The sequence below is a fragment of the Salmo trutta genome, chromosome 4 (assembly GCF_901001165.1).
Source record: "Salmo trutta chromosome 4, fSalTru1.1, whole genome shotgun sequence".
NCBI lineage: Eukaryota > Metazoa > Chordata > Actinopteri > Salmoniformes > Salmonidae > Salmo > Salmo trutta.
In genome coordinates, this window is record NC_042960.1 from 3,195,647 (window position 1) to 3,266,287 (window position 70,641).

General features: G+C 43.1%; 5 protein-coding genes across 17 annotated transcripts in view; 4 read left to right on the top strand and 1 right to left on the bottom strand.

Moving 5' to 3' along the window:
- Positions 1–5,426: 5,426 nt before the first annotated feature.
- On the top strand, positions 5,427–11,702 carry LOC115191666 (B-cell CLL/lymphoma 6 member B protein). Of its 2 annotated transcripts, none has more exons than XM_029749490.1 (5): positions 5,427–5,648; positions 8,795–8,898; positions 9,001–9,061; positions 9,235–11,036; positions 11,340–11,702. In XM_029749490.1, coding segments are annotated over exons 1-4 (1,257 nt in total). In that variant the 5' UTR covers positions 5,427–5,647; the 3' UTR covers positions 10,326–11,036; positions 11,340–11,702. The 2 variants fall into 2 exon arrangements, with proteins under 2 accessions (XP_029605350.1, XP_029605349.1); XM_029749489.1 differs by lacking the exon at positions 5,427–5,648 and adding an exon at positions 6,821–8,705.
- A 3,539-nt stretch (positions 11,703–15,241) lies between these two features.
- On the top strand, positions 15,242–38,424 carry LOC115191664 (B-cell CLL/lymphoma 6 member B protein). 2 transcript variants are annotated; one of them, XM_029749485.1, is made up of 7 exons: positions 15,242–15,721; positions 15,812–15,915; positions 16,021–16,084; positions 16,271–18,273; positions 33,279–33,323; positions 35,951–36,094; positions 37,946–38,424. In XM_029749485.1, exons 1-4 carry the CDS (start codon positions 15,412–15,414, stop codon positions 17,359–17,361), a joined length of 1,569 nt encoding a protein of 522 aa, XP_029605345.1. In that variant the 5' UTR covers positions 15,242–15,411; the 3' UTR covers positions 17,362–18,273; positions 33,279–33,323; positions 35,951–36,094; positions 37,946–38,424. The 2 variants fall into 2 exon arrangements, with proteins under 2 accessions (XP_029605345.1, XP_029605346.1); XM_029749486.1 differs by lacking the exons at positions 33,279–33,323; positions 35,951–36,094; positions 37,946–38,424 and adding an exon at positions 21,551–21,692.
- Positions 23,259–32,398, top strand: LOC115191663 (zinc finger protein Xfin-like). 4 transcript variants are annotated; one of them, XM_029749481.1, is made up of 5 exons: positions 23,259–24,165; positions 24,252–24,355; positions 24,464–24,527; positions 24,696–25,812; positions 30,269–30,355. In XM_029749481.1, exons 1-4 carry the CDS (start codon positions 23,850–23,852, stop codon positions 25,784–25,786), a joined length of 1,575 nt encoding a protein of 524 aa, XP_029605341.1. In that variant the 5' UTR covers positions 23,259–23,849; the 3' UTR covers positions 25,787–25,812; positions 30,269–30,355. The 4 variants fall into 4 exon arrangements, with proteins under 4 accessions (XP_029605341.1, XP_029605343.1, XP_029605342.1 ...); XM_029749483.1 differs by lacking the exons at positions 23,259–24,165; positions 24,252–24,355; positions 24,464–24,527 and adding exons at positions 30,801–30,864; positions 31,017–32,398 and having other exon boundaries at positions 25,674–25,812; positions 30,269–30,369; XM_029749482.1 differs by lacking the exons at positions 23,259–24,165; positions 24,252–24,355; positions 24,464–24,527; positions 24,696–25,812 and adding exons at positions 29,301–30,175; positions 30,801–30,864; positions 31,017–32,398 and having other exon boundaries at positions 30,269–30,369.
- Positions 38,425–41,113: 2,689 nt separating the features above from the next.
- Positions 41,114–43,907, top strand: LOC115191668 (zinc finger protein 420-like). 3 transcript variants are annotated; one of them, XM_029749493.1, is made up of 3 exons: positions 41,114–42,015; positions 42,104–42,182; positions 42,361–43,907. In XM_029749493.1, exons 1-3 carry the CDS (start codon positions 42,010–42,012, stop codon positions 43,452–43,454), a joined length of 1,179 nt encoding a protein of 392 aa, XP_029605353.1. In that variant the 5' UTR covers positions 41,114–42,009; the 3' UTR covers positions 43,455–43,907. The 3 variants fall into 3 exon arrangements, with proteins under 3 accessions (XP_029605353.1, XP_029605354.1, XP_029605355.1); XM_029749494.1 differs by having other exon boundaries at positions 42,119–42,182; XM_029749495.1 differs by lacking the exon at positions 42,104–42,182.
- Positions 43,908–63,029: 19,122 nt separating this feature from the next.
- Positions 63,030–70,641, bottom strand: part of LOC115191660 (uncharacterized) — a 30,816-nt gene continuing 23,204 nt past the window's right edge. For 5 of the 6 annotated variants that reach the window (XM_029749466.1, XM_029749471.1, XM_029749470.1 and 2 more), the window contains 4 exons: positions 67,033–67,169; positions 66,400–66,615; positions 64,678–64,750; positions 63,030–64,576 (listed from right to left, as the gene is read on the bottom strand). In XM_029749466.1, the coding sequence (XP_029605326.1) occupies positions 63,393–64,576; positions 64,678–64,750; positions 66,400–66,615; positions 67,033–67,169 (1,610 nt within the window). In that variant the 3' untranslated portion in view covers positions 63,030–63,392. The remainder of the gene's footprint in view (positions 64,577–64,677; positions 64,751–66,399; positions 66,616–67,032; positions 67,170–70,641) is intronic. The other variant, XM_029749468.1, reaches the window with a different exon arrangement.

The window sequence follows — 70,641 nt, forward strand, 5'->3', positions numbered from 1 at the left end:
CAGACAAGTAGGACAATTGAAGGGAGGGAAGGGCAAGACCACCCTTATATTCAGGTTTCAATAGAGTGGAGAACTTGATCCTAGGTTTTTTATTGCCCCATATAAATTTGGTGATGCTTTGGTTGGTTGTTTTGAAAAAGGAAACTGGGAGATAGCATGGGAGCGTCTGAAATAAATAGTTCAGTCGAGGGAGGATGTTCATATGGATCACATTGATTCTGACGACTAAACTAGTCCAGGTTCGGAGATCATTCTTGATTTGATCCAGGGGTGGGAGATAGTTTTCTTTTGAAAAGGCAATTCAGATCTAGTGTAACAAAGATTAAGGTATTGAAACCCCTGTGTCTTCCATTGGAATGGGCAGAGTGACTTCATTATTCTTTTTGTTTGTTTGTATAGATTTCTTTTACCTTTATTTAACTAGGCAAGCCAGTTAAGAACAAATTCTTATTTACAATGACGGCCAAACCCGGACGACGCTGGGCCAATTGTGCGCTGCACTATGGGACTCCCAATCACGGCCGGATGTGATACAGCCTAGATTCAAACCAGGTACTATAGTGACTCCTCTTGCACTGAGATGCAGTGCCTTAGACCGCTGCGCCACTCAGGAATATTGAGAGGGAAAACAATGGATTTGTTCAAATGTATCTTATATCCTGAAAACTTGCCTTACTGAGCAATTGTGTCTAAAATGGGAGGGAGGGATTTCTCAGGGTTGGATATGTAGAGCAAAACATCATCCGAGTAGAGAGACATGTTGTGCTGAAGGCCGCCTGCAGAAACACCCATAATACGTGGATTACTCCTCATCAACTCCGTCCCCAACAAGTAGAGCAGAGGGGACAGCGAGCGTCCATGTCTGTACCACGTCCCAAAGAGAATCTGTCAGAGTTCAGACCATTAGTAGACATCATGGCATTTCGATGAGAATATAGGGACTTCATCCATTGATTAAAGTTTGAGGCCAGACTGAGACAGGGGTCTTCTGTGCATTTACTTGGTCTATAATATCAAAATAACGGCGAATGTTATCAGAACATTACCTGTCGCTAATAAATCCAGTTTGGTCTGCTTTTATTATTTTGGGAAGAAGAGTGTTTAGTCTTTTGGCAAGCAATTTGGTAATTATTTTGTAGTCGAAGTCCAACAGGATGTGCAGGAGAGACGGTCCTTGTCTTTTTTAAGCAACACTGTAATGTGGGCTGTGTACATAGTCTGGGAGAGCTCAATTTTTGCAAAAATCATCCAGCATTGGCATGAAAATATGGCTAAGCTGGGGCCAAAAAGCTTTGTAGAACCCTGGGAAATCCGTCTGGCCCTGGGAACTTGTTAGGTGGCGTGGAGATGATTGTCTCGCGGACCTCCTCGTGAGTGAGGGGGGAGTTGAGATCTTCTTGGTCGGTCTCTGATAGTTTGGTAGCGAGATTCTCTAGGAATGAATGGAGTTCTGCATCTGTATATTTTGCAGTACAAATCATGAAAAGTTACATCTTATTTGGATCATATGGGACCTCGTCATCTGCTGTTCGGATGGCCATGATTGTACACCTGCTGCTCTTTTTAATTGGTACGCAAACAATGTACTAGGCCTATTGCTATACTCATGGTATTTCTGTTTAGTAATCGTGAGTTTTGAAGTGTCGCAGGGCTCCTTGGTGACGAATCCTGAACTCGTTTGGGTATTTGCATCCCCTGAAGATGCCTCGGTTAGTTAAGGGTGAAGGGTTGTTCAACTCTAGGTGCTTTCGGCGTGTTCCAGTTCAAAGGTCCTGGAGCAAGGTGAGTTTGGCTTTTCCCCACTGTAATGGTGTGGATTTTCGACACCTGTAGCACTCGTTCCTTGTTGGTGAATCTCAGGAAGTGTATGGTGGTTGGGCGCGACGGCTGCTGGTGGAGACCTCCGTGCTCAGTGAGCTCTCCCCAGGTCTATGGGCCTGTCGGGGGATAGGTGGAGCCACTCGGGGAGTCTGTCTTGCAGGTAGCAGATCAGTGGCTGTTTCCCTTTTCTTTTTCGGCCAGGTTTAATAAAACACAGTTATTCCTGTTTAAATGCACTCCTCTGTTTTCTTTTCCAGATGCTACATTTTCTTTTTAGCAGAGGTTATTGTTTCCATAGCATCTGCCAATGAGTTTTCAATGGATAGGATTCTCCACTCAGCCCTCACTGTGGGGTGCCTGGATGAGGCAATCTTGTTTTTGATGGCAGGCAGGGCATTTTCCAGGGTTGTCACTTTGCCCCCTATCGCACTGAGCTGAGAGTTAATGCCATCTAGTTTGATGTTGAGTTCTGTACGTTGGGATCTCAGCTCAAAGAATTTCTTCAATAGAGATGAGGTTGGCAGTTGTTAGGCCTCGGGAAGGGCCTGTGGCTATTGCTCGAGCCCGGGTAAAAATGCCACATGTAATGTCGCCTTTTTGTAGCAGCCATGGTGTATTGACTAAAGCTAAATGGGGTTTAACTTGAAGTGGAGGTCAGATTAAGATTTGTCAATTACTCAAGCTCCATCTCGTTCAAGGTCTATGTGTTTTTAACAGTTTGGATGGTTTCCACATTGAACATTACCCTCTGTGTGTAGTGGTTGTGTATTTAGTTCAGCTGGCTTGATCCAGAGTCGATTGATTTAACCTTTATTTAACTAGGCAAGTCGGTTAAGAACAAATTATTTTTTACAATGATGGCCTACTCCGGCCAAACCCTAACCCGGACGAAGCTGGGCCAATTGTGCACCGCCCTATGGGACTCCCAATCACGGCTGGTTGTGATACAGCCTGGAATCGAACCAGGGTCTGTAATGATGCCTCTAGCACTGAGATGCAGTGCCTTAGACCGCTGCGCAACTCGGAGCCCTGAGTCATTGATAATGTATAAATTATTACAGGTGAAGATTTTAAGCATCCTCATGAATTTTTATTGGTGCAGTGGTGAACCAAAGAACAGCAATTAAGAATTCAGGAAGCTCTGGACAGGTGCCTGGGTGAGCAAAGCCTGTTGGTGGTTGAGAGCTCGTTGCTCGACTCATCTCTTACCTGGATGCAGGAAGAGGAGGAAGGCGCATAGAATAGCACAACGATGACCTCTTTCTGGACATAGACATGGCACAAGAGCAACAGGTTCCCGGATGCCAGCGCACTCCTGGCCCTGGGAAATGGACCTGATGACCCAGCAGGTACAAGGAGGGAGAGTGCTGACTGGAATGGTAGGTGGTTGGATTTAATATTGTTGATTTTATAGAGGGCATTATTGAACTATCTTGATACCCCTTTACCATTTCCATCAAATTCTGTCTAGAAAAACACTTGTCTATTCACATGCCAGTTGCAATGAGTTTCTGAGTGCCAAAATTAGAATTCATAGAACCCATTCAATCAGATTTCTCTATGGTTTATTCATTTCCATTGTGACTGTTTTGAGTAGGCTAGACGGGTTAAGATGTTCACCAGCATTGTAGAACCAAGCTACTCACTCACCCCACAATTACCATGGTCTGGGGAAACCTCATCTCCTGGAGGTGAGTACAGTACCTGTAGATTTATCTCACATAGAACATCGCCTTCCTGCTTTCCTAATATCAGATGTGAAACCGCTCACTTTGTTTTTGATTCTCCATACATGATGCTACTGAAAAGAATGCTTAGAATAACATTCATATAATAAATAGACTAATATAAATAAACTCAGCAAAAAAAGAAACATCCCTTTTTCAGGGCCCTGTCTTTCAAAGATAAGTTGTAAAAATCCAAATAATTAAACAGATCTTCATTGTAAAGGGTTTGAACACTGTTTCCCATGCTTGTTCAATGAACCATAAACAATGAATGAACATGCACCTGTGGAACGGTTGTTTAAACACTAACAGCTTACAGACGGTAGGCAATTAAGGTCACAGTTATGAAAACTTAGGACACTAAAGAGGCCTTTCTACTGACTCTGAAAAACACCAAAAGAAAGATGCCCAGGGTCTATGCTCATCTGCCTGAATGTGCCTGTGGCAAAGAAGGGGGTCGAGTGATAAATGGCAGATATGTGAGGGCAGAACTAATAAACGGGCTCTGCCCGATCACTAAAATGGCCACCCCGATCAGAACTACAGATCACAAAATGGCCGACTGCCAAAACTACAATTCCCAGAAGCAAGGGGAACCCTCAGAAGGTGGAGCCGACCCACAGATAAAAGGTCAAGAAAAACCAGGAAGAGAGAGAGAGAGCGGGAAGGATCTATGAACCATAGAGAGAGAGACATTCTACATTGGCTGGATTTACCGTGTACGAGCTGGACTGTTTTGGACTTACCTGTTGGCGTTTAGACCCGGACCTACTGAGAACCAGATTTGTGTACCGAACCCTGCTATCCTTGACCTTACCTGCGGCCTGGGTGGACCAGGACAGAGAAACAAACATACAGGTACTGTCATGTTCGAAAGAACTTTAATTCTGGGCTGACTTTGGTGACAGTTTCTCACTTAATTTGTGACAAACGCTCCTAGCTTTGAAGAGGTTTGCCACAGTGCCTTATGCATGCTGCAAGGAGGCATGAGGACTGCAGATGTGGCCAGGGCAATAAATTGCAATGTCCGTACTGTGAGACGCTTAAGACAGTGCTACAGGGAGACAGGACGTTCAGCTTATCGTCCTCGCATTGGCAGACCACGTGTAACACCTGCACAGGATCGGTACGTCCGAACACCACACCTGTGGGACAGGTACAGGATGGCAACAACTGCCCGAGTTACACCAGGAACACACAATCCCTCCATCGGTGCTCAGGCTGTCCGCAATAGGCTGAGAGAGGCTGGACTGAGGGCTTGTAGGCCTGTTGTAAGGCAGGTCCTCACCAGACATCACCGGCAACAACGTCGCCTATGGGCACAAGCCCACCGTCGCTGGACCAGACAGGACTGGCAAAAAGTGCTCTTCACTGATGAGTTGCGGTTTTGTCTCACCAAGGGTGATGGTCGGATTCGCGTTTATCGTTGAAGGAATGAGCGTTATACCAAGGCCTGTTCTCTGGAGCGGGATCGATTTGGAGGTGGAGGATCCGTCATGGTCTGGGAGCCCGGATCTCAATCCAATTGAGCACGTCTGGGACCTGTTGGATCGGAGGGTGAGGGCTAGGGCCATTCCCCCCAGAAATGTCTGGGAACTTGCAGGTGCCTTGGTGGAAGAGTGGGGTAACATCTCACAGCAAGAACTGGCAAATCTGGTGCAGTCCATGAGGAGGCAATGCACTGCAGTACTTAATGCAGCTGGTGGCCACACCAGATACTGACTGCTACTTTTGATTTTGATTCCCCTTTGTTCAGGGACACATTATTAAATTTCTGTTAGTCACATGTCTGTGGAACTTGTTCAGTTTATGTCTCAGTTGTTGAACCTTGTTATGTTCATACAAATATTTAAACATGTTAAGTTTGCTGAAAACGCAGTTGACAGTGAGAGGACGTTTCTTTTTTTGCTGAGTTTATACTCTACAATTTGTGAAATGTAGCTTTACTGTTCTTTTTTAAAATATTTAACACCACTGCTTAGGGAGTGGATCTTCCAGGATGTGCTGAATGTGGACACGAAGAGAGTCTCTCTGGTCTTTAGAACCTTCTACACTATCCTGCTGAGAAATGAAATCATCAGGAAGTACTCCATAGTGAAAGTTAGTATAAAATATTGTGGGACACAAGCAATTTTTTGGGAGTGTAACTCACCGATTCAATGTCATGCAGCGCTCTGAGGAGAATTTCATTATTTATACCATACCTTTCCCCCAAAATGTTTTTGGTCGCAAATCTCATTCAAAGATTGGTTGTTACATTGTTACAAACATTATTGTATGTCAACACTGCGCACAAACACCTCATAAGTGTCTGTGTCCCATAGGTTTTAAATTCTTTACTTGTGCATTCGTATTCCATTATTTCTATTCTGGCTTGTCTGACAATTTGTTCATTTTACAGAGATCTGATCCTGAGCTAGCCTGAGGACTCACACGAAATTCTTCAGCTGCTCTGTCGTTCACTACATACTTTATAGTCTGAGACTGCCATCATTGAAGTTGTTTGTGGTGATGAGGGGCACTAGGGGTGTTGTACAAAATATAGTCATCAGCGATTGGATCGTCTTTAACCAATCAGATTATTCAAGCTGATAAAATATGTTCTAACTGCAGTTTTAATCCAGTGTGTTCTGGCGCTGGCCCAACCCATCGGTTTCTGGACCAATCAGACGGACCCATGCGTTTCCATTCGGTGGTGAATGTTCGGAGAGGTTCCCAGAGCCAGACAAAAAAATACAAAAAAATGACATCCGTGGGCGTGGCGTAGGGTTTGGCAGCAGCAAGTAGTCTTGATATCCAGGAAAACCCTGAGCACCAGTAGTATCTGAAAGTAGATGAGCCAGTATTTTGTGGTTGCAGGTTACTGTAAATAACGATATAAATAAACCATTACATACTCGCTGCATGCTTGCTGCGCTGCATACAGCCCTATTACCAATGTGATTATGAAATGGTGCTTGTGATGCAAGAGACCCCACTTTAAATCTTTGTCATACTTCATATTATTATTTGGAAGGCTACTCCTCTTACACCTTTTTAAGCTAGAAACGTCATTCAAACTTTAAATGTGCAGAGGTCAGGACCAATGTGCTTGCAAGGAACTCTATATCTTTTTACATTTTTTATTTAACCTTTATTTAAATGTGCAAGTCCGTTAAGAACAAATTGTTATTTACAATGACGGCCTACACCGGCCAAACCCGGACGACGCTGGGACAATTGTGCGCCGCCCTACTGGACTCCCAATCATGGCCGGTTGTGATACAGCCTGAATTCCAACCAGGGTGTCTGTAGTGACGCCTCTTGCACCGAGCTGCAGTGCCTTAGTCCACTGCACCACTCGGGTGCCCCTTTTGTACTTTTTAAACTACTGAGCTTTTAGTCCTTTATTCACTTTCATAGTTTTTATTCAACATTCTAAAGGTCCTATTGTGACATCATCAACTCCCAGACTTCCAACATCCATTCACGGTGAACAATGAAACTTTTGACCCAAATCGGCAACTTTGACCACTTTTCCAGCACTTTAGATAAAAACCTAGAGGGTATGACATTGAGGTCTACTTCTCTGGTATTTAAATCTGGAATCAGAACATAATTATCTACTACCAATCAAAAGTTACAGCTGTTTGTCTCATCCTTCAGCAGCCCAAACGGAGTTGTTGCTGTGGATACCAATGCATTTCAATGGCAGAAAAAGGGGCCATAGACTAGAATGGTACAAAAATGTTTTTTTGTTGTTTAGACCTCCTCTTTCACCATTTTAAGCTATCAACTCCAAACCAACGTTGACAGGTTCGGTCTGACCATACTTAGATTGCTTGTCAATTTTTTTTTTTAATTCTTATATACTTTTTTTTTAAACCATAACCATTTGCAATTTGCATAAATTAACATCGGTTTGAATGAGAACCATAGGAATACAGAGGTAGCTATTCAAAACGGTCTTGCTCCATGGCCAATTAAACTACCAGACCAACATTAAAATGTTCAGGCTATGCTAACTTAAAATTATTTTAAACTCTTATTGACTATAACTATATACATTTGAAGAAATTAGCATAAAATAACTCACCTACAGTAAACTCTTGAACGTTCATGATAGACCAAACCAACTTTGACATGTTCAGGCCATTGTAGCTTGAAATGATTTAAAACATTTATCAACTATAACTATATAAATAGTTAACTTGTTATACTTCTTCCACTACCACAAAATACTTTTAGAGCTAAAGCAAGCTCCACAACTTTACTTAATGTAAAGTTACCTATGTTTTTTTTCCATTTACAATATTCTAATTTGTAAAAACAAAAAATGAAATGTTAGCTAGAAATCCCATTGGCTATTTATCCATTATATTTACAGATTATATTTTTTGTGCTTTCTCAGTGCGGTGTTTCAGTTCGTTTTGAGACTACTAACACTTAGCCTACTCGTTTATTTACTTATTTTTAACTGAAGAAATATATTTTTTCTCTTTAAATTCAGGTTGTTTGCGGATTCTGTATTTTTGTATTTGAATATAATAGTGAAATATTTTTTAGAGGACAAGGAAGGCGGATTTTCAAAACATTCGATTAATTTTAGTAGCACCTACAACATGATAGAGCAACGGGTGGCAACGTTGAAAGGTTGAACTAACAAGTCGTGTGTGTAACCAATTTTTATTTTAAAAACCAACCTTTATTTTGAAAAACAATTCAGGAAGTAGCCTTCGTTTTGTTTCCGGAATGAATTTCTGTGTGTGTAGTCTACCGTCTACATTGTGAACGTTGAATTCTCAAATCGTTGACTGAATACTGCAATTTACTATAACATAATTGTTTAACATTTACATAGTTCCAAGGACATGTGCGATAGCGTCGCATTTCATGCTCAGCTAGCTTCAATAATTGAGGTTTTGGCGAATGCAGCCGTTGCCGAAATATGTAAACTTGTAGATGACGGCCATGCTGCCTTACGTTTGGAAATTTCTCATAGCCAGAAAGAAATCGATAACCTGCGGAGGAAGCTGCTTTTGACAAAATACCAGAGTTCTCAACGGGGCGCAGAGAAATTCGGAGCCCTGCGACGCACAGTTCACAGGCGCGACACCGATCTTGTTGCCCGGGAAAGAGAGAGCTTAGTAGGAAAGTCATCAGGCAGACATGGATATTGTAGGTTTTTTACCTTATTTAAACGCGTTCAAAATCATTTGTAATGTAGAATGTATAACGTTTATGAGGGTGTATCTTTTCTGGTGCAGTGGAGAATCGTTTTTCCTACAGTGAAGGGGACAACTTTACAAAAGATGTCACGAACTGGAAAGACGCAAGACGCACAACGACAGACCAGGATGGGGGCATGCAGGTCAGTTGTCATTGACACGGTCAAATTGAGGATTTGTTTTCTCATTTCAAATGGTGGCAGAGATATTTTTCTAATCAAATGTTTCTGATGAATACAAAACAGATGGCAGATATGCAAGAGTCACCTCTTATCAAAATGGAGAACCTTGGCACCAGCAGAACAGGTCATTTTTATGCAACTAATCAAATCTATGCAATTTACACTTTGTTGAGTAAAGCCTTTATTGCAGTATTTGATTAACTTCTTAGTCATTATCCATAACTAATAAATAAGGCAAAAAAGAATCAGTCTCCACTACAGGAAGCTGATGCTGTGCTTTATGTTGACCCATTTCAGAGATTGTCCAACTGGTCAGTGAGAGCAGTGAGAAGATCATTGTAGCAGAACCAGGTTCTTCATCATCTACTGAAACCACAGACCTGGACCAGCAGGGCAACAGACACAGAGCTCCAGACACCTCACTCAATATAGAATCTGAAAACCAGACGTTCCAGCATCCAGCATCACAATACAGCAGAGCGAGACAGGACCATCAGGTTGCTGAGTGTGTGACCTGGGAAACTGACCATCAACCCATATCATACAGCCTGTCTCAATGGACAGAGAACCAAGAGACTGACAACCCAAATGTGAATGCTCCTCACAATGCCGGGCCAGACTCCAAGAGGCTGTCTGGACATCCAGAGAGGAGAGGGGTGTCTGGTAACTCTGGGGTCTACATGTCTGCTTTTGGCTCTCTGGACTGGGTGTCTGATGTGGTGCTGGTGGACTCAGTTCCCATTAAAGTGGAGGCAGATATGAGTTCAGAATGGAGCATAACTGGCCAAGAGGCGACATCTGGAGAGGTCTGTTCAGACAGCAGGCAGCTTGTGGACAACAGAGGAAGAGGGGGAATGGAGTCTGGACAGACAAAGTGTCCCACTGACACTGAAAACACAGAGCAAGGGACAACTGTAGGATCAATGTCCAAGATGCCAGATTTCAACAGACTGTCCTCCCTAAACAGCTTTTCGTCCCCAAGGGTTACCCTCCACCAGGTTCCCCAAAGAGGGACACCAGCCCCCTTACTGAATTTCAACAGAGGCTCCACTTCTTCATCAAAAGGCAAAGAAAAGCAGCCACAACAGCTAACATCTCACTCGCCCAAGAGGCAATTCCGGTGCAGCCTCTGTGGAAAGGCCTTCCCTCAGCCGGCGCAACTGCGGAGTCACATGCGGGTCCATACGGGGGAGAAACCGTACGGCTGCAGCCACTGCACCAAGCGCTTCTCCCACAGCCACCAGCTGAAGATGCACGAGAGGGTTCACACTGGAGAGAAACCGTTTAACTGTGTCTACTGCGGGAAGTGCTTCACCCAGTCCAGTCACATGAAGAGGCACCTCCTCGTCCACACTGGTGGCAGGCCACAGGACATGGTGCTGCCCTGAGTGTTCCAGGGTGAAGTTTCCCCTTGGTACAGATCTAGGATCAGCTTCCTCTTCTCCAATCCTAACCTTCACCATTAGTAGGAAAACATCTAAAACTGACCCAAGATCAGTGTGTAGGGGCAACTTCACACTACTCTGCCTGGTGTAATTATAGGCAAGGCCAGGAGGTTTTCCTCACCACGTGACCAGACCAAGGAAAGACTCCTGGCCCTAGTTGTAAGGGGAATGGCTCAACACTACTGTGGTTTTCATACTGGGTCCCTGTGTTTTTAACAGTTTGGATGGTTTCCACATTGAACACTACCCTCTGTGTGTAGTGGTAGTGTATTCAGTTCAGCTGGCTTGATGCTTGATCCAGAGTGGATTGATAATTTATAAGTTATTACAGGTGAAGATTTTAAACATCCTTATGAATTTGTATTAGTGCAGGGGTGAACCAAAGAACAGCAATTACGAATGCAGGAAGCTCTGGACAGGTGCCTGGGTGAGCTAGGCCTGTAGATGGTCGAGAGCGCGCTGCTCGGCTCGTCTCGTACCTGGACATAGGGAGGAGGAGGGTGCAGGGAAGAGCGTGACGATGACTGTTACTTTCTGGACATCGACATGGCATAAGAGAAAAGCCACAGGTTCCCTGGGTGCCACCACGCTCCTGGCCCTTGAAACAGATCTGGCGACCCAGCAGGTGCAACGCGAGAGTGCTGACCTGGAATGGTAGGCTGTCAGTGGTTGACTTTATAGAGGGTTTATTATGGTTAGATTTATCGACGGCTTTATAGAACTATCTTGATATCACTTTACACTTTCCATAATATTCAGCCTAGGAAAACCCTTGTCTATTCAAAGTGGCAATTGTTGAGTCCCAGAATTAGAATGAATAGAATTAGAATCCATTCAATTCGATCAGAATTCATATATATATCACTGCTTAGCGGCCAAACTGATTGTTCCGGACTAGCACCTGATCTATATACAGATACAATATGGAAACCATTGAATTAACTTTTGTCTTTGCAGCTTCCTCTGGAGTCGCTGGTGTGGATCTTCCGGGACGTGCTGCGTGTGGACGGGAAGAGAGGCTACTGGAACCTGTCTCTGGTCACAGCGGAACCTTCCGTACCATCCTGAGCAAGCTGTCATCAAGGCAAAGAGTGGCTACTTTAAAGAATATAAAATATATTTTCATTTGTTTAACACATTTTTTAGTTACTACATGATTCCATATGTTAATTCATAGTTTGTCTTCACTATTATTCTACAATGTAGAAAATAGTACAAATAAAGAAAAACCCTTGAAATGAGTAGGTGTGTCCAAACTTTTGACTAGTACTGTATATACTTTTTAAAACTATAACCAATAAAATGTTTCATAAATTAACATAGGTTTGGATGAGAACCATAGGAATACAGAGGTAGGTTTTCAAAATGGTCTGGCACCTCGGCCAATTAAGCTACAAGACCCAACTTTAAAACATTCAGGCTATCCTAACTTAAAATTCACCAAACCAATTTTCACATGTTCAGGCCATCCTAACTAAAAAATATTTAAAACATTGATACTCAATGATCGGCTATGAAAAGCCAACTGACATTTATTCCTGAGGTGCTGACCTGTTGCACCCTCGACAACTACTGTAATTATTATTATTTGACCATGCTGGTCATTTATGAACATTTGAACATCTTGGCCATGTTCTGTTATAATCTCCACCCGGCACAGCCAGAAGAGGACTGGCCACCCCTCATAGCCTGGTTACTCTAGGTTTCTTCCTAGGTTTTGGCCTTTCTAGGGAGTTTTTCTGAGCCACCGTGCTTCTACACCTGCATTGCTTGCTGTTCGGGGTTTTAGGCTGGGTTTCTGTACAGCACTTTGAGATATCAGCTGATGTAAGAAGGGCTATATAAATACATTTGATTTGATAAACTATAACTACAAATGTGCATACATTAGCATATCCATAAAAGGGTACAGCTGTTGTCGGAGTTTAGAGTAACGAAAAGTAGCTAGCTAACGTAAGCTAACAGCTGTCTTGTCATTGAGCAGCCCAAATGTAGCCGTTGCTATGGGTACTCACACGCAGAGGAGCGCATGGGGCAGTGCAGGAAGCAAGAGACAGACCGAGATTAGCTATTGATACTAATTGAGGAAGTTACTGTGTTTCTAATTTTGTGTTGAGAAATCGGGATCCGGTAGGGTAGGGCCTGAGCGTCACCAGCATGGGTAGGGCTCGGCCTAAAATATCATACCTCCGCTTTTCTTTTCATTCAAATAGTTAAACTACCACTAAAATACTTTTAAAGAGCTGTCATCACAGCTGTCATCACTAGATGTACCATCATATTTCCCTCCCCAAATAATAGCCTACATGTTTCTAATTCCTTATGAGTTCCTCTCTTCCACCACAACAGCAAGTCTTCATATTCAGAAAGCATTTTCCATCTCACTTTGAACAACAGACCTATGAATACTCTGTACAGTTTGATCATTACATCATCATTAAACTAAAATCAAACTTCATTGACATTTTTACAAAATGCATCTATCTGAAACCCCCAGCATGGATTGAGTTGCTTTGTTTTCCTATGAGTGTTGTCTACATGATCCTGCCTTTTATTACCATTGTCTGACAGATCTTTGTCCTATGTCTTTCTTCTTTCAGTTTTTACACTTAACTGTATTTAGACATTGTGATCTTACTGCCCCACAATCCAAAGCAATAAGGTTGATATAGTCGTCTGTCGAAGTAATCAGACCAATTGTTTTACTAAATATAACTTTGACTACAGTGCATTCAGAAAGTATTCAGGCCCCTTCCCTTTTTCAACATTTTGTTACGCTTCAGCCTTATTCTAAAATTGATTAAATTTTTTTTTTTTTCAATCTACACACTACACTATAATGACAAAGCGAAAACAGGATTTTAGAAATGTTTGCAAATGTATAAAAAAACAAAAAAAAACAGATACCTTATTTACATAAGTAATCAGACCCTTTGCTATGAGACTAGAAATTGAGCTCAGTTGCATCCTGTTTCCATTGATCCTCGAGATGTTTCTACAACTTGATTGTAAGTCCACCTGTGGTAAATTCAATTGATTGGACATGATTTGGAAAGGCACACACCTGTCTATATGAGATCCCACAGTTGACAGTGCATGTCAGAGCAAAAACCAAGCCATGAGGTTGAAGGAATTGTGTCGAGGCACAGATCTGGGGAAGGGTACCAAAAAATGTCTGCAGCACTGAAGGTCCCCAAGAACACAGTGGCCTCCATCATACTTAAATGGAAATAGTTTAGAACCACCAAGACTCTTCTTCTTGGTCGCCTGGCAAAACTGAGCAATCGGGGGAGAAGGGCCTTGGTCAGGGAGGTGACCAAGAGCCCGATGGTCACTCTAACAGAGCTCTAGAGTTCCTCTGTGGAGATGGGAGTACCTTCCAGAAGGAGAACCATCTCTGCAGCACTCCACCAGTCAGGCCTTTAGGGTACAGTGGACAGACATAAGCCACTTCTCAGTAAAAGGCACATAACAGCCCGCTTGGACTTTGCCAAAAGGCACCTAAAGGACTCTGACCATGAGAAACAAGATTATCTGGTCTGATGAAATCAAGATTGAACTCTTTGGCCTGAATGCCAAGAGTCACGTCTGGAGGAAACCTGACACCATCCCTACGGTGAAGCATGGTGGTGGCAGCATCATGCTGTGGGGAAGTCTTTCAGTGGCAGGGACTGGGAGACTAGTCAGGATCGAGGGAAAGCTGAATGGTGCAAAGTACAGAGAGGTCCTTGATGAAAACCGGCTCCAGAGCACTCAGGACCTATGACTGGGGCAAAGGTTCACCTTCCAACAAGACAATGACTCTAAGCACACAGCCAAGACAACGCAGGAGTGGCTATGGGACCAGTCTCTGAATGTCCTTGAGTGGCCAAGCCAGAGCCTGGACTTGAACCCGATCGATCTCTGAAGAGACTTGAAAATAGCTGTGCAGTGACGCTCCCCATCCAACCTGACAGAGCTTGAGAGGATCTGCAGAGAAGAATGGGAGAAACTCTACAAATACAGGTGTGCCAAGTTTGTAGCGTCATACCCAAGAAGACTCGAAGCTATAATCACTGCCATAGGTGCGTCAATAAAGTACTGAGTGATGGTCTGAATACTTATGTAAATGTCATATTTCAGTTTAATTCATAATTTTTTTTGCAACATTTTGCAACATTCTAAAAACTTGTTTTTTTTCTTTGTCATTATGGGGTATTGTGTGTCGATTGAGGGGGGAAACTATTTAATCCGATTTAGAATAAGGCTGTAACGTAACAAAATGTGATAAAAGTCAAGGGGTCTGAATATTTTCCAAATGCACTATTTAAAGTAAATGCTTTGCTTTAAATAGTAAAGTAAAACTGGTTCAACTTCTTCCACTTTAAGGAGCTAAATCAAGCCCCATAACTTTACTTCTGGTGAAATTACCATCTAGTTAGCAATTTTTTATACAGTTTTGTAATTTATAAAATATATATCTATATATATTCAGATTTTTTTATTTTTAATCTTTCTACTGTTACATTGTTCAGAGTTAGAGTGCATTCTCAGTGTGGTGCTTCAGTTAGTTTTGAGACTACTAACCCTTAGCCTTCTCTCTTGATTTACTTATTTTTAATTGAAGGAATAAATTTATTACTTTTAAATTCAGGTTGTATGCTGATTCTGTATTTTTGTACTTTAACTTATTAGTAAAATTGTTGAAAGACAACGTGTGCTTGTTATATTTGTATTCACTTAATTGAAAAGGCAAATTATATTTTTTAACAATTTGATTTATTTTAATAGCAGCAACAATATGATACAGCAGCAGGTGGCAATGTTGGAAGTTTGAACTATGGTAAATCGTGTGTGTAACCAACCTTTATTTTGAAAAGCAAACTTTTTTATTTTGAAGAAAGATCCAGGAAGTAGCGGAACAAAAACAACAACAAAAATTGTGTTCAATGCTCTATGGAGTGAACTGTATAGTCTGAAGACGTTGACTTTACACTGCAATGCAAATTACTATAACATAAGTGTTTAACATAAACATAGTGCTAAGGACATGTCCGATACCGTCGCATTTCATGCTCAGCTAGCCTCCATCGTCGAGGTGTTGGCGAATGCAGCCGTTGCCGAAATCTGCAAACTTGTAGATGACGGCCATGCTGCCTTACGTTTGGAAATTTCCCATAGCCAGAAAGAAATCGAGAACTTGCGGAGGAAGCTGCTTTTGACAAAATGTCAGACTTCTCGACGGGGCACAGAAAGATTCGGAGCCCTGCGACGCACAGTTCACAAGCACGTGGACACTAATCATGTTGCCCGGGGAAGAGGGAGCTTTGTAGGGAAATCGACAGGCAGACTTGGCTATTGTAGGTTTTTCACATTATATAAACACGTTCAAAAATGATTGCTAATGTAGAATCTATAACGTTTATGAGGGTTTCTCTTGTTTGGTGCAGTGAGGAATCGTTTTGACGACATTGAAGGGGGCAACTTTATGCAGGATGTCACTACCTGGAAAGACGCAGGACGCACAACGACAGACCATAATGGGGGCATGCAGGTCAGTTGTCATAGACACGGTCAAATGTATTATTGTTTAATCGTATTTCAAGTGCTGTTGTGGATATGTTATTAATAAAATGTTTCGGATGAATACAAAACACAGATGGCAGATATGCAAGAGGAAACTCATGTCAAAATGGAGAACCTTGACAACAGTACAACAGAAGGTAATTTTTGTTGTTGCAACTAATCCAATCTATGCAATTTACATGTTATGTTAAGTAAAGCTGTCCATGTTTATTGCAGTATTTGATAAACTTCTTAGTAATTACCCATAACTAATAAATAAGGCAAAGAAGAATCAGTCTCCACTACAGGAAGCTGATGCTGTGCTTTATGTTGACCCATTTCAGAGATTGTCCAAATGGTCAGTGAGAGCAGTGAGAAGATCATTATGGCAGAACCAGGTTCTTCATCATCTACTGAAACCACAGACCTTCTGGACCAGCAGGGCAACAGACACAGAGCTCCAGACACTTCACTCAATATAGAACCTGAAAACCAGACGTTTCAGCATCCAGAATCACAATACAGCAGAGCAAGACAGACCCATCAGGTTGCAGAGTGTGTGACCTGGGAAACTGACCATCAACCCATAGCATACAGCCTGTCCCAATGGACAGAGAACCAGGAGACTGACAACCAAACGGTGAATGCTCCTCACAATGCAGGGCCAGACTCCAAGAGGCTGTCTGAACATCCAGAGAAGAGAGGGGTGTCTGGTAACTCTGGGGTCTGCATGTCTGCATCGGGCTCTCTGGACTGGCTGCCTGATGTGGTGCTGGTGGACTCAGTTCCCATTAAAGTGGAGGCAGATATGAGTTCAGAATGGAGCATAACTGACCAAGAGGCGACATCTGGAGAGGTCTGTTCAGACAGCAGGCAGCTTGTGGACAACAGAGGAAGAGGGAGAATGGAGTCTGGACAGACAAAGTGTCCCTCTGACACTCAACATGCAGAGCAAGGGAGAACTGTAGGACCAAGGTCCAAGTTTCCAGATTTCAATGGACTGTCCACCCGAAACAGCTTTTCATCCCCAAGGGTTACCCTCCACCAGGTTCCCCAAAGAGGGAAGCAAGCCCCCTTCCCGAATTTCAACAGAGGCTCCACTTCTTCATCAAAAGGCATAGAAAAGCAGCCGCAACAGTTAACATCTCACTCCAGCAAGAGATATCTCCGGTGCAGCCTCTGCGGAAAGCCCTTCCCCCAGGCGTACCTAAGCAGGCACATGCGGGTCCATACGGGGGAGAAACCTTATGGCTGCAGCCACTGCACCAAGCGCTTCTCCCACAGCCATCAGCTGAAGAGGCATGAGAGGGTGCACACCGGAGAGAAACCGTTTCAATGTGTCTACTGCGGGAAGTGCTTCACCCAGTCCTGCCACATGAAGAAGCACCTCCTCGTCCACACTGGCGGCAGGCCACAGGACGTTGTACTGCCCTGAGTGTTCCAGGCTAAAGCTCAGACTAGATACAGATCTAGGATCAGCTTCCTCTCCCCCAATTCTAACTTTGACCATTTAGTGAATTTTTTTTCTTCTTTAAACTGACTCAGCATCTAAGGGCAACTTCACACTACTCCTCCCAGTGTAATGATAGGCAGGGCCAGGAGTTTTTCCTCACCACGTGACCAGGCCAGGGAAAATCTCCTGGCCCTAGTTGTAAATGGAATGTCTCAACACTACTGTGGTTTATGTATGAATACTGGGTCCATGTGTTTTTTCACTTTGAATGGTTTCCTCATTGAACGCTTCCCTCTGTGTGTAGTGGTCGTGTTTTCAGTTCAACTGGCTTGATGATTGGTCCAGCGTGGATTGATAATCTATAAGTTATTACAGGTGAAGATTTTAAACGTATTTTAGTCAGTTAGCAGACGCTTTTATCCATAGCGACTTACAAGAGCAATTAGGGTTAAGTGCTGTGCTCAAGGGCACGTCGACAGATTTTTCAGCTTGTCGGCTAGGTGATTCCAACCTGCGACCTTTAAGTTATTGGCTCAACACTCTTAACCGCTAGACTACATCCTTATGAATTTGTATTTGTGCAGTGGGGAACCAAAGTACAATAATTAAGACTAAATTTCCATTGACCTGTCAATAAGACGGATACCCTATGAGACTGATACTATGTAGATAAATTTCATATCAATGTGAACAGAATTCCGGAAGCACTGGACAGGTGCCTGGGCGAGCAAGGCCTGTTGGTGGTTGAGAGTTTGTTGCTCGTCTCTGTTCGTACTTGGACGCAGGGATGAGGAGGAGGAAGGCGCAGGGTTCCCAGACGCCAGCTCACTCCATGCCCTGGAAACGGACCTGGCGACCCAGCAGTTGCAAAGAGAGAGAGTGCTGACTGGAATGGTAAGCTGTCAATGTTTGTCTTTTTATACAGGTTTCAATATGGTTGGATTTGTAGAGTTCGATAAAGCCATCTTGATACCCCTCTACCCTTCCCATCATATTCTGCCTAGGAAAACACTTTTCTATTAACAGTTGCTATGAGATTTTGAGTCCCATAATTAGAATCCATAGAATGGTCCTTTGGAGGAAGGATTTTATGGATATATTTGACATTTATATCCTAAAGCGTAATTAATTGAAGTTTGAATATTTGTGATATTTTGGCCTTACCCAGAACTCCTTTTTAAGACTCCATGTTTCAGTTGTAGGTGCTACAAAGCAACATTTAGTGTCATATACAACTTTACCACTTGCTCTGTATTTTGATTAGTATTTTGATTGCAATAACACATTTCTTGCATTAATTTATGAATATTTACAAATATGATTATTGAAATTATAACTTTTTTAAAATTAGGCTTTAAATTTTTTTTTAAAAACATAATATACTTTTCAGGCAATTCAAAGTTCTGCTAGCTTTAAAGTTATGGCTTCTTTTAGAGATACTTTGGCATAGTAAACAATGTAACCAATCACAGCCCTCCTTTTAAGTGTCATTGCACATCCTGCAAATCAACAGCAGAGGTGAATATTTTGAATCCATTTTCACATTCACTCTGTTGGTTATGCTTAAAAATGTGTTTATTACTCTAAAGGTAGCAGAGATTCCACTCTGTATCTTTGATATGCCCATAGTGTATTATGTTCAACAATATATTGACAAATTTGCCAAATCAAAAGTGGGATATTTTCACTTCATGTTGATGTTTTTCTATATTCAGAAATGTATGTAAGAAATGTCATTGAAATCAAAATACATATGACAAGCAAGCAGTTTAGCTTCAAATGACACCATATATTGGCATGTAGCACATACAGATAAAACAATATGGAGTCTTACAGGCGTCCTGGGTAATGTCAAATTCGAACTATAGTTAGTTATTTCTCAATTATGCTTTAAGACACTGTTAAATATATATATATATATATATATATATATATATATATATATTAACACACACACACACTCACTCAGCAAAAAAAAGAAACGTCCTCTCACTGTCAACTGCATTTTCAGCAATCTTAACATGTGTAAATATTTGTATGAACATAACAACATTCAACAACTGAGACATAAACTGAACAAGTTCCACAGACATGTGACTAACAGAAATTGAATAATGTGTCCCTGAACAAAGGGGGGTCAAAATCAAAAGTAGCCGTCAGTATCTGGTGTGGCCACCAGCTGCATTAAGCACTGCAGTACATCTCCTCATGGACTGCACCAGATTTGCTAGTTCTTGCTGTGAGATGTTACCCCGCTCTTCCACCAAGGCACCTGCAAGTTCCTGGACATTTCTGGGGGGAATGGCCCTAGCCATCACCCTCTGATCCAACAGGTCCCAGACGTGCTCAATAGGATTGAGATCCGGGCTCTTCGCTGGCCATGGCAGAACACTGACATTCCTGTCTTGCAGGAAATCACGCACAGAACGGGCAGTATGGCTGGTGGCATTGTCATGCTGGAGGGTCATGTCAGGATGAGCCTGCAGTAAGGGTACCACATGAGGGAAGAGGATGTCTTCCCTGTAATGCACAGCGTTGAGATTGCCTGCAATGACAACAAGCTCAGTCCGATGATGCTGTGACACACCGCCCCAGACCATGACGGACCCTCCAAATCGACCTCCAAATCGAACCTCCAAATTGATCCTGCTCCAGAGTACAGGCCTCGATGTAACGCTCATTCCTTCGACGATAAACGCGAAACCGACCATCACCCCTGGTCAGACAAAACCGCGACTCGTTAGTGAAGAGCACTTTTTGCCAGTCCTGTCTGGTCCAGCGACGATGGGTTTGTACCCATAGGCAACGTTGTTGCCGGTGATGTCTGGTGAGGACCTGCCTTACAACAGGCCTACAAGCCCTCAGTCCAGCCTATTGCGGACAGTCTGACCACTGATGGAGGGATTGTGCATTCCTGGTGTAACTCGGGCAGTTGTTGTTGCCATCCTGTACCTGTTCCGCAGGTGTGATGTTCGGATGTACCGATCCTGTGCAGGTGTTACACGTGGTCTGCCAATGCGTGGACGATCAGCTGTCCATCCTCTCCCTGTAGAGCTGTCTTAGGCATCTCACAGTACGGACATTGCAATTTATTGCCTTGGCCAAATCTGCAGTCCTCATGCCTCCTTGCAGCATGCCTAAGGTACGTTCACGCAGTTGAGCAGGGACCCTGGATATCTTTCTTTTGGTGTTTTTCAGAGTCAGTAGAAAGGCCTTTTTAGTGTCCTAAGTTTTCATAACTGTGACCTTAATTGCCTACCGTCTGTAAGCTGGTTGTGTCTTAACGACCGTTCCACAGGTGCATGTTCATTAATTGTTTATGGTTCATTGAACAAGCATGGGAAACAGTGTTAAACACTTTACAATGAAGGTCTGTGAAGTTATTTGGATTTTTATGAATTATCTTTGAAAGACAGGGTCCTGAAAAAGGGACGTTTCATTTTTTGCTGAGTTTATTTATATATATATATATATAATCTCAATCAACAATCCTTCCTATAATGGACCCTTCTATGGATTAAATTGAGTGAAAATAAAACTTTTTCAAGTTTCATGAGGAATCACCCATAAATGTCTTCTATAGTTTGACTTAGTAGTATAGTTTGACCTACTTAGTGCCTTTCCTGTCTTCTGTTCAACGACAAACACGTAATCGATATAGGCAACTAAAACACTAAAAGCACAGTTGCTTGCAGCTTCCTCTCGAGTCATTGGTATGGATCTTCTGGGATATGTTGTGTGTAGAGGGGAATTTAGGCAACTGGAACCTGTCTCTGGTCTGCAAAACCTTCAATACAATGCTGAGAAATTACATTTTCAGGAAGTACTCCACAGGCAAGGTTAGTATCGATAATTCCTTAAATCTGAAAAAGCCTATGGGATACAGGCACATTTTTAAAAATTCATTCATTCAATATCATGGAGTGCTCTGAGGACAGTTTCATGAACCATGTTTCCCCCAAAAATCATTCCAGATAAAGGAACGTCTTGAATCTCATTCTGTGATTGGTTGTTACGGTCTTACAAACATCATTATATGTCAACACTGTGTGCAAACACCTCAAAGTGTCTGTGTCCCATAGACTTAAGATTCTTTACTTGTTAATTCGTATTCCATGTATTCCGTTCTGGTTTGTCTGACAATCTGTTCTGTTCTGTGTTTCGTTTCCAGAGATCTGATCCTGAACCCCAGTAGTTACTGAAAGGAGAAGCCAGTACATTTTGGTTACAGGTTACTGTGAAGGACAATATAAACCATTATATGCTTGCTGCGCTTCTTACACCTCTATTACTAATAAAACGTTTATTTATAATGTTCTCGTTTATTGTAAAAACAAAAAGCTACATGTTATTTAGGTGTTTACCTATTACTCAAGACTATCAAAAATCCCTTTGGCTATTTATATACAGTACCAGTCAAAAGTTTGGACACACCTACTCATTCCCGAGTGGGCTCCAGAGTGACGCAGCGGTCTTAGGCACTGTGTCTCAGTGCTTGAGGTGTCACTACAGACTGGTTCGATTCCAGGCTGTCTCACAACCGGCCGTGATTGGGAGTCCCATAGGGCGGCTCACAATTGGCCCAGCGTAGTCTGGGTAAGGGTTTGGCCAGGGTAGGCTGTCATTGTAAATAAGAATTTGTTTTTAACTGACTTGCCTAGTTAAATAAAGGTTAAAAAAAATACTTCGAAAGTTTCTTCAAGTGCAGTCGCAAAAACCATCCATCAAGCGCTATGATGAAACTGGCTCTCATGACGACCACCACAGGAATGGAAGACTCAGAGTTACCTCTGCTACAGAGGATAAGTTCATTAGAGTTAACTGAACCTCAGATTGCAGCCCAAATAAATGCTGCACAGAGTAAAAAAAGGAACAAGACCCATCTCAACATCAACTGTTCAGAGGAGACTGAATCAGGCCTTCATGGTCGAATTGCTGCAAAGAAACCACTACTAAAAGACACCAATGAGAAGAAGAGACTTGCTTGGGCCAAGAAACACGAGCATTGGACATTAGACTGGGGGGAAGTCTGTGCTTTGCTCTGATGAGTCCAAATGTGAGATTTTTTGTGAGACGCAAAGTAGGTGAACGGATGATCGCCGCATGTGGTTCCCACTGTGAAGCATGGAGAAGGAAGTGTGATGGTGTGGGGGTGCTTTGCTGGTGACACTGTCAGTGATTTATTTAGAATTCAAGGCACACTTAACCAGCATGGCTACCACAGCATTCTGCAGCGATACGCCATCCCATCTGGTTTGCGCTTAGTGGGACTATCATTTGTTTTTCAACAGGACAATGACCCAACACACCTCCAGGCTATGTAAGGGCTATTTGACGATAGCGATGGAGTGCTGCATCAGATGACCTGGCCTCCACAACCCAATTTGAGATGGTTTGGGATGAGTTGGACCTCAGAGTGAAGGAAAAGCAGCCAACAAGTGCTCCGCATATGTGGGAACTCCTTCAGGACGGTTGGAAAAGCATTCCTCAAGAAGCTGGTTAAGAGAATGCTGAAGAGTGCAAAGCTGTCAAGGCAAAGGGTGGCTACTTTAAAGAATGTAAAATTCAAAAGGCACTCGCACATCTGAGCAAACTTTTTGCAGGTGCATGGTAACAGTTGAACAAGATGAATGAAAAAGGAAACCGCACACTGCTCTTGATAGTATCACTGATCTTTAATAAGCTTACGTGTCAGCCTCACGGCCTTCCTCAGAGCTTTTGTGAATTTTTTAAAAATAGCACCCTTATGTAGACCTACTTTTAAGAATGTAAAATCTAAAATATATTTTTATTTGTTAAATACTTTTTTTTGGTTACTACATGATTCCATATGTGTTATTTCATAGTTTTGATGTCTTCACTATTATTCTACAATTTAGAAAATCGTAAAAATAAAGAAAAACCCTGGAATGAGTAGATGGGTCCAAACTATTGACTGGTACTGTATTGTATATTACATTTAAAAAATATATTTTGCTACTGTTACATTGTTTAGAATTGGAGTGCATTCTCATTGCGTGCTTCAATTAACCCGTAGCCTACTCTTTGATTTACTACGTTTTAACTTGTGGAACTTATTCGTTTTAGGTTGTATGCCTATTCTGTTTTTGTGTACTTGAACTAAATAGTAAAGTAATCATTTTTGGAGGACAAAGTGTGTGTTTGATTTAATTCACTACTTCAATGAAAGTCAAAGAAGGCTGATTTAAAAATGTTTTAATATTCCTTTCAGTAGCAGCTACAATATGATACAGCAACAGGTAGAAATGTTGGAACTGACGTAAGTCGTGTGTAACCAACCTTTATTTTGAAAAACGATCCAGGAAGTAGGTGACATCTTGTTTCCGGAACAAGAAGAGTTGTGTGAAGAAGAGTACGGTTTATGTTGGAAACCGTGAAGTCTAAAGACGTTGACTGAACAATGCAATGCAAATTACTATAACATAAGCGTTTAACATAGAACCAAGGATATGTCCGATACTGTAGCCTTTCATGCTCAGCTAGCCTCCATCATTGAGGTTTTGGCGAATGCAGCCGTTGCCGAAATCTGCAAACTTGTAGATGACGGCCATGCTGCCTTACGTTTGGAAATTTCACATAGTCAGAAAGAAATCGATAACCTGCGGAGGAAGCTGCTTTTGACAAAATTCCAGAATTCTCGACGGAGCGCAGAGAAATTGGGAGTCCTGCGACGCACAGTTCACCGACGCGTGGACACCGATAATTTCACCCGGGCAAGGGCAAGAGAGAGCTTCGTAAAAAAGCCAACAGACAGACTTGAATATTGTAGGTTTTAACTTTATTTCAAAACGTTACATTTAATGGGTCGTGTGAAATATATAACGTTTGAGCGTTGTTCTTTTCTGGTGCAGTGCAGAATTGTTTTGCCGACAGTGAAGGGAGCAACTTTACGCAGAATGTAGCCAACTGGAGAGACTCAGGACGCACAGCAACAGACCAGGATTGGGGCATGCAGGTCAGTTGTCATAGACATGGTAAAATGTATTTTATTTATTTTCTCATTTTTCAAATGGTGTTGGGAATATTTTTCTAATAAAATGTTCCTGATGAATACAAAACACAGATTGCAGATATGCAAGAGGCACCTCTTATCAAAATGGAGAACCATGGCACCAGCAGAACAGAAGGTATTTTTGTTAAAATTATAGAATCTATGCAATTTACACTTTGTTGCTTGACTAATCCTTCAATGTTTATTGCAGTATTTTATTAACTTCTTAGTCATAACCCATAACTAATAAGGAAAAGAAGAATCAGTCTCCACTAAAGGTCGCTGATGTTGTTCCCCATTTCAGAGATTGTCCAAATGGTCAGTGAGAGCAGTGAGAAGATCATTGTGGCAGAACCAGGTTCTTCGTCATCTACTGAAACCACAGACCTGGACCAGCAGGGCAGCCGAGACAGAGCTCCAGACACCTCAATCGATATAGAACCTGAAAACCAGAAGTTCCAGCGTCCAGCGTCACAATACAACAGAGCAAGACAGGACCATCAGGTTGCTGAGTGTGTGACCTGGGAAACTGACCATCAACCCATAGAATACAGCCTGTCCCAATGGACAGAGAACCAAGAGACTGACAACCGAACTGTGAATGCTCCTCACAATGCCGGGCCAGACTCCAAGAGGCTTTCAGGACATCCAGAGAGGAGAGGGGTGCCTGGTAACTCTGGGGTCTGCATGTCTGCTTTGGGCTCTCTGGACTGGCTGCCTGATGTGGTGATGGTGGACACGGTTCCTATTAAAGTGGAGGCAGATATGAGTTCAGAATGGAGCATAACTGGTCAAGAGGCAACATCTGGAGAGGTCTGTTCAGACAGCAGGCAGCTTGTGGACAACAGAGGAAGAGGGGGAATGGAGTCTGGACAGACAAAGTGTCCCACTGACACTCAACATGCAGAACAAGGGAGAACTGTAGGATCAAGGTCCAAGTTGCCAGATTTCAACAGACTGTCCACCCAAAACAGATTTTCATCCCCAAGGGTTACCCTCCACCAGGTTCCCCAAAGAGGGAAGCCAGCCCACTTCCCGAATTTCAACAGAGGCTCCACTTCTTCACCGAAAGGCATAGAAAAGCAGCCGCAACAGCTAACGCCTTGCACGCCCAAGAGTCAGCTCCGGTGCGGCCTCTGCGGAAAGCCCTTCCACCAGCCGGCGCACCTGCGGAGTCACATGCGGGTCCATACAGGGGAGAAACCGTACGGCTGCAGCCACTGCACCAAGCGCTTCTCCCACAGCCACCAGCTGAAGATGCATGAGAGGGTGCACACCGGAGAGAAACCGTTTCAATGTGTCTACTGCGGGAAGTCCTTCACCCAGTCCGGCAACATGAAGAAGCACCTCCTCGTCCACACTGGCGGCAGGCCACATGACATTGTGCTGCCCTGAGTGTTCCAGGGTGAAGTTTCCCCTAGGTACAGATCTAGAATCAGCTTCCTCTCCCACAATCTTAACCTTTACCATTAGTATTAAGAAATGCAAAACTGACCCAACATCAGTGTCTAGGGGCAATTTAACACTACTGTACCCAGCGTAATGAAATGCAGGGCCAGTAGTTTTTCCGCAGAACGTGACCAGACCGGGGGAAAACTCGTGGTCCTAGTTGTAAGGGGAATGGCTCCACACTCGTGGGTTTTCATATGAAAACTGAGTCAATGCGTTTTTAACAGTTTGATTGGTTTCCACATTGAATGGTTCCGGTGTGTAGTGGTTGTGTTTTCAGTTTACTGGCATGATGCTTGGTCCAGAGTGGATAGATAATGTATAAGTTATGAAGAAGACTCGATCCTGAGCTAGCCTGACGACTCACACTAAATGATTCAGCTGCTCTGTCGTTCACTACATACTTTATAGTCTGAGACTGCCATCATTGAAGTCATTTGTGGTGATGAGGGGCACTATGGGTGTTGTACAAAATAAAGTAATCCGTGATTGGATCGTCTCTAACCAATTAAGAGTGTCCATGCCAATGACGAATTTTCAAACCATAGCTTTAATCATGCGTTTTCTGACTCTGGCCCAACCCAATCGGTTTCTGGACCAATCAGAAGGCCCTGAATGTGTTCCGTTCAATGAAGGGTCGGTGAGGTACTCCGATCTGGACTCATTGCGCTCAAGAAACTGACGTCCGAGGGAGTGGCGTAGGGTTTGGCCAGAGCAAAGAGTCTTGGTAGCTAGGAAAATCCTGAGCCCCAGTAGTATCTGAAAGTAGAATCCAGTACATTGTGGTTACTGTGAATGACGACATAAACCATTGTATTCTTGCTGTATGATTGCTGCACTGCATACACCCCTATTACCAATGTAATTATTAGTGCGGTTTGCGAAGCACGAGACCCCACTTTAAATCTTCGTCATACTTTATATTATTGTTATTTGGAACGCTACTCCTCTTACACCGTTTAAGCTAGAAACGCCATTCAAACTTTAAACATGCAGAGCGGTCAGGACCAATGTGCTTGCATACAACTTTTTATAGCTTTTGTACTTTTTAAACTACTGAGCTTTTTGTCCCTTATTTACTTTCATAGTTTTTATTCAACATTGTAAAGGTCCTATAGTGGCATCATCAACTCCCAGACTTCCAACGTCCATTCACGGTGAACAATTAAACTTTTGACACATCTGCAATTTTGACCACTTTTCCAGCACTTTAGATAAAAACTTAGACGGTATGACATTGAGGTCTACTTCTCTGGTATATAAATCTGGAATCAGAACATAATTATCTACTACCAATCAAAAGTTACAGCTGTTTGTCTGAGTTTAGAGTGACGAAAAGCAGCTAAGGTCAGCTAACAGCTCTCATGTCTCGTCGTTGAGAAGCCCAAACGAAGCCGTTGCTGTGGATACCAATGCATTTCAATGGCAAAAAAAGTGGCATATACTAGAATGGTAACATTCTTTTAATAATCTACATTTACAGTATCTCCTCTTTCACCATTTTTTAAATGATCAACTCCAAACCAACATTGATATGTTCAGACAAATCCTACTTAGATTGCTTGTCAAAAGATTTGATACTATATATACACACAAATTGGTAGAAATGAACATAGGTTTGAATGAGAACCATAGGAATACAGAGGTAGCTTTTCAAAATGGTCTTGCTACATGACCAACTTTAAAGCATTCAGGTTATCCTACCTTCACTCGTTAAGATCTTTATCAACTACAGATTTGCATAAAATAACTGCACCGTTCAAGCTGGAGACACCAAACCAGCTTTCACATGTTCAGGCTATCCTAAATTCCAATTATTGAACTTATATCAACTACAAATATATAAATTAGCATATCAATCAAAAGTTACAGCTCTTTGTCGGAGTTTAGTGACCAAAAGTAGCTAACCAACGTCAGCTCTCTCATGTCTCATTGAGCCGACTAAACGGAGCCAATGCTATAGATACTCACGAGATCAGCTATTGATACTAACAGGAAGTTACTGTGTTAAGCAACGGGCGCTGGTAGGGCCTGAACGTCACCGGCATGGGTAGGGCTCGGCCTAAAATGTCATGCCTTTCTGCTTTTCTTTTCATTCAAACTTCTGACCACTTTCCCAACAGAAACTTAGTGTATGACATCGTCCTCTACGTCACTGCTATTCAAGCTGAAATGGTGATCACTGTTAGCCTAAATAGTTTATTTATTAGATACAACTACAGCTAGCTATCAGTAGGTCTACATACAAACCTATTATACATAGTTCAACTACCACTAAAATACTTTTAAAGAGCTGTCATCACTAGATGTATCATCATATTTCCTTCCCCAAATAATAGCCTACATGTTTCTAATTCCTTATGAGTTCCTCCCTTCCACCACAACAGCAAGTCTTCATATTCAGAAAGCAAAAAAGTTGCAGAACCATGATTTATTTTCTCTCGTTTTATGACAGACCACAACCAGAAACAAGCATGTTAGCAAAGCTTGAATTAATGAATGGATATGCAGCAGGGAAAACGACAGGGCATCTGACTAATGTAAGTCGCTCTGGATAAGAGCGTCTGCTAAATGACTTAAATGTAAATGTAAATGTAAAGATGCACTGCATATTGCCAACAAGACAAGTCCAAAATAATATTTGAGTTTCTGACTTTGAACAGCAGACTTGTGAGTTTCCTACTACAATCTACTGTTTGATCATTATATCATCATTCAACAAAAATCAACTTGATTTACACTGAATGTTTTACGAAAGTAAATCATGCATTTATTTATCTGAAATCCGAGCATGAATGGTTGAGTTGCTTTGCTTTCCTATGAGTGTTGTCCACATGATCCAGCCTTTTATTACCATCGTCTGACAGAAGATAGCTTTGTCTTTCTTCTTCCAGTTTTCACACTCAACTACTGTAGTTGACATTTTTGTGATCTAACTGCCCCACAATCCAAAGAAACAAGGTTTATATAGTAGTCTATCAACGTAATCAGACCAATTGTTTTACTACATTTTAATTGTACTATTTGCTTTAAATAGTAAAGTGAAACTATAACTTCTTCCACTACCACAAAAATACTTTAAAAGCTAAAGCAAGCCCCACAATATTACTTCATGTAAAGTTACCATCAAGTTAGCAGTGGTTTTGTATTTAGTGTAATTTATTCGAAAATCAAATCTCCTAAATGTTATTTACACTGAAAAAATATATGAACGCAACAATTTATAATATTTTACTGAGTTACAGTTCATATAACTGCATTTATTCACAGTCAACTGGAATAAATGCTTTAGGACCTAATCTATGGGTTTCACAGCTGGGAATACAGATATACATCTGTGGGTAACATACCTTAAAAAAAATTACAAATAAAATTCTGGGATCTTTTTATTTCAGCTCATGAAACATGGGACCAACGCTTTACGTGTAGCATTTATATTTTTGTTCAGTGTAGTTGTTTACCCATTACTCAGGACTGTCTGAAATCCCATTGGTTATTTATTCATTCTATATTCAGATATTTAAATCCTTCTACTGTTACATTGTTCAGAGTTAGAGTGCTTTCTCAGTGTGGTGCTTCAGTTCGTTTTGAGACTACTAACCCTTAGCCTTCTCTTTGATTTACTTATTTTTAACTGAAGGAATACATTTATTCCTTTTAAATTCAGGCTGTATGCACATTCTGTATTTTTGTACTTAATCATTATTTTTGGAGGTCAGTATTTTTTTTGATTCACTTAATTGAAAGTCAATGAAGGCTGATAAAACAACATTTGATTCCTTTCAGTAGCGGCTACAATAGGATACAGCAGAAGGTGGCAATGTTGGAAGTTCGAACCAACATATATCGTGTGTGTAACCAACATTTTATTTTGAAAAGCCAACCCTTATTCTAAACAAAGATCCAGGAAGTAGCGTAAGAAAAACAAACGAGATGTGTGTGAGGTATACGGTATATGGTGTGAACCGTGTAGTCTCAAGACGTTAACTGAATACTCTAATGCAAATTACTTTAACATAAAGGACATGTACGATACTGTCGTCTTTCATGCTCAGCTGGCCTCCATCATTGAGGTTTTGGCGAATGCAGCCTTTGCCGAAATCTGCAAACTTGTAGATGATGGCCATGCTGCCTTACGTTTGGAAATTTCACATAGCCAGAAAGAAATTGATAACCTGCGGAGGAAGCTGCTTTTGACAAAATACCAGAATTCTCGACGGAGCGCAGAGAAATTCGGAGCCCTGCGACGCACAGTTCACAGGCGCGTGGACAGCGGTCATATTGGTCGGGGAAGAGGGAGCTTCGTTGGAAAGTCAACAGGCAGAGTTGGATATTGTAGTTTTTTTTTTAACCTAATGTAAACACTTTAAAAATAATTGGTAATGTATAATATATAACGGTTATGAAGGGTTCTCTTTTCTGGTGCAGTGGGAAATCGCCTTTCCGACAGTGACGGAGGCAACTTTATGCAGGATGTCACCAACTGGAGAGACGCAGGACTCACAGGGATAGAGGATGGGTGCATGCAGGTCAGTTGACATAGACACGGTAAAATGTATAATTTATGTTTGCATATTTCAAGTGGTGGTGGGATTTTTATTTTGCCCACATTTTACCAGGTAAATTGAATACGTTTTCATTTACAGCAAGGACCTGGGGAATAGTTACAAGGGAGAGGAGGGGGAATGAATGAGCCAATTGTAAACTGGGGATGATTAGGTGGCCATGATGGTATGAGGGCCAGATTGGGAATTTAGCCAGGACACCGGGGTTAACACCACCACTCTTACAATAAGTGCCATGAGATCTTTAATGACCACAGAGAGTCAGGACACCCGTTTAACGTCCCATCCGAAAATGTGTTGGGTGGCGGAATGTCCCTAATCATTGTTTTCTCATATTTAAAATGGTGTTGGGAATATTTTTCTAATAAAATGTTTCTGATGAATACAAAACACAGACGGCAGATATGCAAGAGACACCTCTTATCAAAATGGAGAACTTTCACACCAGCAGAACAGAAGGTATTTTATTAAATCTATCCAATTTACACTTTGTTGAGTAAAGCCTTTATTGCAGTGTTTGATAAACTTCTTAGTCATAAGCCATAACTAATAAATAAGGCAAAGAAGAATCGGTCTCCACTACAGGAAGCTGATGCTGTGTCCCATTTCAGAGATTGTCCAACCGGTCAGTGAGAGCAGTGAGAAGATCATTGTGCCAGAACCAGGTTCTTCATCTACTGAAACCACAGACCTTCTGGACCAGCAGGGCAACAGACACAGAGCTCCAGACACTTCACTCAATATAGAACCTGAAAACCAGACGTTTCAGCATCCAGCATCACAATACAGCAGAGCGAGACAGACCCATCAGGTTGCGGAGTGTGTGACCTGGGAAACTGACCATCAACCCATAGCATACAGCCTGTCTCAATGGACAGAGAACCAGGAGACTGACAACCGAACTGTGAATGCTCCTCACAATGCAGGGCCAGACTCCAAGAGGCTGTCTGAACATCCAGAGAGGAGAGGGGTGTCTGGTAACTCTGGGGTCTGCATGTCTGCTTTGGGCTCTCTGGACTGGCTGCCTGATGTGGTGATGGTGGACACGGTTCCTATTAAAGTGGAGGCAGATATGAGTTCAGAATGGAGCATAACTGGCCAAGAGGCGACATCTGGAGAGGTCTGTTCAGACAGCAGGCAGCTTGTGGACAACAGAGGAAGAGGGGGAATGGAGTCTGGGCAGACAAAGTGTCCCACTGACACTGAAAACACAGAGCAAGGGACAACTGTAGGATCAATGTCCAAGATGCCAGATTTCAACAGACTGTCCTCCCTAAACAGCTTTTCATCCCCAAGGGTTACCCTCCACCAGGTTCCCCAAAGAGGGACACCAGCCCACTTCCCAAATTTCAACAGAGGCTCCACTTCTTCATCAAAAGGCATAGAAAAGCAGCCGCAACAGCAAACGTCTCACTCCACCAAGAGTCAGCTCCGGTGCAGCCTCTGTGGAAAGCCCTTCCCCCAGCCGGCGCACCTGCGGAGGCACATGCGGGTCCATACGGGGGAGAAACCGTACGGCTGCAGCCACTGCACCAAGCGCTTCTCCCACAGCCACCAGCTGAAGATGCATGAGAGGGTGCACACCGGAGAGAAACCGTTTCAATGTGTCTACTGCGGGAAGTCCTTCACCCAGTCCGGCAACATGAAGAAGCACCTCCTCGTCCACACTGGTGGCAGGCCACAGGACGTTGGGCTGCCCTAAGTGGAGTTTTTCTACACCACGTGACCAGACCAGGGAAAAACTGGTCTTCCCCCATAGTTTCTATTCCCTCTTGTCTAATTCTTCTTCCACCCTTGTTGTAAGGGGAATGGCGCCACACTACTGTGGTTTTCATATGAACACTGGGTCCATGTGTTTTTAACAGTTTGGATAGATACCACATTGAACGCTACCCTCTGTGTGTAGTGGTTGTTTTCAGTTCAGCTGACCTTGATGCTTGGTCCAGAGTGGACTGATAATGTATATTATTAAAGGTGAAGATTTTAAACATCACATTTTAGTCAGTTAGCAGAAGCTCTTATCCATAGCGACTTACAAGAGTTAAGTACTTTGCTCAAGGCACATTAACAGATTTTACAGCTTGGTTGGCTTCGCAATTCAAACCTGTGACTTTTCGGTTACTGGCTCAACGCTCTTAACCGCTAGGCTACCTGCTGCTAGGCTACCTGCTGCTAGGCTACCTGCTGCTAGGCTACCTGCTGCTAGGCTACCTGCTGCTAGGCTACCTGCTGCTAGGCTACCTGCTGCTAGGCTACCTGCTGCTAGGCTACCTGCTGCTAGGCTACCTGCTGCTAGGCTACCTGCTGCTAGGCTACCTGCTGCTAGGCTACCTGCTGCTAGGCTACATCCTTATGAATTTGTTACCAATAGTATTTATATCAAAGAGCAGTTAAGAGTTCAGGAAGCACTGGACAGGTGCCTAGGAGAGCGAGGTCTGTTGGTGGTCGAAAGCTCGTTGCTCGTTTCTGTTTTTACTTGGACGAACAGAGCCGGGGAGGAGGTAGGCGCAGGGTTCCCAGATGCCCGCACACTCCTGGGTCTGGAAACGGACCTGGCGACCCAGCAGTTGCAGAGAGAGAGAGAGTGCTGACTGGAATGGTAAGCTGTCAATGGTTGTGATACAGGGTTTAATAAAGCCATATTGATACCCTTCTACCCTTCCCATCATATTCTGCCTAGGAAAACCCTTTTCTATTTACAGTTGCAATGAGTTTTTGAGTCCCCGAATTAGAATAGAATTAGAACCCATTCAATCAGAATTCTCTCTGGTTTATTCATTTCCATTCTGACTGTTTTGAGTAGGCAAGACAGGTTAGGATGTGCACCAGCTTTGTAGACCCAAGCTACTCACTCACCTCTCATTTATTCCCAGAATTCCCACAGCTACCATGGTCTGTGGAAACTTCATCTCCTGGAGGTAAGTACAGTACCTCTAGATTTATCTCACATAGAATCAGAAAATTACTTTCCTTCTTTCCTAATATCAGCATTTGAAACCACTCACTTTGTTTTGGATTCTCCATACATGATTCTACTGAAAATAATGTTTAGATGACCATTCATTTAATACATATACTTATATAAGGATGATTCCTCACGAAACTAGAACTTATTTTATTTTCATGAAATGCAATCCATAGAATGGTCCTTTGGAGGAAGGATTGTTGGGATATATTTGACATTTATCTTAAAGCATAATTGACAAGTAATTAATTGAAGTTGGAATATTTGTTGCTATGTTGTTGTCTTAGGTCTCTTATGTTGTGTTGTCTCTTGTCGTGATGTGTTTTTTTCCTATATTTATGTGTTATATAAAACATTTTTTTTATCCAAGCCCACGCCCCTGCACAAAGTCTTTTGCCTTTTGTTGGCAGTCATTGTGAATAAGAATTTGTTCTTAACTGACTTGCCCAGTTAAATAAAATAAATACAAAAAATTGTGACATTTTGGCCTTACCCAGGCTTCCTTTTAATAGTAAATATTTCAGTAGATGCTACAAAGCAACATTTGCTGTCATATTCAACTTTACTGCTTGCTCTGTAATATGAGTAGTATTTTGATTGCAATAACACATTTCTTACATTCTTTTTACGCGCTTCAGCACTCGGCGGTCCTGTTCTGTGAGCTTGTGAGGCCTACCACTTCGCAGCCGTTGTTAATCACTTCGCAAAAATGCTGTTGAGCAGGGCAGATATGTGATGAACTGACTTGTTGGAAAGGTGCCACATTGAAAGTCACTGAGCTCTTCAGTAAGGGCATTCTAATGCAACTGTTGCTATGGAGTTTGCATGGGGTGTTGGCAATTGTATACAACGGGTGTGGCTGAAATAGCCAAATCCAATAATTTGAAGCTGTCCACATACCTTTGTGTATATATAGTGTATTATTTCCCGTGTTTATAGCCTAAAGGCCTGGGGGGTTGTGTAATTCAAATAAAACCAGAGGGGAAGAGGCGAACGTTAGGCGAATTTGTAAAACATGACATTTGCAAGATGCGGATTACCAAAACAGAGCACGCTTCTTTCTGCCTTCTGCTTCTCTCGTTCACGCTGGCCTGCCTACTGTCTCTTCGCTAATGCTGCTAATGTGTGTTCAGTCTTTGGTCTGTTGCGTGTAGAATATCCTAGCCAATTCATGGCACCGATTTCTATGGTCAGCCTTGCGGGCACAAGGTAGTCTACACAATTTTTTTTGGTCTCATATGAAATTATAGTAGGCTTCCGGTAGCCTGTATCGATTACGCTTTTCAGACATAATGGAATGTGGCCCCTTCAAATCTCGTCGTCTACTGCATGTTTGTTTCTCTGTCTGTTAGGGTACGTATTACACTACGGTTTTTAAAATACCGTCACGAAACTTTATCTGGTGATATGAACGGTATTTTATTTGTCTGTAAAGGAATGCCACTATGTCGCTTCTGAAGCAGGATTAAAATTCATCACTATGCAACCAGAACTATCAATCAAATAATTGCTGCCTGCGCGCAGTCCACTCTCCTAAAAAAATGACTAACGTTTGTTAAATACCGTGATTTACCGAGACATTTTGTAGAAATAAAACGCATCTAGCTACCATACCATTTAAAAAAAAAAACAAAAAACTGATCAATCAGCGATGTTTATTGTTGTCTGGGGAAAAAATACAGTACGTTTTACACCGGAGCAGAATTATACTGGCTGAAAAGATACAGACCTGATGCGCCACTTTTTTTTGTTGTTGTCTGAAAAGTTATCAGTTGTAGCTATCTGTAGCTGCCTGTCATACATAGTTAATAGGACCATTATTCTGCATTGTAAATTAACGTGTTATTTTATCATTTTGTTCTTCTCGTTTAAACGGAAAAACTATATATAAATGGGCGTTTAAACATTAAGCAAAATTGTCCATTTGTCACATCCCTAATTGAAAGTATACTATTTTTTTATTGGGCTTCTTATTTTTACAAATATTGCCAAACATACTTTACAGGCAAATCAAAGTTGTGGTAGTTTTACTTTATGTCCCATTTTATACGGATAAATTGGCAATGTAACCAATCACAGCCCTCCTTTTACTTCTATCATTGCACATCCTGCAAATCACTAGCAGAGGGTGACCATTTTGAATCCAATTTCACATTCACTCTCTTGGAAATCCTTAAAAATGTAATCATAAAAGCAGCAGAGATCCCACTCGATCTTTGGTATGCACCGACAAATTACATAATATGGAGTCTTGCAGGAGTCCTGGGTAAGCAAAAGATCACATATTCCAACAATTCATTTTTTTTAAATTTTATTATTTAAGATGCATGTCAAATATATGTCAACAATACTTCCTCCAAAGAACCCTTCTATGGATTAAATTGAGTGAAAATCCCCCAAATAATAATTTTGTGAGGAATTGCCCATAAATGTTTGACATGTAGCCTACCTAGTGACTGCCTATCCTCTTTTTATATATTTATATATAAAACACAACTGCTTTAGGGACCAACGACAAACACTTAATCGATATAGGCGACTAAAACACTGAAAGCATTGAATTGATTCACTTGCTTGCAGCTTCTTCTGGAGTCACTGGTGTGGATCTTCCGGAATGTGTTGCGTGTGGATGGGAAGACAGGCTACTGGAACCTATCTCTGGTCTGCAGAACCTTACACGCCATCTTGACAAATAAAAAAATTAGGACGTACTCCACAGGGAAGGTTCGTAACCACGATGACATACAGTGCCTTGGAAGGTATTCAGACCCCTATAGACTTTTTCTACATTTTGTTAGGTTACAGCCTTGTTCTAAAATTGATTAAATATAAAAATGTCCTCCGCAATCTACACACAATACCCCATAATAACAAAGCAAATAACAGGTTTTTACAAATGTTTGCTAATATAATCAAAATAAAAAACAAGTATTCAGTCCCTTTGCTATGAGACTTGAAATTGAGCTCAGGTGCTTCTTGTTGCCATTGATCATCCTTGAGATGTTTCTACTACTTGATTGGAGTCCGCCTGTGGTAAATTCAATTGATTGGACATGATTTGGAAAGGCACACACCTGTCTATATAAAGGTCCCACAGTTGACAGTGCATGTTAGAGCAAAAACCAAGCCATGAAGTCGAAGGAATTGTCCGTAGATCTCAGAGACAGGATTGTGTCGAGGCACAGATCTGGGGAAGGTTACCAAAATGTTTCTGCAGCATTGAAGGTCACCAAGAACACAGTGGCCTCCATCATTCTTAAATGGAAAAAGTTTGGAACCACCAAGACTCTTCGTAGAGCTGACCGCCAGGCCAAAATGAGCAATCGGGGGAGAAGGGCCTTGGTCAGGGAGGTGACCAAGAACCCAATGGTCACTCTAACAGAGCTCTACAGTTCCTCTGTGGAGATGGGAGAACCTTCCAGAAGGACAACCATCTCTGCAGCACTCCACCAATCAGGCCTTTATGGTAGAGTGGCCAGACGGAAGCTACTCCTCAGTAAAAGGCACATGACAGCCCACTTGGAGTTTGCCAAAAGGCACCGAAAGACTCTCAGACCATGAGAAACAAGATTCTCTGGTCTGATGAAACCAAGATTGAACTCTTTGGCCTGAATACCTAGTGTCACATTTGGAGGAAACCTGGAACCATCCTTACAGTGAAGCATTTTGGTGGCAGCATCATGCTGTGAGGATGTTTTTCAGCGGCAGGCACTGGGAGACTAGTCAGGATCGAGGCAAAGATGAACAGAGCAAAGTACACAGAGGTCCTTGATGAAAACCGGCTCCAGAGCGTTCAGAACCTCTGACTGAGGGCGAAGGTTCACCTTCCAATAGGATAATGACCGTAAGCACACAGCCAAGACAACGCAGGAGTGGCTTCAGGATAAATCTCTGAATGTCTTTGAGTGGCCCAGCCAGAGCCCGTTCTTGAACCCGATCGAACATCTCTGAAGAGACCTGAAAATAGCTGAGCAGCCACGCTCCCCATCCAACCTGACAGAGCTTGAGAGGATCTGCAGAGAAGAATGGGAGAAACTCCCCAAATACAGGTATGCCAAGCTTCTAGCGTCATACCCAAGAAGACTCGAGGCTGTAATCGCTGGTAAAGGTGTTCCAACAAAGTACTGAGTAAAGGGTCTGAATACTTATTTCAGTTTGTTTTTTATAAATTAGAAACGTTTCTAAAAACCTGTTTTGGTTTTGTCATTATGGGGTGTTGTGTGTAGATTGAGGGGGGGGGAAAAACCAAATAATCAATATTTGAATAAGGCTGTAACCTAACAAAGTGGAAAAAGTCAAGGGGTCTGAATACTTTCAGTCTAAAAAAAAGCCTATGGGATTCAGGCAATTGTTTTTCTTTCGTTTATTCAATGTCATGCAGTACTCTGAGGAGAATTTCATGAACCGTATGTTTCCCCCAAAATCTTAAATTCTTACAAACATCATTGTATGTCAAAACTGCACGCAGACACCTCAGTGTCTGTGTCCCATAGACCTAAGATTCTTTACTTGTGCATTCATATTCCATTCTGGTTTGTGTCTGACAGTCTGTTCTCTTCTGTGTTTCTTTTCCAGAGATCTGATCCTGAACCCCAGTAGTTACTGAAAGGAGAAGCCAGTACATTGTGGTTACAGGTTACTGTGAATGACGACATGAACCATTATATGCTCACTGCATTCTTGCTGTGCTACTTACACCCATATTACCAATGTTATTATTACAAATGTTTATTTTTATTTACAATGTTGTAATTTATTGTAAAAACAAAAGGCAATGTTGTTTACCTATTACTCAGGACAATAAGAAATCCCATTGGCTATTTAGCCCTTCTATATCCAGATATTTAAATCTTTCTACTGTTACATTGTTCAGAGTTAGAGTGCATTCTCTGTGTGGTGCTTCAGTTAGTTTGGAGACTACTAACCCTTAGCCTACTCTTCAATTGACTTTAAATTGAAGGAATGTATTTATTTCCTTTAAATTCAGGTTGTATGCTGATTCTGTATTTTTGTACTTGAACCAAATAGTAAAATAATCATATTTGGAGGACAAAGTGTTTGTTTTAATTCACTTAATTGAACGTCAAAAGGCAGATTTTTGTTTGTAACATTTGATTCCTTTCAGTCGCTACAATATGATACAGCAGCAGGTAGCAATGTTGGAACTAACATAAGTTGTGTGTGTAACCAATCTTTATGTTGAAATCTGACCTTTTATTTTGAAAAACGATCCACAAAGTAGAAGCCATTTTTTTGTTTCCAGAACAAAAATAAACAAAAAAGAGAACCTGTGAGAAGCTAGCCACAATAAGGATTAGCCACAATAGTGGAATTTACGGGTTGTCTTCAAAATAAAAGTTCCCAATTGACGGATTCAAACGGAATCATGCCTTGGGTGCGTATATGTAAATTCACTCTGGCTATCTACTCCGATTTCAGAGTACTCCCGTTCGAGTATGCCAGAGCAAAGAATAACTGAGTTTACTAACACACAACACTAGTTGAATATGACGGGTGTCAGTAAAGGTTGACATAAAACGTTATTCCATTGTTGCTAGCAGCACTGTTGTTAGTCACTAATGCTCTAGATAACAACATGAAAACAGCCTAACTAGCTCTGCTCGGGTTAGTAAAATGGTCAGAGTGAGGTGGTTTCTCATTTGTGTCTGGAAGTAGCTAGCAAACTAGCCAACTTTGGCCAGTTTGCTTCTGCGCTTGACTGCAGTTGTGAGGTCAGAACGCTCGGATCAACCCTACTCCTCGGCCAAAAAGAAACACTCTGAATTTACAAACGAACGATCTGACAACACGGAATTTGCAAACGGCTCAGCGTGCACTTTGACACACTGGAGGTAATTTACGAATGCACCCCTTATTTTGACTAGATAATTCTAAACAAGTTATTGAGTCACAAATCTCTTTTACAAGAGAGCCCTGTATGCATTACAATAAAAACAGATTTATAAAACTAACTAAGCACACAATAAAAAACATATTTAATAATAGGTTGGAATGTTATAAATTCAACAAAAGACAATTTAATTATTTTGATACAAAAAAAATAGAATTGCATTGGGGGCATACTTATATGCACTGTACAGCCTTACCTATGCATCGTGGGTCCATGAAATGGGTTATCAGCCTACTCAGTGACACCAACAGATTACAATTCTGAAGAGTTTACACATGTTGGAGCGCATATTGTTGGACTGTGAAATGAGCCACATTAAGCTCTAAGTAGGCTGATACCCCATTGCAATATGAACAGTACCTGTCAAAAGTTTGGACACACCTACTCATTCAAGGGTTCTTCTTTATTTTTTACTATTCTCTGCATTGTAGAATAATAGTGAAGACGTACTATGAAATAACACATATGGAGTCATGTAGTAACCAAAAAAAAGTAACAAATCAGAAATATATTTTAGATTCTTCAAAGTAGCCATACCTTGCCTTGACAGATTTGCACACACTTTGCATTCTCAACCACCTTCACGAGGTAGTCACCTGGAATGCTTTTCAATTAACAGGTTTGCCTTGTTAAAAGTCCATTTGTGGAATTTATTTCCTTAATGCCCTTGATCCAATCAGTGGTGTTGTGACAAGGTAGGGGTGGTATACAGAAGATAGCCCTATTTGGTATAGACCAAGTCCATATTATGGCAAGAACAGCTCAAATAAGCAAAGAGAGATGATAGACCATCATTACTTTAAGACATGAAGGTCAGTCAATCCGGAAAATTTCAAGAACTTTGAAAGTTTCTTCAAGTGTAGTTGTAAAACCGTCAAGCTCTATGATGAAACTGGCTCTCATGAGGACCGCAACAGGAAAGGAAGACCCAGAGTTACCTCTGCTGCAGAGGATAAGTTCATTAGAGTTAACTGCACCTCAGATTGCAGCCCAAATACATGCTTTGGAGTTCAAGTAACAGACATCAACTGTTCAGAGGAGACTGCATGAATCAGGCCTTCATGGTTGAATTGCTGCAAAGAAACCACTACTAAAGAACACCAATGAGAAGAAGAGACTAGCTTGGGCTAAGAAACACAAGCATTGGACATTAGACCGGTGGAAATCTGTCCTTTGCTCTGATGAATCCAAATGTGAGATTGTTTGTGTTGGTGAACGTGTGGTTACCACCGTGGGTCTAGTGACAGTCAGTGATTTTATTTAGAATTCAAGGCACACTTAACCAGCATGGCTACCACAGCATTCTGCAGCGATACGCCATCCATCTGGTTTGTGTTTAGTGGGACTATCTTTTTGTTTTACAGGACAATGACCCAAAACACACCTCCAGGCTGTGTAAGGGGTATTTGACCAAGGAGAGTGATGGAGTGCTGCATCAGATGACCTGGCCTCCACAATCACCCAACCACAACCCAAGTGAGATGGTTGGGGATGAGTTGGACTGCAGAGTGAAGGAAAAGCAGCCAACAAGTGCTCAGCATATGTGGGAACTCCTTCAAGACTGTTGGAAAAAACATTTCTTATGAAGCTGGTTGAGAGAATGCCAAGAGTGTGCAAAGCTGTCAAGGCAAAGGGTGGCTACTTTGAAGAATCTCAAATATAAAATATATTTAGATTTGTTTAACACTTTTTGGGTTATTACATGATTCCATGTGTTATTTCATATTTTTATTGTCTAAACTATTATTCTACCATGTAGAAAATAGTAAAAATAAAGAAAAACCCTTGAATGGGTAGGTGTGTCCAAACTGTTGAGTACGCCCCTAATGCAATTCTAAAGTCTAATACATCCACAGTGCGATTTAAACAGATTGTAACGTTTTTTTAAATCAAATTAACTAGCTCTCTCATGTTTAGCATTGTCTAGTCCAAATATGTCATGATTACAATATTTGTATCCATTTGAATCACTTCCAATGGCGGACATTTATTTTGAAGGCGAACAGCAAATTCCACTGTTGTGGATAATCCTTATTGTGTCTAGCTCCACAGATAAAAATATATTTATGTTTGAAGCATACGGTGTGGACTTTGAGGACGTTGACTGAACACTGCAATGCAAATTACTGTAACATAAGTGTTTAAGTTTGACATAGTGCCAAAAACATGACCGATACCGTCGCCTTTCATGCTCAGCTAGCCTCCATCATTGAGGTTTTGGCGAATGCAGCCGTTGCCGAAATCTGCAAACTTGTAGATGACGGCCATGCTGCCTTACGTTTGGAAATTTCACATAGTCAGAAAGAAATCGATAACCTGCGGAGGAAGCTGCTTTTGACAAAATACCAGAATTCTCAACGGGGCGCAGAGAAATTCGGAGCCCTGCGACTCACAGTTCACAGGCGCGACACCAATCGTGTTGCCCGGGAAAGAGAGAGCTTAGTAGGAAAGTCATCAGGCAGACTTAGATATTGTCGTTTTTTAAAACCATATTTCAGCATGTTCAAAATAATGAGTCATGTAGAATATATTGGATATTGTAGTTTTTTTTAACCATATTTCCACACGTTTAAAATAATGGGGAATGTAGAATATGTAACGTTTATAAGGGTTTGTGTTTTCTGGTGCAGTGGAGAATTGTTTTGCCGACAGTGAAAGGGGCAACTTAACGCAGAATGTCACCAACTGGAGAGACGCAGGACGCACAGCAACAGACCAGGATTGGGGCATGCAGGTCAGTTGTCATAGACACGGTCAAATATATGATTTGTTTTCTCATATTTCAAATGGTTTTGGGGATATGTTCTAATAAAATGTTCCAGATGAATACAAAACAGATGGCAGATATGCAAGAGGCACCTCTTATCAAAATGGAGAACCATGGTACCAGCAGAACAGAAGGTATTTTTGTGCAACTTATCAAATCTATGCAGTTTACACTTTATGTTAAGTAAAGACTTAAATGTGTTTTGCAGTATTTTATTACCTTCTTAGTCATTACCCATAGCTATTAAATAAGGCAAAGAATAATCAGTCTCCACTAAAGGACACTGATGTGCTTTACTTTGTCCCATTTCAGAGATTGTCCAAATGGTCAGTGAGAGCAGTGAGAAGATCATTATGGCAGAACCAGGTTCTTCATCATCTACTAAAACCACAGACCTTCTGGACCAGCAGGGCAACAGACACAGAGCTCCAGACACCTCACTCAATATAGAACCTGAAAACCAGATGTTCCAGCATCCAGCATCACAATACAACAGAGCGAGACAGGACCATCAGGTTGATGAGTGTGTGACCTGGGAAACTGACCATCAACCCATAGCATACAGCCTGTCCCAATGGACAGAGAACCAAGAGACTGACAACCCAACTGTGAATGCTCCTCACAATTCCGGGCCAGACTCCAAGAGGCTGTCTGAACATCCAGAGAGGAGAGGGGTGTCTGGTAACTCTGGGGTCTGCATGTCTGCTTTGGGCTCTCTGGACTGGGTGTCTGATGTGGTGCTGCTGGACTCAGTTCCCATTAAAGTGGAGGCAGATATGAGTTCAGAATGGAGCATAACTGACCAAAAGGCGACATCTGGAGAGGTCTGTTCAGACGGCAGGCAGCTTGTAGACAACAGAGGAAGAGGGGGAATGGAGTCTGGACAGACAAAGTGTCCCACTGACACTCAACATGCAGAGCAAGGGACAACTGTAGGATCAAGGTCCAAGATTCCAGATTTCAACAGACTGTCCTCCCTAAACAGCTTTTCATCCCCAAGTGTTACTTTCCTCCAGGTTCCCCAAAGAGGGACACCAGCCCCCTTACTGAATTTCAACAGAGGCTCCACTTCTTCATCGCAAGGCAAAGAAAAGCAGCCACAACAGCAAACGTCTCACTCGCCCAAGAGTCAGCTCCGGTGCAGCCTCTGTGGAAAGCCCTTCCCCCAGCCGGCGCACCTGCGGAGGCACATGCGGGTCCATACGGGGGAGAAACCGTATGACTGCAGCCACTGCACCAAGCGCTTCTCCCACAGCCACCAGCTGAAGATGCATGAAAGGGTTCACACTGGAGAGAAACCGTTTCAATGTGTCTACTGCGGGAAGTGCTTCACCCAGTCCGGACACATGAAGAAGCATCTCCTTGTCCACACTGGTGGCAGGCCACAGGACATTATACTGCCCTGAGTGTTCCAGGGTAAAGTTCCGACTAGATACAGATCTAGGATCAGCTTCCTCTCCCCCAATTCTAACCTTTACCATTTGTGGGAAAAAATGCTAAACTGACCCAACATCAGCGTCTTGGGGCAACTTCACACTACTCCACCCGGCGTAATGATAGGCAGTGCCAGGAGTTTTTCCTCACCACGTGACAAGACCAAGGAAAAACTCCTGGCCCTTGTTGTAAGGGGAATGGCTCCACACTACTGGAGTTTTCATATGAACACTGGGTCCATGTGTTTTTAACAGTTTGGATGTTTTCCACATTGAATACTACCCTCTGTGTGTAGTGGTAGTGTTTTCAGTTCAGCTAGCATGATGATTGATCCAGAGTGGATTGATAATGTATAAGTTATTACAGGTTAAGATTTTAAACATCCTTATGAATTTGTATTGGTGCAGCGGTGAACCAAAGAACAGCAATTAAGAATTCAGGAAGCTCTGGACAGGTGTCTGGAAGAGCAAAGCACCCGGCTAACTAGCTAGCCATTTCACATCGGTTACACCAGCCTCATCTCAGGAGTTGATAGGCTTGAAGTCATAAACAGCACAATGCATTGCAAAGGGCTGCTGGCAAAACGCACGAAAGTGCTATTTTGAATGAATGCTTACGAGCCTGCTGGTGCCTACCACCGCTCAGTCAGACTGCTCTATCAAATCATAGACTTAATTATAACATAATAACACAGAAACACGAGCCTTAGGTCATTAATATGGTCGAATCCGGAAACTATCATCTCGAAAACAAAACGTTATTCCTGTTACATTGCACAACCTTCAGTGTTATGTCATAATTACGTAAAATTCTGGCAAATTAGTTCGCAACAAGCCAGGCGGCCCAAACTGTTGCATATACCCTGACTGCGTGCAATGAACGCAAAATGACACAATTTCACCTGGTTAATATTGCCTGCTAACCTGGATTTATTTTAGCTAAATATGCAGGTTTAAAAATATTTACTTCTGTGTATTGATTTTAAGAAAGGCATTGATGTTTATGGTTAGGTACAGTCGTGCAACGATTGTGCTTTTTTCGCAAATGCGCTTTTGTTAACCTGTTAGGGCTAGGGGGCAGTATTTACACGGCCGGATAAAAAACGTACCCGATTTAATCTGGTTACTACTCCTACCCAGTAACTAGAATATGCATATACTTATTAGATATGGATAGAAAATACCCTAAAGTTTCTAAAACTGTTTGAATGGTGTCTGTGAGTATAACAGAACTCATATGGCAGGCAAAAACCTGAGAGATTCCTTTACAGGAAGTGGCCTGTCTGACCATTTATTGGCTTTCTTTGACATCTCTTTCCAAAACAAAGGATCTCTGCGGTAACGTGACACTTCCCACGGCTCCCATAGGCTCTCAGAGCCCGGGAAAAAGCTGAATGTCGTCATTCCAGCCCCAGGCTGAAACACATTATCGCCTTTGTCAAGTGGCCGATCAGTAGACAATGGGCATTAGGCGCGTGCACTGGTCGCCCCCGTCTTTCTTTTTTTCCCTCTATTTAGCTAAACGCATATTCCCGGTCGGAATATTATCGCTTTTTTACGAGATAAATTGCATAAAAATTGATTTTAAACAGCGGTTGACATGCTTCGAAGTACAGTAATGGAATATTTAGATTTTTTTTGTCACGAAATGCGCCATGCTCGTGACCCTTATTTACCTTTTCGGATAGTGTCGTGAACGCACGAACAAAACGCCGCTGTTTGGATATAACGATGGATTATTTGGGACCAAACCAACATTTGTTATTGAAGTAGAAGTCCTGGGAGTGCATTCTGACGAAGAACAGGAAAGGTAATAACATTTTTGTTATAGTAAATCTGATTTTGGTGAAGGCTAAACTTGCTGGGTGTCTAAATAGCTAGCCCGTGATGGCTGGGCTATGTACTTAGAATATTGCAAAATGTGCTTTCACCAAAAAGCTATTTTAAAATCGGACATATCGAGTGCATAGAGGAGTTCTGTATCTATAATTCTTAAAATAATTGATATGCTTTTTGTGAACGTTTATCGTGAGTAATTTAGTAAATTGTTAGTAAATTCCCCGGAAGTTTGTGGGGGGTATGCTAGTTCTGAACGTCACATGCTAATGTAAAAAGCTGTTTTTTGATATAAATCTGAACTTGATTGAACAAAACATGCATGTATTGTATAACATAATGTCCTAGGTGTGTCATCTGATGAAGATCATCAAAGGTTAGTGCTGCATTTAGCTGTCTTCTGGGTTTTTGTGACATTATAAGCTAGCTTGAAAAATGGGTGTCTGATTATTTCTGGCTGGGTACTCTGCTGACATAATCTAATGTTTTGCTTTCGTTGTAAAGCCTTTTTGAAATCGGACAGTGTGGTTAGATTAACGAGAGTCTTGTCTTTAAATAGCTGTAAAATAGTCATATGTTTGAGAAATTCAAGTAATAGCATTTCTAAGGTATTTGAAAATCGTGCCACAGGATTCAACTGGCTGTTACGTAGGTGGGACGATTTGGTGCCACCTGCCCTAGAGAGGTTAAATCATCCCCGTTTGGCGAAGTCGGCTGTCTTTGTTAGGAAGAAATAGTCTTCACAGTTCGCAACGAGCCAGGCGGCCCAAACTGCTGCATATACCCTGACTCTGTTTGCAAGAGAGGTGACACATTTTCCCTAGTTAAAAGAAATTCATGTTAGCAGGCAATATTAACTAAATATGCAGGTTTAAAAATATATATTTGTGTATTGATTTTAAGAAAGGCATTGATGTTTATGGTTGGAGCAACCTGTACCTAAGCGATTATATGCAACGCAGGACAGGCTAGATATACTAGTAATATCATCAACCACGTGTAGTTAACTAGTGATTATGATTGATTGATTGTTTTTTATACGATAAGTTTAATGCTAGCTAGCAACTTACCTTGGCTTCTTACTGCATTCGCGTAACCTCGTGGAGTGCAATGTAAAGCAGGTGGTTAGAGCGTTGGACTAGTTAACCGTAAGGTTACAAGATTGAATCCCTGAGCTGACAAGGTAAAAATCTGTCATTCTGCCCCTGAACAAGGCAGTTAACCCACCGTTCCTAGGCCGTCATTGAAAATAAGAATGTGTTCTTAAAACCTCTTATGGACAGGCTCGCCAATATCCAATGGTAGAGCCTGGCGCGAAAAACGAAAAACCTTAAAAATGCTATAATTTCAATTTCTCAAACATATGACTATTTTACACCATTTGAAAGATAAGACTCTCCTTTATCTAACCACATTGTCCGATTTCAAAAAGGCTTTACAGCGAAAGCAAAACATTAGATTATGTCAGGAGAGTACCCAGCCAGAAATAATCACACACCCATTTTTCAAGCTAGCATATATGTCACAGAACTAGCATACCCACCGAAAACTTCCGGTGAATTTAGTAAATTACTCACAATAAACGTTGACAAAAAAACATAACAATTATTTTAAGAATTATAGATACAGAACTCCTTTATGCAATCGCGGTGTCCGATTTTAAAATAGCTTTTTGGTGAAAGCACATTTTGCAATATTCTGAGTATATAGCCCGGCCATCACGGCTAGCTATTTTGACACCCACCAAGTTTGGCACTCACCAAACTCAGATTTACTATAAGAAAAATTGGATTACCTTTGCTGTTCTTCGTCAGAATGCACTCCCAGGACTTCTACTTCAACAACCAATGTTGTTTTGGTTCCAAATAATCCATAGTTATATCCAAATAGCTCCGTTTTGTTCGTGCGTTCAAGTCACTATCCGAAGGGTGATGCGCCGGCGCGTTTCGTGACAAAAAAATTCAAAATATTCCATTACCGTACTTCGAAGCATGTCAAACGCTGTTTAAAATCAATTTTTATGCGATTTTTCTCATAAAATAGCGATAATATTCCAACCGGGAGACGTTGTATCCGTTCAAACACTGAAAGTAAAACATGGAGTCGTCACATGCATGCGCACGCCAGTGCCATTGTCCTCAGAAGGACCACTCACCAAAACCCCTGCTGTTTTTCGCCCAGAGACTGCAGAGCTATCATTCAACGTTCTGGCGCCTTCCTAGAGCCAATGAAAGCCTTAGAAAATGTCACGTTACAGCAGAGATCCTGTATTTTCGATAAAGAGGCTATAGAAGGACAAGAAATGGTCAGACAGGGCACTTCCCATATAGAATCTTCTCAGCTTTTGGCCTGCCATATGAGTTCTGTTATACTCACAGACACCATTCAAACAGTTTTAGAAACTTTAGGGTGTTTTCTATCCAAATCTACTAATTATATGCATATTCTAGTTTCTGGGCCGTGAAAATACTGCCCCCTATCCCTAACAGGTCTGACTTGCCTAGTTAAATAAAGGTCAACATTTTTTTTTTTTTAATTACATTTAAAAAGTCGCCCAAATCGGCATCCAAAAATACCGATTTCCGATTGTTATGAAAACTTGAAATCTACCCTAATTAATCGGCCATTCCGATTAATCGGTCGACCTCTAGGAAATGGACATGGCGACCTAGCTGGTGCAAGTAGAGAGAGTGCTGACTGGAATGGTAGGCTGTCAGTGGTTGGATTTATAGAACTATCTTCATACCCCTTTATCCTCTTCATCATATTCAGCCTCGGAAAACATATGCCTGTAATGAGTCCCAGAATTAGAATGAATAGAATTCGAACCCATTCAATTCAATCAGAATTCTCTCTGGTTTATTCCTTTCCATTCGGACTCTGTTTTGAGTAGGCTTGACAGGTTAGGATGTGCACCATCACTGTAGACCTGGGGTCTTCAACCTTTCCTTGCCCAGGGATCCCTGCCCATGCAAACCGGCCAACCAGGGATCCTCATCATATGTTAGCAAAACATTTTTCACATGTCTTATCATCAGGAGAATGGCAGGGAGAAGTTATCAACATTTTAAAATAAATAGAATTTTGAAATAATTTTGACCTTCCCACATTATAGTTGGAAGAGGAACTCTAACATGGCCTACTGGCTAGAAAAGTAACTCCAAACACATTTTCACTAAGAGCTGCTGTTTAGCTGGTTAAACAAAGGTTAGCCATGTGTTGGCAAAAATGAAGTCAAGAAAGCTTACTTGGAGACGACTGACTGGGAGACGACTGACTGGTGGACGACTGACTGGGGGACTATTGAATGGGAGACTATTGACTGGTGGGCTATTGACTGGGGGACTATTGACTGGGAGATGACTGGTGGACGACTGACTGGGGGACTATTGACTGGGGGACTATTGACTGGGGGGCTATTGACTGGGGGACTATTGACTGGGGGACTATTGACTGGGGGGCTATTGACTGGTGAATGACTGACTGGGGGACTATTGACTGGGGGGCTATTGACTGGGAGGCTATTGACTGGGAGATGACTGGTGGACGACTGACTGGGGGACTATTGACTGGGGGACTATTGACTGGGGGGCTATTGACTGGTGAATGACTGACTGGGGGACTATTGACTGGGGGACTATTGACTGGGGGACTATTGACTGGGAGGCTATTGACTGGGAGGCTATTGACTGGGAGATGACTGGTGGACGACTGACTGGGGGACTATTGACTGGGGGACTATTGACTGGGGGGCTATTGACTGGTGGATGACTGACTGGGTGACTATTGACTGGGGGACTATTGACTGGGGGGCTATTGACTGGGGGGCTATTGACTGGTGGATGACTGACTGGGTGACTATTGACTGGGGGACTATTGACTGGGGGGCTATTGACTGGGGGGCTATTGACTGGTGGATGACTGACTGGGGGACTATTGACTGGGGGGCTATTGACTGGGGGACTATTGACTGGTGGATGACTGACTGGGGGACTATTGACTGGTGGATGACTGACTGGGGGGCTATTGACTGGGGGGCTATTGACTGGTGGACGACTGACTGGGGGACTATTGACTGGGGGACTATTGACTGGTGGATGACTGACTGGGGGACTATTGACTGGGGGACTATTGACTGGGGGACTATTGACTGGGGGACTATTGACTGGGGGGCTATTGACTGGGGGGCTATTGACTGGGGGACTATTGACTGGGGGACTATTGACTGGTGGATGACTGACTGGGGGACTATTGACTGGGGGACTATTGACTGGGGGACTATTGACTGGGGGGCTATTGACTGGGGGACTATTGACTGGGGGACTATTGACTGGGGGGCTATTGACTGGGGGGCTATTGACTGGTGGATAACTGACTGGGGGACTATTGACTGGGGGGCTATTGACTGGTGGATGACTGACTGGGGGACTATTGACTGGGGGGCTATTGACTGGGGGACTATTGACTGGTGGATGACTGACTGGGGGCTATTGACTGGGGGACTATTGACTGGGGGACTATTGACTGGTGGATGACTGACTGGGGGACTATTGACTGGGGGACTATTGACTGGGGGGCTATTGACTGGTGGATGACTGACTGGGGGACTATTGACTGGTGGATGACTGACTGGGGGACTATTGACTGGGGGGCTATTGACTGGTGGATGACTGACTGGGGGGCTATTGACTGGGGGGCTATTGACTGGTGGATGACTGACTGGGGGACTATTGACTGGGGGACTATTGACTGGGGGACTATTGACTGGGGGACTATTGACTGGGGGACTATTGACTGGTGGATGACTGACTGGGGGGCTATTGACTGGGGGACTATTGACTGGTGGATGACTGACTGGGGGACTATTGACTGGGGGGCTATTGACTGGGGGACTATTGACTGGTGGATGACTGACTGGGGGACTATTGACTGGTGGATAACTGACTGGGGGACTATTGACTGGGGGACTATTGACTGGGGGACTATTGACTGGTGGATAACTGACTGGGGGACTATTGACTGGGGGACTATTGACTGGTGCTTTATTAAAGCCTGTGTCAGATACTCCAGTGAGTAATTTGCTCAATATTAGCTAGAAATAAAGTTGACATCATTCTCTTTTCTACTGTAGGTATATATTCTGCTGTTGCTAGCGATATTTATAAAAACATTTAAAATATATATTTTTTAATACCCCTAGGGGGTGTGGACCCCCAGTTGAATACCTCTGCTCTAGAAACCAAGCTACTCACTCACCTCTTCTTTATTCCCAGAATCCCCAGAGGTACTATGGTCTGGGGAAACCTCATCTCCTGGAGGTAAGTAACAGTGCCTGTAGGTTTATCTCACCTAGAACAGGCAGAGCATCACCTTCCTACTTTCATATCAGATTTGAAACCGTTCACACATTGTTTTTGATTCTCCATACAGATTAACATTCATATAATAGACTAATACAGTTGGGGCCAAATGTATTGTGTATATACACTGAGTGCACAAAACATTAAGAACACCTGGCGTTAAGACACCTTGCTATTAGAACAGACTCAATTGGTCGGGGCATGGACTCAACAAGGTGTCAAAAGCGTTCAACAGGGATTGTGGCCCATGTTGACTCCAATGCTTCCCACAGTTGTGTCAAGTTGGCTGAATGTCCTTTGGGTGGTGGACCATTCTTGATACACAGAGTAAACTGTTGAGCGTGAAAAACCCAGCAGCATTGCCGTTCTTGACACAAACCGGTGCGCCTGGCACCTACTACCATACCCTGTTCAAAGGCACTTAAATACACTGCTCAAAAAAATAAAGGGAACACTTAAACAACACAATGTAACTCCAAGTCAATCACACTTCTGTGAAATCAAACTGTCCACTTAGGAAGCAACACTGATTGACAATAAATTTCACATGCTGTTGTGCAAATGGAATAGACAACAGGTGGAAATTATAGGCAATTAGTAAGACACCCCCAATAAAGGAGTGGTTCTGCAGGTGGGGACCACAGACCACTTCTCAGTTCCTATGCTTTCTGGCTGATGTTTTGGTCACTTTTGAATGCTGCTGGTGCTTTCACTCTAGTGGTAGCATGAGACGGAGTCTACAACCCACACAAGTGGCTCAGGTAGTGCAGCTCATCCAGGATGGCACATCAATGCGAGCTGTGGCAAGAAGGTTTGCTGTGTCTGTCAGCGTAGTGTCCAGAGCATGGAGGCGCTACCAGGAGACAGGTCAGTACATCAGGAGACGTGGAGGAGGCCGTAGGAGGGCAACAACCCAGCAGCAGGACCGCTACCTCCGCCTTTGTGCAAGGAGGAACAGGAGAAGCACTGCCAGAGCCCTGCAAAATGACCTCCAGCAGGCCACAAATGTGCATGTGTCTGCTCAAACGGTCAGAAACAGACACCATGAGGGTGGTATGAGGGCCCGACGTCCACAGGTGGGGGTTGTGCTTACAGCCCAACACCGTACAGGGTGTTTGGCATTTGCCAGAGAACACCAAGATTGGCAAATTCACCACTGGCGCCCTGTGCTCTTCACAGATGAAAGCAGGTTCACACTGAGCACATGTGACAGACGTGACAGAGTCTGGAGACGCCGTGGAGAACGTTCTGCTGCCTGCAACATCCTCCAGCATGACAGGTTTGGCGGTGGGTCAGTCATGGTGTGGGGTGGCATTTCTTTGGGGGGCCGCACAGCCCTCCATGTGCTCGCCAGAGGTAGCCTGACTGCCATTAGGTACCGAGATGAGATCCTCAGACCCCTTGTGAGACCATATGCTGGTGCGGTTGGCCCTGAGTTCCTCCTAATGCAAGACAATGCTAGACCTCATGTGGCTGGAGTGTGTCAGCAGTTCCTGCAAGAGGAAGGCATTGATGCTATGGACTGGCCCGCCCGTTCCCCAGACCTGAATCCAATTGAGCACATCTGGGACATCATGTCTCGCTCCATCCACCAACGCCACGTTGCACCACAGACTGTCCAGGAGTTGGCGGACGCTTTAGTCCAGGTCTGGGAGGAGATCCCTGAGGAGACCAGCCGCCACCTCATCAGGAGCATGCCCAGGCGTTGTAGGGAGGTCATACAGGCACGTGGAGGCCACACACACTACTGAGCCTCATTTTGACTTGTTTTAAGGACATTACATCAAAGTTGGATCAGCCTGTAGTGTGGTTTTCCACTTTCATTTTGAGTGTGACTCCAAATCCAGACCATGGGTTGATAAATTGGATTTCCATTGATTATTTTTGTGTGATTTTGTTGTCAGCACATTCAACTATGTAAAGAAAAAAGTATTTAATAAGATTATTTCTTTCATTCAGATCTAGGATGTGTTGTTTAAGTGTTCCCTTTATTTTTTTGAGCAGTATATTTTGTCTTGCCCATTCACCCTCTGAATGGTACACATACACAATCCATGTCTCAATTGTTTCAAGGCTTAAAAATCATTCTTTAATCCTGATTGAAGTGGATTTATTAAGTGACATTAATAAGGGATCATAGCTTTCATCTGGATTCACCTGGTCAGTCTATGTCATGGAAAGAGCAGGTGTTCATAATGTAATGTGTTGTACACGCAGTGTGGGTGTGTGTATCTGTGTGTGAACATGTGTTCTAAGGTGTGGAGAATCAGAGCAGGTGGTCGGTCTAGTTCAAGGGTACAGCAGTCTGATGGCTTGTAGACAGAAACTGTCTCTTGAGCTTGTTGGTATTAGACCTCGTGCTCCGATACCATCTGCCCAAAGGTAAGGAAGTGAACAGCTTGTGATGGGGGTGTGTGGTTCTTGATGATGCTGCGGGCCTTCCTCGAGCACTGTTTCCAATAGATGTCTTTGATGGGTGGCAGTTCGGTCCCAGTGATGTACTGGGCTGTCTTCACCACTCGCTGGAGGGCCTTGCGGTCATGGACGGAGACATTCCCGTACCAGGCAATGATGCAACCGGTCAGAACGCTTTCGATTGTGCAGCGGTAGTATTTGTAGTGGCATGACAAATTTCTTCAGCCTCCTTGACAATAGTGGTGGTGGTGTTGGTCCATGACAGGTTCTCGGTGATGTGGACTCAGAGGAACTTAAAACTGTTGACTCTCTCTTCTGCAGTCCCATTGATGTGGATTGGGGCATGTTCCCTCCTCTGCTTCCTGAAGTCAACAGTCAACTTTTTTTGCTGACGTTGAGGGAGATGTTGTTGTGATAACATAACATTGCCAGTTCACTTACCTCCTTCCTATAGGCTGACTCGTCGTTGTTGGTTATCAGGTCAACAACCGTGGTGTCGTCAGCAAACTTGATGAGGGAGTTGGTGTCGTGCAAATCCACGCAGTCATGGGTGAACAGGGATTACAGCAGAGGGCTGAGGACACACCCATGGGGGGCCCCTGTGTTAAGAGTCAGTGTGGAGGAGGTGTTGTTGCCAATCTTCACACCTTGTGGCCTGCCTGTCAGGAAGTCCAGGATCCAGTTGCAGAGGGTGGTGTCCAGATCCAGGGCTCTGAGCTTCGTGTCAAGCTTAGAGAAAACAATAGCGTTTAATGCTAAACTGTTGTCAATAAACAGCATTCTCACATAGGTGTTCCTCTTGTCCAGATGTGTTAGGGCTGTGTGAATAGCGATGGAAATGGCATCTTCCGCGGATCTGTTGGAGCGGTAGGTAAATTGGAGTGGGTGCCGTGTGCCTGTGATTCAGCTCATACAGAGACTAGAACTCAGGACCTCTGCCTCGCTAACATACTTGACCGCCCTCCTGAAGGGTTACAGCTCACGCTCTATTGTTAAAGGCCTTCTATTGCGCAAGGACGACGCTTCATCTTGAGAAATTAAATCATCAGGAAGTACTCCATAGGGAAGGTTAATATCGACAACGACACAAGTCTACAAGCTTATGGGACACATCAAATGTATTTATAAAGCCTTTCTTACATCAGCTGATATCTCAAAGTGATGTACAGAAATCCAGCCTAAAACCCCAAACAGCAAGCAGTGCATTGGTTTAGGAGAGTAACCCATTGATTCAATGTCATGCAGCGCTCTGAGAATAATTTCATAATTTATACCATACCTTTCCCCAAAAATCTTATCAGATAAAGCAACATCTCAAATCTCATTCCATGATTGATTGTTACATTGTTGCAAACATCATTGTAAGTCAACACTGTGTGAAAACCAATAATTTATATACTAGATGACTGAAATGGGGCGCTGTCTTGAAACCGTACCTCCATCTTGCCACTCCCCCACCGTTGTAAAAAATATTTTGGAAGCTTTAGACATGCATTTATTAATGTCAACATTTGTTTTAGCCACATGTATTATATTACAGACACCTGAATGCATACTTTGAGCTAAACATAAATGAAATTATATTATATGAGTTAAATATAAAAATGAAAAAAATTACATTTTCTTTAAAGTATAATTTTTGGAGATTACTAATGTTACGGTCCCCACTGCAACAACATGTAATTTTGTCCTTGAAACATTTAATTGAAATACTGTATAATTCCATTAATTCCTATGGAGGACTGCTCCTATTGGGGAGTGCCAATATGGCCGACCGGTGGCTTCAAAGCCTCTCAATGGCCAATACATAGCATGAGCAATCCAGGCTTTATATAAATCGTTGGCGCAAACACCAACAAAAAGAAAGTGAGTGTCTCATAGACTTAAGATTCTTTACTTGTTAATTCGTATTCCATGTATTCCGTTCTGGTTTGTCTGACAATCTGTTCTGTTCTGTGTTTCTTTTCCAGAGATCAGATCCTGAACCCCAGTCGTTACTGAAAGGAGAAGCCAGTACATTGTGGTTACAGGTTACTGTGAAGGACAATATAAACCATTATATACTTGCTGCATGCTTGTTACTCTGCGTAGAACACTAAGTTGTTTAGCTATTACTCAGGACTATCTGAAATTCCTTTGGCTATTTAGCCATTCTATATCCAGATATTTCAATCCTTCTACTGTTACATTGTTCAGAGTTAGAGTGCATTCTCTGTGTGGTGCATCAGTTAGTTTTGAGACTACTAACCTTTAGCCTACACTTCTATTTACTTTTAAGTGAAGCAATTTTATACTTTTTAAAATCAGGTTGTATGTTGAGTCTGTATTGTTGTACTTGAACTAAATAGTAAATATTTATTTTCTGAGAAAAAGTGTGTATGATTTAATTCACTATTTTAAAACATTTGATTCCTTTTAGTAGCTACAATATGATACAGCAGCAGGTGGCAATGTTGGAACTAACATAAGATGTGTGTAACCAACCTTTATTTTGAAAAACGATCCAGGAAGTAGATGACATTTGTTTCCTTAACAAAAAAATTATATGAAAATCGAGATGACTGCATTAAGATACATAGCCTATAACGGCTATTGAGTTCAATTTTGCGAACAAGCTACCGTCTCAAATTCTTCCCTCAATATGTTTCATGACTTGTGAAAACATGCGCAATGATGTCCCCAATCTGTGATTTAGTGCATTATTATTGGGCATAGTAAGCCACCTCAATAGACTATTTGCAACCATAAGCAGTAAAAAGTATGTGGACAGCCCTTCAAATTAGTCGATTCGGCTATTTCATCCACACCCGTTGCTGACAGGTGTATAAAATCGAGCACACAGCCATGCAATCTCCATAGACAAACATTGACAGTAGAACGGTCTGTACTGACTTGCCTAGGTAAATAAAGGTTAAATAAAATAAAAAGAGCTGAAGAGCTCAGTGACTTTCAACGTAGCACCGTCATAGGATGCCACCTTTCCAACAAGTCAGTTAGTCAAATTAATGCCCTCCTAGACCTGCCCCGGTCATTAGAGAATTTGGCACTTCATCCAACCGGCCTCACAACCGCAGACCACGTATAACCAAGCCAGCCCAGGACTTCCACACACCGGCTTCTTCACCAGCAGGATCGTCTGAGATCAGCCACCCGAACAGCTGATGAAACTGTGGGTATGCACAACCAAAGAATTTCTGCACAAACTGTCTCAGGGAAGCTCATCTGCGTGCTCGTCGTCTTCACCAGGGGATTCACCTGATTGCAGTTCGGCATTGTCAGGCCTTTCTAATCGACCTGGAAGGATCCTGGAAGGATATTGACCTCATCCCTTCAGTAGAGGATGCCTGGTTATTTTTTTTAAATGCCTTCCTCACCATCTTAAATAAGCATGCCCCATTCAAGAAATGTAGAACCAGAAATACATATAGCCCTTGGTTCTCTCCAGATCTGACTGCCCTTAACCAACACAAAAACATCCTGTGGCGTTCTGCATTAGCATCGAACAGCCCCCGTGATATGCAACTTTTCAGGGAAGTTAGAAACCAATATACACAGGCAGTTAGAAAAGCCAAGGCTAGCTTTTTCAAGCAGAAATTTGCTTCCTGCAACACAAACTCAAAAAAGTTCTGGGACACTGTAAAGTCCATGGAGAATAAGAGCACCTCCTCCCAGCTGCACACTGCACTGAGGATAGGAAACTCTGTCACCACCGATAAATCCACTATAATTGAGAATTTCAATAAGCATTTTTCTACGGCTGGCCATGCTTTCCACCTGGCTACCCCTACCCCGGTCAACAGCACTGCACCCCCCACAGCAACTCACCCAAGCCTTCCCCATTTCTCCTTCTCCCAAATCTATTCAGCTGATGTTCTGAAAGAGCTGCAAAATCTGGACCCCTGCAAATCAGCCGGGCTAGACAATCTGGACCCTTTCTTTCTAAAATGATCTGCCGAAATTGTTGCAACCCCTATTACTAGCCTGTTCAACCTCTCGTGTCGTCTGAGATTCCCAAAGATTGGAAAGCAGCTGCGGTCATCCCCCTCTTCAAAGGGGGGGACACTCTTGACCCAAACTGCTACAGACCTATATCTATCCTACCCTGCCTCTCTAAAGTCTTCGAAAGCCAAGTCAACAAACAGATTACCGACCATTTCGAATCCCACCGCACCTTCTCCGCTATGCAATCTGGTTTCAGAGCTGGTCATGGGTGCACTTCAGCCATGCTCAAGGTCCTAAACGATATCTTAACCGCCATCGATAAGAAACAATACTGTGCAGCCGTATTCATTGACCTGGCCAAGGCTTTCGACTCTGTCAATCACCACATCCTCATCGGCAGACTCAACAGCCTTGGTTTCTCAAATGATTGCCTCGCCTGGTTCACCAACTACTTCTCTGATAGAGTTCAGTGTGTCAAATCGGAGGGCCTGTTGTCCGGTCCTCTGGCAGTCTCTAAGGGGGTGCCACAGGGTTCAATTCTTGGGCTGACTCTTTTCTCTGTATACATCAATGATGTCGCTCTTGCAGCTGGTTAGTCTCTGATCCACCTCTACGCAGACGACACCATTCTGTATACTTCTGGCCCCTCTTTGGACACTGTGTTAACTACCCCCCAGATGAGCTTCAATGCCATACAACTCTCCTTCCGTGGCCTCCATCTGCTCTTAAATACAAGTAAAACTAAATGCATGCTCTTCAATGGATCGCTGCCAGCACCTGCTCGCCAGTCCAGCATCACTACTCTGGACGGTTCTGACTTAGAATATGTGGACAACTACAAATACCTAGGTGTCTGTTTAGACTGTAAACTCTCCTTTTAGACTCACATCAAACATCTCCAATCCAAAGTTAAATCTAGAATTGGCTTCCTATTCTGCAACAAAGCATCTTTCACTCGTGCTGCCAAACATACCCTCGTAAAACTGACCATCCTACCGATCTTCGACTTCGGCGATGTCATTTACAAAATAGCCTCCAATATCCTACCAAACAAACTGAATGCAGCCTATCACAGTGCCATCCGTTTTGTCACCAAAGCCCCATATACTACCCACCACTGCGACCTGTACGCTCTCGTTGGCCGGCCCTCGCTTCATACTCATCGCCAAACCCACTGGCTCCACGTCATCTACAAGACCCTGCTAGGTAAAGTTCCCCCTTATCTCAGCTCGCTGGTCACCATAGCAGCACCCACCTGTAGCACGCGCTCCAGCAGGTATATCTCTCTGGTCACCCCCAAAGCCAATTCCTCCTTCGGCCGCCTCTCCTTCCAGTTCTCTGCTGCCAATGACTGGAACGAACTACAAAAATCTCTAAAACTGGAAACACTTATCTCCCTCACTAGCTTTAAGCACCAGCTGTCAGAGCAGCTCACAGATTACGGCACCTGTACATAGCCCATCTATAATTTAGCCCAAACAACTACCTCTTCCCCTACTGTATTTATTTATTTTGCTCCTTTGCACCCCATTATTTCTATTTCTACTTTGCACTTTCTTCCACTGCAAATCTACCATTCCAGTGTTTTACTTGCTATATTGTATTTACCATGGCCTTTTTTGCCTTTACCTCCCTTATCTCACCTCATTTGCTCACTTTGTATATAGACTTATTTTCTACTGTATTATTGACTGTATGTTTGTTTTACTCCATGTCTAACTCTGTGTTGTTGTATGTGTCAAACTGCTTTGCTTTATCTTGGCCAGGTCACAATTGTAAATGAGAACTTGTTCTCAACTTGCCTACCTAGTTAAACAAAGGTGAAATAAAATAAAATAAAATACAAATTGTAAACCGACTTCAGTGGGGCAAATGCTCACCTTTGATGGTCACTGGCACGCTGGAGAAGTGTGATTTTCACGGATGAATCCCGGGTTTCAACTGTACTGGGCAGATGGCAGTGTCCCATGGTGGCAGTGGGGTTATGGTAAGGGCAGGCATAATCTACAGACAATAAACACAATTGCATTTTATCGATGGCAATTTGAATGCAAAGAGATGCCGTGATGAGATCCTGAGGCCCATTGTCTTGCCATTCATCCGCTACCATCACCTCATGTTTTAGCATAATGCACGGCCCCATGTCGCAAGGACTGTACACAATTCCTGGAAGCGGAAAATGGCCCAGTTCTTCCATGACCTGCATACTCACCAGACGTGTCACCCATTGAACATGTTTGGGATGCTCTGGATCAACTTGTATGACAACGTGTTCCAGTTCCTGCCAATATCCAGCAACTTTGCATAGCCATAGAAGAGGAGTGGGACAACATTCCACAGGCCACGATCAACAGCCTGATTAACTCTGTGATGGAGATGTGTCGCGCTGCATGAGGCAAATGGTGGTCACACCAGACACTGACTGGTTTTCTGATCCACGCCCCCATCTTCTTTTTTAAGGTATCTGTGACCAACAGATGCATATCTGTACACCCAGTCATGTGAAATCCATAGATTAGGACCTAATTTATTTATTTATATTGGCTGATTTGAGCATGACAAATTGACGGACTCTTATTTTGAAATCAGTAAAGCAGGAAAAACGTATTTTGGCATGACATATCGTGGGAGTCTTATTTGGACGTGTGCTACATCCAGCTCAGAGTTACATCCTAATGGATGATGAATGAAACTCTGAGCGGGATGCTGGATGTAACTCTCAGCCTTAGGCTGGATTTTGGAGTATTACATCCTGACGGGTTGCATCACTGCCTGGTATGGCATCTGCTCCGCCTCCGACCGCAAGGCACTACAGAGGGTAGTGCGTACGGCCCAGCACATCACTGGGGCAAAGCTTCCTGCCATCCACGACCTCTATACCAGGCGGTGTGCTGAGGAAGGCTCTAAAAAATGTAAAAGACTCCAAAAAATGTCAAAGACTCCAGCCACGCTAGTCATAGACTTTTCTCTCTGCTACGCGGTCTAAGTCTAGGTCCAAGAGGCTTCTAAACAAATCAAATTTCAAATCAAACAGCTTCTATCCCCAAGCCATAAGACTGCTGAACATCTAATCAAATGGCTACCCAGACTATTTGCTTCCCCCCCCTTCATATTTTACGCAGCTGCTACTCTGTTATTATCTATACATAGTCACTTTAATAACTCTACCTACATAAACATATTACCTCAATTACCTCGACTAACAGGTGCCCCCGCACATTGACTCTGAACCGGCACCCCCTGTATATAGTCTCGCTATTGTTATTTTACAGCTGCTCTAATTATTTGTTACTTTGATTTGTTTTAGGTATTTTTCTTATAACAACAATCCTGGAGTTGTTCGCTGCTGTATGTAAACAAGAGCCGAATGTAGTCGACCTAGTGTTTGCGGTTCGTGCGAATTGCATCAGTATTGAAAATACAAAACGGATATACAAACGATATACAGACCAGCATACCAAAGATTTTAATTATATCTGTGAGCATACTAAAGTCGGGTTGATAACACCTTCCAATGGATATTTTGTATCAGATTACTACCTCTGACAGAGACAAAATCGGCGGACAACAGGTCAAGTTAGTTGAAATTAAGTTTGTTCAACAGTCTGACTTGTAATGGGACTGTTCGGCAATGCCGAGCCTACATGTTAGAGACTAGAGCGTAAGTATTTCACTCTCGGATTCTAAAGAGGCTATAATCTCACTAGACATCTGAATACGGACAGAAGAACGGAAAGGGTTCCATGCTTGCCGTTTCCTTCTCGGTGTCAGTCTCCTTCTCATTATCCATCCCTGTGCCAGTCTCCTTCTCATTATCCATCCCTGTGCCAGTCTCCTTCTCATTATCCATCCCTGTGCCAGTCTCCTTCTCATTATCCGTCCCTGTGCCAGTCTCCTCCTCATTATCCGTCCCTGTGCCAGTCTCCTTCTCATTATCCATCCCTGTGCCAGTCTCCTTCTCATTATCCATCCCTGTGTCAGTCTCCTTCTCATTATCCATCCCTGTGCCAGTCTCCTTCTCATTATCCATCCCTGTGCCAGTCTCCTTCTCATTATCCATCCCTGTGCCAGTCTCCTTCTCATTATCCATCCCTGTGCCAGTCTCCTTCTCATTATCCATCCCTGTGCCAATCTCCTTCTCATTATCCATCCCTGTGTCAGTCTCCTTCTCATTATCCATCCCTGTGTCAGTCTCCTTCTCATTATCCATCCCTGTGCCAGTCTCCTTCTCATTATCCATCCCTGTGTCAGTCTCCTTCTCATTATCCATCCCTGTGTCAGTCTCCTTCTCATTATCCATCCCGGTGCCAGTCTCCTTCTCATTATCCATCCCTGTGTCAGTCTCCTTCTCATTATCCATCCCTGTGTCAGTCTCCTTCTCATTATCCATCCCTGTGCCAGTCTCCTTCTCATTATCCATCCCTGTGCCAGTCTCCTTCTCATTATCCATCCCTGTGCCAGTCTCCTTCTCATTATCCATCCCTGTGCCAGTCTCCTCCTCATTATCCGTCCCTGTGCCAGTCTCCTTCTCATTATCCATCCCTGTGCCAGTCTCCTTCTCATTATCCGTCCCTGTGCCAGTCTCCTTCTCATTATCCATCCCTGTGTCAGTCTCCTTCTCATTATCCATCCCTGTGCCAGTCTCCTTCTCATTATCCATCCCTGTGCCAGTCTCCTTCTCATTATCCATCCCTGTGCCAGTCTCCTTCTCATTATCCATCCCTGTGTCAGTCTCCTTCTCATTATCCATCCCTGAGCCAGTCTCCTTCTCATTATCCATCCCTGTGCCAGTCTCCTTCTCATTATCCATCCCTGTGCCAGTCTCCTTCTCATTAGCCATCCCTGTGCCAGTCTCCTTCTCATTATCCATCCCTGTGCCAGTCTCCTCATTATCCATCCCTGTGCCAGTCTCCTCATTATCCATCCCTGTGCCAGTCTCCTCATTATCCATCCCTGTGCCAGTCTCCTTCTCATTATCCATCCCTGTGCCAGTCTCCTTCTCATTATCCATCCCTGTGCCAGTCTCCTCATTATCCATCCCTGTGCCAGTCTCCTCATTATCCATCCCTGTGCCAGTCTCCTCATTATCCATCCCTGTGCCAGTCTCCTTCTCATTATCCATCCCTGTGTCAGTCTCCTTCTCATTATCCATCCCTGTGCCAGTCTCCTTCTCATTATCCATCCCTGTGCCAGTCTCCTTCTCATTATCCATCCCTGTGCCAGTCTCCTTCTCATTATCCATCCCTGTGCCAGTCTCCTTCTCATTATCCATCCCTGTGCCAGTCTCCTTCTCATTATCCATCCCTGTGTCAGTCTCCTTCTCATTATCCATCCCTGTGCCAGTCTCCTTCTCATTATCCATCCCTGTGCCAGTCTCCTTCTCATTATCCATCCCTGTGCCATTCTCCTTCTCATTATCCATCCCTGTGTCAGTCTCCTTCTCATTATCCATCCCTGTGCCAGTCTCCTTCTCATTATCCATCCCTGTGCCAGTCTCCTTCTCATTATCCATCCCTGTGCCAGTCTCCTTCTCATTATCCATCCCTGTGCCAGTCTCCTTCTCATTATCCATCCCTGTGCCAGTCTTCTCATTATCCATCCCTGTGCCAGTCTTCTCATTATCCATCCCTGTGCCAGTCTCCTCATTATCCATCCCTGTGCCAGTCTCCTTCGTCAGGGGCTTCCTGTGCGGTTCATGGCTACACTCCATTTCCACACGAAGAGCAGCGTTGCTTTCTTCCATTATTTGACACACTTCTCGTACGACTGTTGCCGTTAACTAAAGTTTCCATAACGGAATCTACACGCGCACGAAAAACGACGAAGTTGGACATCTTTGTTATTATTTAGCTAGCAAACAAACTTTCCCGAGTAAAACCCTTTTGTGGTTAAACAATCTACTTCCGGAGACAGCTTACCGTAAACACTGAGATCACAGAGTTGTCTTTGCTGAGATAAAGCTAAATGTATTACTCTCATTCTCAAAGACATTACCTTTTTCAAATTTCTCATGAGTTGCTTTATTTCTTTTGAACTTTGACACAAGCATGTTCATTGTGACAAAATCTTAGTTTTGCCTGATTATTTTCAACACTTTGCGTCACAAATACTGTAGGAATTTATACAATAAAAAGTTGAACATTTTAGACAATAACAACCAACATGAACCAATATAACAATCTGCAGTCAAACGTTTAGTGTCACTTCTTTTTATAACATTTTTACAAAAGGCTCCAGAATACAAAATAACAGTCAAGGGAAAAAAAATAACAGGTAACAACCTTTAAGCCAGAGCAATCATACACATTCAATTTACAATCAATTCAGAAAACACAATCCCAAATCAACACAACACAACCTATAATTTCCGTGCATGAACTGTCTGGTGTCTTATCAGATTGCTCAGAAAGGAGAAGTTCTTCCCACACTGGGCGCAGTGGAACAGTTTCTCACCCGTATGAACACTCTGATGCACTTTTAAATTGCTGGAATGAGAGAACTGTTTCCCGCATTGAGCGCATCTGAAAGGTTTCTCCCCTGTGTGTACTCTCTGGTGCCGCTTCAGGCTGCACAGCTGGCTGAACTGCTTCCCACACAGGGCGCACTCGTACGGTTTCTCCCCTGTGTGAACCCTCTGGTGCATCTTGAGCTGGCACAGGTGAGGGTACTCCCTCCCACAGAAAGTGCACCTGTAGGACCTCGCCTCCACCTCCCTAGACCCTCTGTCCTGATGAGTCCCAGTCATGTCGCCAAGGTGGGTGTCGGGGGCGCTCCCAGGGAAATCCACCCAGGTGGGGTACTGCAGCTCCCTGGTTCCCTCGGCCAATGGAGCAGTGGCGGTGGTTGCGGGGTTCTGAAAGGTGCCGAGGCGGTTGTCGAAAGTGCCGTCCATGCCAATGGTGTAGAAGTGATTGTCAGGTGAGTTCTGTCTCGCTGCTGGCTGGACACCTGGGTGAGGATGATGATAAGTGTTACTTGAATGTCCTCCAAGAAGTATGGCATCTGCTTCAATATGTCCTCCTTGATGATGCCTGTGTTCCATGATGTCACCTTGTCTCCAGGACGAGGGCGTGCCATCCCCATTGTCAACAGGAAGGGGGTCAATAACTATGACCTCAGACATGACCTCTGAATCAACCTGGGAATACTCGTGTTCACCCCTCATCATCTGAGAAAGTGGGGGAATAGGGTTCACCTTTGTGAGAGGCGAGGGGCTTCCTGAGATCGCCTCGGCAGCATAACTAGAATAAGATGGCCGATCATTCGCTGTATCACTTCCTCTTCGCTTACGGGAGTTTACAGGCAGATCGGTTGTTCTCTCTGGGTTTAGGCTGCACTGCTGTTTAGCAGCAGGTCCTGGACCTGTGAGTTGGAACACCTGGCTCAGGCTCTCAGACTCTGGGTCTGACTTGAAAACAGTGTCTGATCTGTTGACAGTCAATATGCTGTGTTTGGTTCTGAGCTGCTCAGTGAGATCTGTTTGGTCCATGTCTAGAGAGGTCTGTGTGTTTGGGTCTGTCATTCTGTGGCCACTATCAGTGCCTGAAGAGACAACAAAAGCATGATGGTCATATGCAGTCAAATAACACAGAGGTTGTCAATCAGTATGTCATTTTTCATTACAGCAATCCATTCATCATTACCTGGCATCTCCCTCAGAGCCTCTTCTTTCTTCCATGGCTGGAGGTCTCTCTCCCCTTCCACAGTAGATTTGGCCTGAAAAGAGGAGGGAGGAATTAAGTAGGCAGACATGAGCTCTACAAAGCTCTCAAACAAATGCAGGTCTATTAGAACTCAGCTATTACTAGGCTATAATATTGATCAAATGGCTTGAATGAAGTTGCTAGTTTACTGACTCAACTCATGGACAAAGAACATCTGAAGATTCTCAAAACATATGAAACTAAAACTGGACCTCAATAATTCACTGTAATTTTGAAAGAAAAATGTCCTTTCCTTACCATGTATTTAGTTTCAATGTGAGAATACATATTTAGAGTCAAGAAGCACCATGCAATTATTTGAAAAATATTATTTATTGAGGGAATTACAGGATTTAATGAACAAACAGCAACAGCCATTGGTGAAATTGGTACCAAAGAACAGACAGTTTATCAGTCTCACAGTACAATTTCAGTATCTGCTATAACTTTAGTGTGAGGCACGCAGTATTATTAGAAGAACACAACCATGATCAACCTTAACAGTCAATGTGAGTGATGCTGTTGGCCTTAAAGAAGCCAAGAAAACGGAACAGTCTTTGTAGATAATGTAAATATGAACCACGTTGTATTGTAGACGTATGAGACCAGGGTAAACATCCTGCAGACATATGACTACGTCTGAACCAATGACGTTTGAATTCATGATATTGCTATAACAGTTTTTTTCAATAGGAATTTCTTGTTCTGTGTCAGTTAACAATGATGAAGCTTCTGATGTCTTTTCAGATTGCTGGAGTGGGAGAACCTGCGTCCGCACTGTGCACAACTGAAGGGCTTCTCCCCAGTGTGGACATTCAGGTGCATTTGTAGATGGCTGGCGCCCTCAAAGCTCTTCTCACAGAAGTTGCAGGCGAACCCTCGCTTCCTGGTGTGGATGACAGCGTGCTGCTGGAAGTCGCTCTCGTGGACAAACTTCTTGTGGCAAATCGGGAAACCGTACGGTCGTTCTACGGTACCGGGTCTAATATCTGTGGCGAGATTACTCAAATGACAGGAAGTTGTGGTGCTTGGTCTAAAATGGCTGACAGGAAGTGAGGGATGAGCTGGTTGTTGAACTCCTCTTCCTGGTATTTCAGAGTGTCTATGGAGGCTTGCCATCGAGCACCAACTATCTTTGTTGGTCTCACCTGCATTTCCTGTGTCAAGATGCATACCTGTATTTATCTCTGAGGTCCGGAAGCTGGGTGAAACCAATTGCGTTGTGTTCTCTTTCATCGAATCGTGGCAAATCATTGGTGCGTTTCTGTTAAACCCTCCCACTCCCTGCTTATTTCCAGTTCCATTGACCTGTGGTGTAGTAGCTGTACCCACCTGACCCCACTTGAAATCTCTATCTACCTGCTGCCCACTGGATACACTGCTCATTTCTATGTCTGAGCTAGTCTGTGTTTCTGGGCCCACTGGGCCACTCCCTAGGTCCATTACTTTAGTGTGAGCAGCAGAGGCGCCATCATCAGTCGCTACTACCTCTCTCCACACCTGGTTTAAAGAATCTCTTAGGAGATTGAGGTCCCTGTTCATGTCACACTTTGTGTCCAGACTCTGTCTCTCTGCTCTGGGTTCAAATCCTGTGTGTTGCTGGGGTCCCTGGTTCACAGTCCCTGTTTCTGATTGGAGGAGGATGGCGTCAGATCCACTGACCTCCATAGCGGTGTTGTTGTAGTTGTTGTTGCCTCTGGGGCCACTGAACTGGACGGCAGGGTCCTCTGTGGTGGCTGCAGTCAGTTGGGTGGTTAGCTCTCTGCTGCCCTCCACTGTTCTAACTGGGTGGCTGATCCTAGAGTCCTGGTCATCTGCTTCTCCCTCCACCTTGATGATGAGCAGGTCTGGATCCCCTTCCTCTGTCTCTGCTGACTGCTGATGGGGTTAAGTGGGAGAGATGAGTGAGTGAGACAGATCATACACTATCTACTGAATGGAGATATGGGCATGACATGGGATTTAGTGTAATTCATAGTAGTTGCCTTGTTGTTATTGTGTTATAATCAGTGGTATAGTGGAGGGTAAACTCCACCTTCTGTATTTTACACATGCCTTTACAAACCTTTGGTGCAAAAATGCATTGAAAGTATAGGGACTGTTACTTTACTCACTGTGTACGGCAATAAGAGTTTATCCACCTATGCTTTACCACTACATCACTAGTTATAATGTGCTGACATACCGGTCTATACAGACATAACCTCATCCCCAGGCGGAATTGTCTGGTGTCCAAGACTAAAACAGGCATGACTCTGTGACAGTCTAAAATAGGCTGTTAAAATTGGAACTTACCTCATCACTTGTAGCATCCATATGCTTTGATGGAGAGACATCCTCTTGGTCCACGTCTATGGGCTGTCTGTCTCTTGGTATGCTGCTGTTCCCAAAACTCCTGTTGGAAAGTCTGGCTCTGCTTTGCCAAGTAGGTCCTGGAAATAAAGGGGGAGGTTAATTTGACCCCATCCATCAATGGTGTTTTACAAAGAACAAAGCAAGCATAATATGTTAATGTCCGTGTGTAATGTGTCTGTAGAGCTAGAAGGATCCTAGCTGTGTTGACAGTACAAAGTAAGCATGATACATCCTCAAATCACATTTTATTGGTCATGTCACGTATACATATTTTGCAGATGTTATCACAGGGGTAGCGAAATGCTTGTGTTTCTAGCTCCATCAGGGCAGTAATACCTAGTGTAACACAGTGAAATGCTTGTGTTCCTAGTTCCAACTGGGCAGTAATACCTAGTGTAACACAGTGAAATGCTTGTGTTCCTAGCTCCATCAGGGCAGTAATACCTAGTGTAACACAGTGAAATGCTTGTGTTCCTAGCTCCATCAGGGCAGTAATACCTAGTGTAACACAGTGAAATGCTTGTGTTCCTAGTTCCATCAGGGCAGTAATACCTAGTGTAACACAGTGAAATGCTTGTGTTTCTAGCTCCATCAGGGCAGTAATACCTAGTGTAACACAGTGAAATGCTTGTGTTCCTAGTTCCATCAGGGCAGTAATACCTAGTGTAACACAGTGAAATGCTTGTGTTTCTAGCTCCATCAGGGCAGTAATACCTAGTGTAACACAGTGAAATGCTTGTGTTCCTAGCTCCATCAGGGCAGTAATACCTAGTGTAACACAGTGAAATGCTTGTGTTCCTAGTTCCAACTGGGCAGTAATACCTAGTGTAACACAGTGAAATGCTTGTGTTCCTAGCTCCATCAGGGCAGTAATACCTAGTGTAATACAGTGAAATGCTTGTGTTCCTAGTTCCATCAGGGCAGTAATATCTAACAATACAAAACAATACACACAGATCCAAAAAATAAAAAGAAAGGAATTAAGAAATATCAGAACGAGCAATGTCAGAGTCTGGAATAAATATATATGTATATGATGGTATATATAGACAGTATGGGCAGTATATGAATAGAAAAGGTGTGTACAGCAGTAGTTATATAGGATGAGCCTTGACTAGAATACATTACATACATATAAAGTGGGTAAAACAGTATGTAAACATTATTAAAGTGACCAGTGTTCAATGACTAGGGCAGCAGTCACTAAGGTGCAGGGTATAGTATTGGGTGGTAGCCGGGCTGGTAACAGTGACTAAAGTTCATGGCAGGGTACTGGGCGGAGGCAGTCTAGTGGGGACAGTCTGATGGCCTGGAGATAAAAGCCGTTTTTCAGTCTCTCGTTCCCTGCTTTGATGCACCTTCTAGATGGAAGCGGGGTGAACAGGACGTGGCTCGGGTGGCTGAGGTCCTTGTTTATGTTCATGGCCTTCCTGTGACACCGGTGCTGTAGATGTCCTGGAGGGCAGGCAAGGGTGCCCCCGGAAATACGTTGGGCTAACCGCACCACCCTCTAGAGAGCCCTGCGGTTGCAGACGGTGCAATAGCAGTACTGGGTGGTGATACAGTCCGAAAGGATGCTCTCAATGGTGCATCTGTAGGTTTATGAAGGTCTTTGGGGCCAAGCCAAATTTCTTCAGCCTCTTGAGGTGGATCTCAATAATACTGCTGGGCCCGAACTGTATTGACAGTACATAAATTATGGCTGTATTATACTTGATTTTAACTTTGTAAAACACAATTGATGGATGGGGTCAAATTGAAGATTCATGTTTTATTTTATATATTTCACCTTGATTTAACCAGGTAGGCTAGTTGAGAACAAGTTCTCATTTACAACTGCGACCTGGCCAAGATAAAGCAAAGCAGTTCGACACATACAACAACACAGAGTTACACATGGAATAAACAAAACATATAGTCAATAATACAGAAGAAAAACTCTGTATACAGCATGTGCAAATGAGGTAGGATAAGGGAGGTAAGGCAATAAATAGGCCATTGTGGTGAAGTTATTACAATATAGCAATTAAACACTGGAATGGTAGAATGTGCAGAAGATGAATGTGCAAGTAGAGATACTGGGGTGCAAAGGAGCAAGATAAATAAATAAATACAGTATGGGGATGATGTAGTTGGTTGGGCTATTTACAGATGGGCTATGTACAGGTGCAGTGATCTGTGAGCTGCTATGACAGCTGGTGCTTAAAGCTAGTGAGGGAGATATGAGTCTCCAGCTTCAGTGATTTTTGCAGTTCGTTCCAGTCATTGGCAGCAGAGAACTGGAAGGCAGCCAAAGGAAGAATTGGCTTTGGGGGTGACCAGTGAGATATACCTGCTCGAGCGCGTGCTACAGGTGGGTGCTGGTATGGTGACCAGTGAGCTCAGATAAAGCAGGGCTTTACCTAGCAGAGACTTGTAGATGACCTGGAGCCAGTGGGTTAGCCGACGAGTATGAAGCGAGGGCCAGCCAACGAGAGCGTACAGGTTTGCAGTGGTGGGTAGTATATGGGGCTTTGGTGACAAAATGAATGGCACTGTGATAGACTGCATCCAATTTGTTGAGTAGAGTGTTGGAGGCTCTTTTGTAAATGACATTGCCGAAGTCGAGGATTGGTAGGATGGTCAGTTTTACGAGGGTATGTTTGGCAGCATGAGTGAAGGATGCTTTGTTGCGAAATAGGAAGCAGATTCTAGACTTAATTTTGGATTGGAGATGCTTAATGTGAGTCTAGAAGGAGAGTTTACAGTGTAACCAGACACCTAGGTATTTGTAGTTGTCCACATATTCTAAGTCAGAACCGTCCAGGGTAGTGATGCAAGACGGGCGGGCAGGTGCAGGCAGCGTTCGGTTGAAGAGCATGCATTTAGTTTTACTTGCATTTAAGATCAGTTGGAGGCCACGGAAGGAGAGTTGTATGGCATTGAAGCTCGTCTGGAGGTTAGTTAATACAGTGTCCAAAGAAGGGCCACAGAATTGTGTCGTCTGCATAGAGGTGGATCAGAGAATCACCAGCAGAAAGAGCGACATCATTGATGTATACAGAAAAGAGAGTCGGCCTGAGAATTGAACCCTGTGGCACCCCCTTAGAGACTGCCAGAGGACCGGACAACAGGCCCTCCGATTTGACACACTGAACTCTATCTGAGAAGTAGTTAGTGAACCAGGCGAGGCAGTCATTTGAGAAACCAAGGCTGTTGAGTCTGCCAATAAGAATCTGGTGATTGACAGAGTCGAAAGCCTTAGCCAGGTCGATGAATACGGCTGCACAGTAATGTCTCTTATCGATGGCGGTTATGATATCGTTTAGGACCTTGAGCATGGCTGAGGTGCACCCATGACCAGCTCTGAAACCTGATTGCATAGCGGAGAAGGTACGGTGGGATTCGAAATGGTTGGTAATCTGTAATTTAATTTAAAATACATGCACATTGTCAAATTCATCATCATCACCAACCTGTCGTTGCAGTCTCTCGATTGTTGTGTCTGTTTAGCAGGCGTATTCCATGGAAGCGGTTGTGGACGGACCCCTCTGAAAACTTTGTTCTCTC

Bases quoted from the DNA above. Each gene is read 5' to 3' on its own strand.
- LOC115191666 (XM_029749489.1), top strand. From the start codon at position 8,399: ATGTGCGATAGCGTCGCATTTCATGCTCAGCTAGCTTCAATAATTGAG. The intron at 8,706-8,794 runs GTAGGTTTTTTA...TTTCTGGTGCAG, and splicing joins ATCAGGCAGACATGGATATT to TGGAGAATCGTTTTTCCTAC. The intron at 8,899-9,000 runs GTCAGTTGTCAT...AATACAAAACAG, and splicing joins ACCAGGATGGGGGCATGCAG to ATGGCAGATATGCAAGAGTC.
- LOC115191664 (XM_029749485.1), top strand. From the start codon at position 15,412: ATGTCCGATACCGTCGCATTTCATGCTCAGCTAGCCTCCATCGTCGAG. The intron at 15,722-15,811 runs GTAGGTTTTTCA...TGTTTGGTGCAG, and splicing joins GACAGGCAGACTTGGCTATT to TGAGGAATCGTTTTGACGAC. The intron at 15,916-16,020 runs GTCAGTTGTCAT...TACAAAACACAG, and splicing joins ACCATAATGGGGGCATGCAG to ATGGCAGATATGCAAGAGGA.
- LOC115191663 (XM_029749481.1), top strand. From the start codon at position 23,850: ATGTCCGATACTGTAGCCTTTCATGCTCAGCTAGCCTCCATCATTGAG. The intron at 24,166-24,251 runs GTAGGTTTTAAC...TTTCTGGTGCAG, and splicing joins AACAGACAGACTTGAATATT to TGCAGAATTGTTTTGCCGAC. The intron at 24,528-24,695 runs GTATTTTTGTTA...TCCCCATTTCAG, and splicing joins TGGCACCAGCAGAACAGAAG to AGATTGTCCAAATGGTCAGT.
- LOC115191668 (XM_029749493.1), top strand. The intron at 42,183-42,360 runs GTATTTTTGTGC...GTCCCATTTCAG, and splicing joins TGGTACCAGCAGAACAGAAG to AGATTGTCCAAATGGTCAGT.